Source organism: Carassius auratus, unplaced genomic scaffold (genome assembly GCF_003368295.1).
Source record: "Carassius auratus strain Wakin unplaced genomic scaffold, ASM336829v1 scaf_tig00029361, whole genome shotgun sequence".
Lineage (NCBI taxonomy): Eukaryota > Metazoa > Chordata > Actinopteri > Cypriniformes > Cyprinidae > Carassius > Carassius auratus.
In genome coordinates, this window is record NW_020525762.1 from 1 (window position 1) to 66,419 (window position 66,419).

Genomic DNA, 66,419 nt, shown 5'->3' on the forward strand with positions numbered 1-66,419 from the left:
ATGTATTAATATTTTGAATTGGCTTTTATTTTTATTTTATTTTGGTTTCAATCTATTTAAGTTTCATTAATTTTGAACTTTTTTCTCTATAGTTTATTTTATTTTTATTTAAGTTTTAGTTTTTAAATTCATATTCTTTAAATTATTTGCCAAGGCAACGTTTACGGTTTCTTTTTTTTTCTTTTTTAAGTTAACATTTTTTCCATCTAATATTTATATTTAAGCTTTATTTCAATTAATGCAAAATATTTTTTAACAGTTTTAGCAGTAGTAACAATGAATAGACCTTCTGAGTGGCTAGCCACAGTTTGCTTGGATTTTATACAAAATTTGGACATTAATCTTAGTGGTCAATGGAAAATACATGTATCTAGTTTACTTGCTTTGTGCTTGAAAACAAAACTCTGAATGCATTTTAAAAAATTAAATGCCACTAATCCAGCAATTTTTTAAATAACGGATGCATTATTAATCTCATTTCTAACAGTCCACTTAATTCTTTTCAAACTGGTTTTGTTTCCAGGTGGACTGATTAAAAAAAGCTGTACACATCAATTCCCAGAGGTTGGATTGCAGTCGGGCAACTTCACGGACCATTGTGAAAATTTCCAGTTTTGCTTGCAATATTCATCAGATGGTCAGTAAACAGACTGCAGGCGGCTCAAGGGAGACTAGGACACTGCCTCGTCTAATGCACACAAACACAAAGCTCAACATATTCAAACCAGCCATCTGGGTTCATCTGCCCTCTTCTTCCGATATGCAAGATGACGAGACACAGGACATCTGTTAATACCCGACTCTTACTTAAAAACTCACTCATGTAGTAACCAGCGAGGATGGTAAGGCAAATGTCAAAGAAAAGTCGCTTTCTGCCTATTAAATGACAAGCCCAAAGCTCCAATTATCTAAGCCTTCATAAATTTTAACTACAGGAAATAAAAGGCTGCCAAATCTCAGCAGCCGTCTTGAGCTGTCTTTGTCTAGTAAAGTTTTATTTTCCCTTCATATTTTCAAAAGTGTCAGTGGGAGAGGAGTGGGCATCCTATCCCAGTTCAGCTTGTGTCATAATTGAGAGCTGGTGGGTCAGAGCGTGGCCCAGGTTTAAACGTGACTCCTTTGGAGATTATGATAGCCGATCCAGTGGGCTGTGATGGGCCGCAGCAGGCCCTGGCTAATGAGAAGGCTGTTCAGGGCCTGTGGAGAGAAACGTGGGTTCTAACACCACCGTCTCCTGTGCGGGACAATGAGCCTAAAGCAAAACCAATTCACTGGCAATGTTCAGGGACGTTTCACAGAGTGACCCGCATATGCATCATTAAGTCCCAAAAGCTTAGGACAACATCATATTGCTTCTAGCCTGAGGGAGAAGGGCGGATAGACAGGACGTGTACTGAGATGATGTGGCCAGAAGAGGGAGTGACAGATCAAACAAAGAATTATGAAACGCCAATTAACCCAGAAGTTACTTCAGTAAAGGCAAACACTGCCCCTCTGCAGGACACATCATGTGTTTTACAATAAACCACTGGTGACAACACAAGTGATCTCAGCCAAGGGGAAAAACATAGCCGGCATTGTGAAGGCTTTGACAATAAGTGCAAGAACCGTACTGACACCGGTGGTTTGACCCTTGGGGGAAAAAAAGCAAAAGAAAAAACCCCCGGGTTCTTACTTGTTTCCTCTGATGCCTTCCTCTGCGAACTGCGGCAAGACCTTCGGCCACCAGGGACTCTGCGATATTTTCGCCTGTGGTGTCTTTGGAGAGATCAAGTGTGTTACTAGAACAACTTTACAATTAACACACATTTCAGATCAGAACTGCCGGAGTGAGATTATTTTGGGGAAAATAACGTCACTCACCTTTTCCCAGGAAGACAATGCCGTATTCCCTGCCTTGAGGGGTTTTATTCTCCACGGTGAAGCAGACCTCTTTGCCGATTACCTTCTTGCGCAAAAACTCTCTTGCCTGGAAGCCCATGGCTGCAAAGAACACACAAACACACACACACACACAAACACACACACAGCTATTTAAAGCCATTCAGAACTGGAGGATGTTCATTAGCTACTAAAAAAAAACTCCATACCCTCAAGAAAACTTGAAAAGGTGTGTAACAAGTGTATAAATCACAAAAGATTAAAGGTTTAGAAACAATGAATTTATAGTGATTTTAGAAACATGGCTTATTGTCTAAAAACTTATTTTACATCTTATTCTTATTTTTCATGGCATTTGGCAGACATCAGATTCACGTTGATCATTCACAATGTAGATCAAACAGCAAAATTTCAACAATACTGATAAAAGTAATGCTGAATTAGGAGTTAAATTTATTGGGATAATAGCATCTTATTTGTTAACATTAATTAATGCATAAAAAAAACATGAACCAAATTTTTTTTTACAGCTTTTATTAATATTTGTTCATGTTAGTTCACAGTATATTAAATGTTAACAGATACAAGCTTACATTTTAATAATGTATCAGTAAGTTTTGAAACAATATTGACTATAAATAATGAAATGCTTTATAAATATTGTTCATGTTAATGAATATAGTTAATTCATGTTAACAAAAGAAACCTTATATGCACCACAAAACTGATATTAACTCTGTTTGACTAAAGTTATTAGATCCAAAAATAGGTTATCGTTAGGTTATAGGTTAATAGGTAATTAATATGTTTGACAGAAATACAAATACAAAACACACACACTGGCCTGAGATGGATTTTTGTTTTTTTGTTTTTTTTTTAGTTTGACATGCACATACTTATTCCAAATTTTTGGTTTGGTAAGACATTTAAAAAATATTTTAGGTCTCTTACGCTCACAAGGCAACATTTATTTGAAGAAAAACGCAGTAAAAAGTAATATTGCAACCCTACATGCACAAAATGGTAGAAGGCGGCCAGCAGTAGATGGCTAGTTTCATTTTTTTGTTTACTAACCAGACTAGATCAGGTCTGATGAGTTGCTGGGAATGAATATTAATAACGCTTTCTTCTCTCACTTATCTGCTAAAATCAAATGTGGATGGCAATAGGCGTTTGCATATTCGTTTCACCCATACTGAAGGAACTGGCAGTGGCTTCTGCTTAAAGACTGAAAAACTATCATTTGACAGGAAAATACAACAAAGAACACCATTTACATGTTGCATGTAAATTCTGGCATGCAAGACTCCCTCTCTCTTTTTGTGTGTGTGAGAGAGAAACTGAGTGTTCCCACCCCAGCCACAGTGAGTCAGATGATACGCACTAGAGTGCATCTAATACACTGCACATTCATTGATATCAAGGGGAACAGTGTGCTGTGCAATAACTAACGACAGACATTTAGTCACCTAGCATTAAAATTATTGCACTTGCCAACTGATTATGCAAAATTGACTTCTATACTCTTTGTGTCCTGCTTGTGTCCCACAGCCCTCTCACAGCTGATGAAACATTCATCTTTTTGAAAAAACAATTAAACTTGACTTAGAAACTACATTTCTATTGCTTTCCATGTTTAAGGACTTTGTATTATTTCTGTTTTATGCACTTTTAAAGTTTGAACACATTAAAAGCATAATTTACAAATTGTGAACACACCATGTATATACTGTGCAAATATTTATTTTTATAAGAGACACAGTGGCCTCCACTTCCATTTTATATCAATTTCCCAAGAAACTGTTATTTTAATTTATTTTATTATTATTTAGTTTTGTTTTTGGTGCTCTTTAACTCAGTGGATGAAATTGCTGCTTTATTTGCAATAAAATAGTATTATAATTATTATGTTTATTATGACGAACGTCTTAAAGAAAAAAGAAAGTAATTTAAGGGCCAGAGAGAGCAGCTCCATGCAGGGTTGTGGTTTACCTCATCTGGTGTGTCCTTGGTGGTCTGGTTGACCCTGAATTGCGCGACGGGCGAGAGCTCCGGCTCGGATGTTACTCAGGTTGATCTGTCGTTCTGGAGGGGGCCCTCCTCGCGGCTGACCCCTAACGATGACAGCACAACCAGACAAGACCTGCAAGGGAAAACAAATCAATGTGAGTGCTTAATGTTTCATAAATAGTTTATTATTCCAGTCAGGTCAATAATGATGAGCGTTGTAATTGTACTGGCATAGGCATGCATGATGCAAACAATCAATCTGCAAGTCAAACACTGAATGTCTGAGCGATCTGATCGAGGCCATAATTCCTTTAAGACCTGCTTGTTTGTGTTTGGTCAATAGTTAAACAACTATTACACCCACTAACCAAAGATAACATCAGTCAAACAATCACTACTGTGTTAATCTCAGTTTGAGGCCTCAGCTTTAGCAGCCCTAAACAAATGCAACTTAAAACACTCAGGGGAGACCTTGCCCCTCTGAGATCAATGAATATGTGTATTCACATTACCATTTTAACCAGTGCTTGCTCTCTGAGATGTTTTACAGAACTAATGTTTACAGGTCTCATCATGTTTTTTGCCTGAAACAGCTTTTACAGATATCTAGGAGTGGCTTATCCAATCAAAATGTCAGATCAGACTCCTGAGACACATCAGCACCATTACGAAATGATTACATTAACTGACTGAATGATGACTTTGATTCTGGGGCCATTTTAGCCTAATTTAAGAATACATTTCTGCTTCAGTCCTGTTTGAAAATATTTTTATTCAAACGCAAAGCCACATGTCACAAACATTAATTGCTGTCAGTGTTATGATGATCATGTTAAAACTTCACCTAAACGTATTAAATATCTAATAAAACAAGAAAGTGGAAGCCAAACAGGGAAGAGTTAATGTTTTCCTTTAGAAAGGGCTTGAAAGCAGAAGGCCTGTCTAATTACTGACTGTATGGAAGAATATACGGACCTCCGTCACCACAGTCTGGGGCGGAAATATCCATGAATTTCCCAAATCCAACATGCTTTAATTTAACAAGAGATTGAGCAAGACTGGGAAGTACTCTGCTCATTTTAAACAGTGAAATGGCACGTTTAAGCAAAATCAAAGCTTTATGAGAGAGGCCACGCCATTTCGTTTACAATAACTTACAATGGGAACCATTTCAACCAGATATTATAGTGTCAGATATCATTTTAATTAGGGGGATGTACAGCCCCGTGTAACTGATAATACTGAATGAATCAATTATCTGGAATTCTTAATCATGGGTTCGATCTATGAAATCAATATAATAATCGTCAAATACAAAATGTATTTTCTACAAACTAGCGAAAAGAGGTTTTTCCTATTAGGTTTAGCTTCTTTTATTGTTTTGGCTAAAAAATAAGCTAGCATGTTTTTAATGTAATAACACTGATTGCATTTTGGCGTCAACTATGGCTACCCGGACACACTAATTGACGTCAGAGACAATTTATGGTGACGTATAACAATAACCGATTAAATTGTTACAATAATTATAAAACTTAATATTACTCATAAATGAGTTTAATAACGCCTGTCCCCGAGTGTTTTTTTTTCTCCATGCAAGTTAGCGTTTACGTCCAGAGTCTCTCGCGTTACTGTCCCGAGTTTCTCCATTTACAGTTGTCTAAAGACCTACGTGTCAGTTTGTCATATCTGCTCCCCCTTCACTCACCAGAGCAGACAAAGTAAACAGTCCAAAACTGCGACGCCTTGGCTAGTAAGGGGGCCTGAGGAAGCGGACCACTCATTACTGAGTCTTACAGAAACACACAGAAACACTGTAAAGCGCGAGCGCCTGCATAAAACTGCGCTCGAGCGGTTCCTCAAGTGCACACACGAGACCTCACACGTCAGACTAGCAGAACAAACCTGAACTTTGAACTTCAGTTAAAAAAAAAAAAATGTAGTAGCACACCATTCATGTGGGTCGGTCATTCCAGATTATGACTTTGACAGGCTGCGCTTGAGTGAGTGAGCAGGTGTTTATGAACGACAGTTATTCATTCACTGCAGGCACCCATATTTTCTTCAACTTTATTCAGTGCACTCAAACCCTGACAAAGGAACCGAGAACAATGAATGTGTAAAAATTACTTCTGACCACAAGAAATTAAGTCTCTCACAAATACTTGCATATTGAGAAATCAAGCTTAGCGGAATAAAAAAAAAAAAGACCAGATTTTTTTATTTGTAAAAACACTTCCCGAAGCTCTAAACGAATCGATTGGGCAAGTGAATGATTCAATAAGCGCTATCATAATAACGCACAAAACATTCACGAGCCGCCACCTACTGGCGTGAAGACTGTAACCGGACTATCAGAGAATGAATCTTTTGGTGAACCGACTCAAAAGATTCGAGTTACTAGACTGAATTGATGTCTTGGCGTTAGCCCTCCATTAAACCAGGATTCAGCCCACAAATCTGCGGTTTACCCTAGCTTTTTAGATTAAATCAGTGTTATAACTGTTAACGACGCTCAGTGTTCAACCAACTATCAGAGTTTGTTTAGAAATATGAGCCTCTTTACAAATATTTTTAAAAATATTTAGACTCCGCGACTGGTATATAACAATGTTTGGCATCCTTTACAACAGCAAAAGAAAGACGTCAAAAGTTGAAGGAAACTTTGAATATAATGCTGCATAGCTGGCCATCTGGACCCCAGCTGAAGAGCGCTCAACTTCTCTCAATCTCTGCTGCTCTTGGAAACCACTGAAAGACTCGTCAAAAAGTCTAAATAACTGAAGGAGAAGCAAACAGCTGCATGATGCGTGCCTGACATAGAACATCTGAACTTTTGAAGTCTTCGCCGTCACTTCTTCCCCCGTGAGCACCCCCAGACCAACACTTGTGTCCCGTGTGCTCTCCTACCGTCTTCACTATTCCCCTCTGCAGCTGTGGAGCTGAAGCTGGGGTGGACTGAACTTGTGCCGCTGCTGCAGATGCCATGTCCGCTGGACTGAGTGAGTACTCCGTTGGGGAGGGAAGAGAAAGAGGTAAAGGAACCGGGAGAATCCTACGAGACGCCTCTACTGCGAGCCGAGGAAGGGAAGAGAGACCGAGCACGACTGATCACGCTTTTGCTTAACCGGAAGCACAGCGTGAGGATGTACACGTCGAAATGTAGCACTTCCTCGGTCACCGCGTCACACTCGTGCGCTGAATGGGGCGATCTGCTTGTGACGCTAGAAGGCGAGTGATGACATCCGGTGAGAGGGGAGGTGCGACACGTCAGCACAGATTTGAAAAAAGTTTGTGCACGTATACAACACACCCCTTAAATGTCTAAGGTTTTTAATTCATCTGGGTTCTTTTTCTAACTGGGCCACTGTTTCATTCATGCTTACATTCTTTAGAGGCTATAATTGGGCGCGTATGACTTTGAATGAGCATATGTTCACTGAAGATATAGCCTACAGATATAGGTTTATTACTGGACATGTAAATATGGAGGCCCAAAACCTGCAGAAAGAAAGAAAGAAAAAAGAAATTGTAATTTTAATTAAATTTATCCCTGAATTTATTGTATTATTTTTCCCTTCATTTATTATTTTCTATATTTCTTTTAATTTTATTATTTAAAAAGAAAAAAAAAACAAATATGTATGTATATATATATATATATATATATATATATATATATATATATATATATATATATATATATATATATATATATATATGTTTTATTTATATATATATATATATGAATCATCTATCTATCTTTCTGTCCATCTGTCTATACTATTCTGCATTCAACATGAAAATGAGACAGACATAACTCCAATGTATGGCCTTTGTGCCTGTATGAAAGTAATTTTTCACAATTCATTTCGTTATTCATTTTAAAAATCACATGACTCTATTAACAATGTAAGTGCCTTGAAAATAAAACTTTTTATTATCAAACCGTATGGCATTTCAAAAGACAACAATAGGCCTTATATAAGATTTGCTCATTTAATTCGGGTCTCTCGCATAATTAATACTTCGGTGGGTTTCACCATTATGCATGCTTCATGACTGACATTCATGATTCGACATTAATGAAAAGACTCATGCTGTAGTATGAATGAAATAAGAGTTCGATCTATCTATGAACACTTTTAATGATGTTGCTGAGGTGCTCAATGACCACTGGATGACGCCATTTGACAAATTACCTTTTTATTGATGTCTAACTCAATATTCCGCATCTTTATGCTTATAGGTGTATTTCAAAAATTTGAATATCATGGAAAAGTTCTTTATTTTTTGTAATTTAATTAAAAATTTATATTCTACATTCAATGCACACAAACTGAAATATTTGTATAATAGTTTTTTGTTTTAATTCTGTTGGTTATGACTTACAACTTAGGAAAAATTAAAACTCAGTATCTCAAAAAATGTGAATATTTTCTCAAAGATCAATCAAAAAAAAAAAAAAAAAAAAAGATTGAAAGAAAAAAGATCTACAACGCAGAAATGTTCAAGATCTCCAAAGCAGGTTTAATTATGCACTCAATAATTGTTTGGGGCTCCTTTTGCACAAATTACTGCTTCAATGCGCTGTGGGAAGTGATCAGTCTTGATAGCGGCCTTTAGCTCCTCTGTATTGTTTGTCAGATGTTACTTATCTTCCTCTGCACAATAACCCATAGATTCTCTGTGAGGTTCAGGTCAGGTGGGTTGGCTGGCCAATCAAGCACGGTAATATCATGGTCAGCAAACCACTTTGGAGTGGTTTTGGTGCTAAAGTCCTGCTGCAAAATGAAATCAGCATCTCCATAAAGCTTGTCAGCAGATAGAAACATAAAGTCCAAAATATCCTGGTAGATGGCTGCATTGACTTTGGACTTGATAAAACACAATGGACAGAAGTGCACTTTCTCTCTTGTAAGAGACCCATGAACTTTGTTGCAAACATGTGAGAACTAAAAAGTCAACAAAACGTTTTTCGTGTTCTCTTAATTCAAAGCTGAGTACCAGTATTTGAATGGCTATTTGAATAGTGCGTAACACGTGTGCGTGTTTGGAGAGCTCCAGGTGCACATTTATATGGCCCAATATCAGAGTTTAAGTGCTATCATTCATAGCACTACATGGAAAGATTCATAATTTAGGTTGCCTTCTTGATTTCTGAGATCCATGAATATATCAAGATCGTTTTGATTTAAAGGTTCAAGCTGTAAACATTCCCTAAGTTCCAGAAAAATTTTGATAGGATTCCATCATTTGTTATCAAATTTAGAAGCATTAACTCGTCCTAATTAATTTCGTTTAAAAATGATCAAAAATAACTTAAAGAATTTTGAAGTAATACATTTATGTTATTTATCTTTTAATCTCGTTGGCAAGGAGATGTTGTTGTTCAAACCGGTCGTCGCGTTTATATGCGGACCGTCCAGTTCTGCAGTTATTATTATGCTGTAAGGGGTGGTTAATATGTAATTGACCCCATATGGCATTTTCAAATCCAACCTTATTTCCACAATCTTCGATTTATGTAGATGCACCTAATGATGCCCAATTAGTCATTGGGCAGGACTAAAGATGAGGCTTGTGTGGAAATCTCTCTCGCTAATATTTGCACTCCAAATATTTCCTTTGAAACGTTTACAACACATTTTATATCCTAGCCAGACAAGGGGCATCTGGGAGCGTTTTCAATTCACTATTTTTATTAATATAACCACAATTGGTTCACATTTGCCCGTTTGACTCTGTTTGCTCATGCTTGAAAGAAATTGTAATAAAAGGGGCACCATGATGGATTTATGATTTATCAAAAGCACTTAACCATATGGCATCCGTCTTTGATTAACATGTATAGTCTAGCCTACAGTCGTCGCGCGGAAGGATAAAAGATGCGCCAGTCACGTGACCACCGGAGAGCCTCAATCTCCAGTAGTTTGAGAATCAAAGAAGTAAAATAGGACTTGTAGGCTCATAAACGAGTTTAACATTTCAGAATGATCCTTTGGGAGCTGATTACATTCATATGTGGGCGCCCCCTCGATTCACTCGCTCATTCTGAACATCATGTGACCTGTTCAGCGCTGGGTGGTGCTGAAATCACACACTCCACACTTGCTGCTCTGTTCGTTCAGCAAAGGCGATGAAACCCATCAAGCATTTATGATGCAAAGGCGGTCTAGCTAACTAAACATAAGTCCTCAAGTGGCAAAAAGTCTACTACTTTGTACCTACACTAAATGTTTGTCCGCATAGCCTTTATGCGCATGCATGGAACCTGTAAGTCTAGGAAACCATCTCTCATATTGATGCAAACTGACTATTCTAAATATATACTGCATTAAATTAAGTGCAAAGGTAGGCCTACTTTGAGTTCCGTCCTGTGCGTCATTGGACATATCAGTTAGGCCCAAAACATTTTTCAAGCTGAGGGGGCCAAGATGGCGTCCTTCTAATCAGACATGCTTTATCTCTGTCCTTAGTAGGCGCGGAGTTTGCAGCTGGAAATTATGTCCCAGCTTCTATTTAACTTTCTTTAATACGAAGATACCTCTTACGTCTCAATGGTATTGAAGGAATAAAAGTTTTGGATGGGCAAAAGGAGAAGTAGGAAACACTCCTCTCATCACAACGCTGTTGCAAACGAGATGGAACTTCCTTGCGAGTCTGTTATGGAGACCTGTTGCCTGGCCGATTTCCCTAGTCTGCCTGAAACACCCCAAAAAAATGATTCTCCGGCCAAAAAAAGGAATCGAGTTGGTGCAAAACCTGATTCTGAGAACACCTCGGAAGTGCTTGAAGCTATTCATGCACTAGGCTTGAAACTTGATCAAATGCACTTAAAGGTTTCGGCGATTGAGAAAACCACGGAGCTCACTTCGACCAAGGTGGATAGTTTAGCAACCTCAGTACAAAATCTCATCGTCGAAGTTAACTCTCACGACGAACGGTTATCCCTGATGGAGAAAGAAATCCAAACTTTAAAGGACGAAAACGCGACTTTGAAGTCTAATATAGCAGAGGCTCAACGTTACACTCGACGTTGGTCTCTCAAATTGCATGGCTTGAAGGAGGCTGATGGTGAAAATGTCAGACGGATAACTATCGATGCTCTTGCGAAGGTTGCTCCAGATGTTAAAGACCAGCTTGATCGGGTGGTGGACGTAGTTCATCATATTGGTCGCAAATCAACGCCACCAAATAAGCGACCCATTATCGTTCTCTTCTCGATGCGCCGTTACCGGGACGCGATTTGGAGGGCAGCCAAAAACTCCAGATTTTTACTGGACAATGCGCTACGCATCTCTGAGTTGCTATCGCCTGAAGACAAAGCGGCAAGAGAAAAACTGTGGCCGAGGGTGAAGAAGGCTAGAGAGGAAGGCAAAAGGGCTATATTTCGTGGTCCACATGCATACATCGAGGGGAAAAGGATTGACACTAATGACTGATGGATTTCTGATGGAAAAACCATTAAAGGCATCTTCAAATTTTCTTACTTGCCGGGCGAATTATAAATTTTTTTCCCCTATAATTGTTTACTGCCTGTTGCATCTCCGGGGCTTCTAATTTAGAATAGTAAATTTCAGCTTCAAGACATTAGGTCTTGAAGCTTGGTAATTTGTGAATTTTTTCTTTCTTTTTTCTTTTTCTTGTTCTAGTTCTTTCGGAATGGACTTTAAGTTTAATTCTCTGAGCATAGTGTCACTGAATGTAAGGGGCGTTCGAGAAATTACGAAGCGAAAGGCTTTATTTCTTTTTTTAAAACGGACAGATGCTGACTTTATTTTTTGTCAAGAAACACATTCTACAGATTTGGATGAAAAATTTTGGAAATCTCAATGGGGAAAATCTATTTTTTTCAGTCACGGCACTTCGCATTCAGCGGGAGTTTTGGTTTTGTTGAACAGATTTAAAGGAGACGTTCTGAACTCTGTGGCGTGTGAAAACGGAAGATGGGTTATTTTGACTGTGAAATTAGACAATACTATATTTATACTTTGTAATATTTATGGTCACAATTCCAATACGTTGAATAAGTCATTATTTGCAAAGGTTTCTGATATTATTCAATGCAAATTTGATGCATTCCAAGCTTCATATGTTATATTTTCAGGCGACTTTAATGAATGCGTGGATAATCTGTGTGATAGATATCCACCTCGTTCTTCTCAACGTGATGCACAATCAAATTTACCTTCTCTATGTGCCAATTTATCTCTTACTGATGCTTGGCGATTCTACAACCCTGGAATATCCGAATATACTTGGTCTAACAAAGACAAATCTTTGCAATCTAGAATTGATATGTTTTTTATTTCTACATCTGCCTTGCAATATGTCAAGGAAATCGTTCAAAAGTATGCCCCTTTAACTGATCATAAGCTTATTTCTTTAACCCTTATAGGCACAAAAGAGAATTCTTGTCTTAGAGGGTACTGGAAATTTAATAATAATCTTCTTAAGGATGAATACTTTAATAATAGTGTTAAAAAATTTGCAAATGACATTTTGGGAGGTGTAAAGGAAGGATTTAAATGTAAATGGGAATTTTTTAAATATAATGTTAGAAGGATTGCAGTTAAACGTAGTAAAGAACTAAAAAAAATTAATAAACAAAATGAGTTAGAGTTAATTAATAAGTTAGGGATACTGGAACATAAGCACAATCTTACTAAGGAGGAAGAAGCTGAATTGGTCGCAATTCAATCCCAGCTAGACTTGATCTATTTAGACCTGGCTAAAGGTGCTTTTATTCGTTCTAGGGCGAAATGGCTTGAAGAGGGAGAAAAAAATACAAGTTATTTTTTCGCACTTGAAAAAAGAAATGTTAAAAGAAATGCTTTAACTGCTTTAAATATTAACGGGAATCATTGTATGGATCAGAAAACAATTTCTGACTTTGTTTACTCTTTTTATAAAGAACTATATGATTCCAAATTTGATTTATATAATTGTGAAGAATTCATTAAAATAGTCAATCAACATTCTCCTATTATTGATAAAGATTTTCATGATTTTTGTGAATCCAATATAACTTCTTCTGAGATTAAAGATGCCCTGTTAAGAATGAAAAAAGGGAAAGCACCAGGTATAGATGGGTTGACCGTAGAATTTTACTTACATTTTTGGGAACTGATCGAAATACCTCTTTATAATATGTATAATGAATGTATTAACAGTGGTGAAATGACTAATACTATGAAACAAGGTATAATTTCATTAATTGCTAAACCGGATAAAGATCCAAATTTGATAGAAAATTGGAGACCAATCTCTCTTCTAACAATTGATTATAAATTAATTACTTTAGTATTTGCTAACAGATTACGAGAAGGTTTGAATAAAATTATTAGTGAATGTCAATCAGGTTTTTTGAAAGGACGACACATAACTAACAATATTAGACTTGTGCTTGACCTTTTGGATTATGCTGAGAATGTTGATGAAGGAGCCGTTATTTTCTTTTTAGACTTTTATAAAGCATTCGATACAATTGAACATGAATTTTTATTTAAAACTATAACACTTTTTGGATTCGGAAATACATTTTTGAATGTAGTTAAAATGTTTTACAATGATATTAATAGTTCTGTAATACTTAATACTTCCACCTCTAAAAGATTTAACATTAACCGAGGAGTACGTCAAGGTTGTCCAATTTCCCCCTTTTTATTTTTGTTGGTTGTCGAGTTATTATCCATTGGTATTGCTAATAATGAACAAATTAAAGGTCTCAAAATTTTTGGTAAAGAAATTAAAATTTCACAATTGGCGGATGACACAACCTTATTTTTAAAGAGCTCATCTCTTATTCCTACTGCTATCTCTTTCATCAACATTTTCTCTAAGGCTTCTGGCCTAATTCTAAATTTATCCAAATGTGAAATCCTTCCTTTACACAATTTAAATGATAAAGTTATAAGTGATATTCCAGTGAAATCCTCTGTCAAATACCTAGGAATTCTTGTAACAAAGGATGTTACAGAAAGACAAAGCTTAAATTTCTCCTCTAGATTAAAAAAGACCAAAGCATTATTAAACTGTTGGTTACAACGTGATCTTTCTGTTTATGGTCGTGTCCTATTATGTAAAGCAGAAGGCTTATCTCGATTTGTCTATCCCGCCTTATCTTTATATGTTAAAGATTCTTATTCTAAAGATATCAATAATCTGTTTTATTCTTTTATTTGGAAAAACAAATCCCAAAGACTGAAGAAAAGAGTTCTTACTAACAAGAAAGCTGAAGGGGGTCTGGAAATACTCTATTTTGAAGATGTTAATAGAACTTTTAAAATCAATTGGATTAAAAAATGTTTGATTGATCGTTACTCCCTTTGGAACCACATCCCACACAGTCTCTTTGACCAAATAGGTGGCTTAGAATTTCTGTTAACTTGTGACTTTAACATTTCTAAACTCCCTCTTAAATTGTCAAAATTCCACCAGCAAGTGCTTTTAGCATGGAAAATTTGCTACTCACACAATTTCTCTCCTCACACTGCCTTCATATGGAATAATATCAATATAATGAGTGCCAATAGATCTTTATTTTTAAGGAATTGGTTTAACAGGGATATTAATCATCTGATTAATATGTTTGATAATTTTGGAAATCTTTTAACTTATGAACAATTTATGCGAATCCACAATTTCCCTGTGCATTTTAAGGAATTTAATTTGGTCATTAAAGCTATTCCTTCTACTCTTGTACATCTGGTTAAAAGTCATATTCACTACAACTCTATAGTAAGGACAAAACCAAAATTAATTTTAAACGGTCTTGAATTGATTGGTAAAAAATGCAATAACAAGCATATTTACACTATTTTCCAAAAACAAAATAAAATAACACCTAGAGGAAAATGTTTTTGGAACTCTATTATTGATAATATTAATTGGAAGTCTGCTTGGTTAATCCCGTTTAAATATTGTATTAATAACAAAACTAAAGAAATACATTTTAAAATTTTGCATACCATCTACCCTGTTAAATCAATAATTTCAAGATACTCTGATATTGATGATTTATGTTCTTTTTGTAAAAATGAGAAAGAGGTATTAACACATTTGTTTTTTGATTGTAAAATTTCTCAAAAGTTTTGGAAAGAATTGGCAGATTTTATTTTTTCTCTTGTAAAGGATAAATATTATTTTTCTTTAAAGGATATTATTATGTACTATGAAAATAATGTAAACAAAGGTCTTGAATACATTGTTAATTTATTCATATTGCTGGCGAAATTCTACATACATAAACAAAAATGTTTAAACTCATCCCCTATATTTAAAGTATTTTTAATTGAATTTGATTGTTTTATATCTTCATTGAAATTGATAAAAAACAAAAAGTCATTAACATGCCTAAAATATTATGAAGTTTTCTTTAGATCCCCTGTAACTAATTAATGTAATTGTATATTACACTGACTGTCCTATGCTCTGTACTATGTATGTTATTTGTTCTGTGTTCAAAAAAAAAAAAAAAAAAAAAAAAAAAAAAAAAAAAGCATAAAAAAAAAAAAAAAAAAACATTTTTCAAGCTAATAACGGACTTTAATATGAAATGGAGAGCGCAAGAAATTCATAGGACTAGATGTTATGGTTATTCCTCATTTTAACGCGATTTCTGATGCTGTGGTCAGTTTAGTGAAATTTTGCGGGCCACAAAGGTCAGTAGTTGACAGGAAACTCCACTATGCAACAAAAAAAGCTGCATACCAAACTTTACTAACAAAATGTTTTATGTTGACTTTACTTAATTTTGTTTACACAAAATAATTTGATCTAAATCCAGATATATTTTTAAAGTTGAGTGTACTTATATTTTATGAGTTAAGTGTTCAAATTAATTATAATCATAATTTTATCTAAACTATTTTGAGTAGAATTTACTCAAATTAATTATTTGCAACCAGATCAATTTAATCATTTAATTTCTACTTCAATTTGAATCCAATAGTTTTTTAATCTCTTATTGTATCTTTCATTAATATTCAGACAAATAAAGCAAACCCAATATTTTCAACTCTAACTTTATTTTTCTGATCCAAGAGATAGATGTTTGCTTTCCCAAACAAGAGTGCCAGTAATGTAACTTAGTAGTCACCATTTCAGAGACCTCAATACATGGTACACAACAACAGTAACAATCAGTTAATAGTGTTTGAGTATGAATGGGTCATTTTGAGTAGAAAATGAACTCCAGGTGTCACAAAAAAGTATGTTACTAAACCTCACATCAAAAGCAACCATAAAACTGTGTAAATACAACTCGAAAACAGTGAAAAATGTAACATTTTTCATTATTCATGCCCCAGTGCATGATGAGAAATACACTGAAAAAAAAATATTCATTGAATTTACTCAATTTAGATTGTTATGGTAAGTGGTTGTAATCGATTTATTTTAGCTCTATTTAAATAAACTAATTTAGTTGATTAAATTTCAGTAAAATTTGTTTATTTAAATGTAGCTAAAATAAACTGATTGCAACTAAAACAATTTTAGTAAATTCAATTAATCTTTTTATTTTCAGTGTATGGGATCATAACTTTGATATTTACTTAAGGAATCCTTGTAAACATAACAAACTGTTCCAAGGGAAATATACTTGGCATCAGAATTAGGGTCCAAAAAAATTCTTATATATTAATTTGGTTATTACAAACACATAGCTTTTCACTTTAACTGATGGAATGAAGATTATTGTGAGGATTTTATCAGCTGTTTTGACTTTCATTCTCACAGCACCCATTCACTGCAGAAGATCTGCTAGTGAGTAAGTGATGTAATGCTAAAAAAACAAGAAACAAATTCATCTACATGTTGGTGAGGGTGGAGTACGTTTTCTGCGAATTAGTCCAGCCTACAAAAAAGTATTGAACATTTCCAGTATGATTGATCAGGAAAAATGTATGACTCATGAATCAATGTCATCGGGTGTCTTCAATAAACCAGATTCTTAAGAAGATTTATCTAGATGTGGACATGATGAGCAGTGCATATCCAAATGTAAAACACAGTTGCACAGGTAATCTGTTTTGATGCTAGAATGAATACAGGTTGAATGTTAAATGTCCTATTCATCCTACTTGAAGGCCTTGAAACAAATTTTTTCTACTAACCTTCCCAATTTGACTTCCTGTCACCCTAGAGGAACAAGTGTATGAGCAGAGGGGTTTAACAACAGCTCAGACAAATCAGCAACAAATGAAAACAAACCGGAGAGGCACCTCTAATCGCAGCAGAACAGCTTTCACTTCATATCAGAGTGAGAGGTTAGAGAAAGGTGATCATTTCAATCTCTCACCGTCTGCTCAGAATAGCTGTTACGGTGAGACACATTATAACATCTCCTATTCTGATTCCTGGACATTTAGAGTTCATCCATGGACTTTATCCAGAGCTTCTGACCAGAGAAAAGCTGTCTGAGGAGACAAACCTTCCACAAAACACTGTAAAGGCAATTCAGATTTAAAACATGAGCTAACAAATGCTTTTGTTCCCTTCCATCTGAAGGTTTGGTTCTCCAATCGTAGACAGAGGGTGAGGAGGGAACAAAATGAAGAACCAAATGAGTGTGTATCACTGAGTAAGTGTTGATATCTCATTTTCATTGTAGAATTACATAGTCTGCATTATAAACGGTGTCTCCTTCTCAGGTGTAACTAGGCTAGGGTTTCTGGGAAGTAGGAGTACTTTGATTTAGTTGTCAGCAACATCTGCCAGTTCATTTGACGGTTACTTGGCTCATCACACAAAATCTGCTTTTCCATTGGCCCATCATCACAGAGACAGAAACACTTTAGCATTGGCTCATTTGAACTCAAATGCTGCTTAAACCTGTCCACTGAATCTCACAGAGAGTTAGATGCCATACCATCATGAGGAATCAGCTCACCCACTGGTTCCCTTTGTCACAGATGAAAGGATCCTAATGGCTCATCATTCACAGTGCGCTTCTCTTCAATCTCTGATTGGACAGACTTTTTCAACGTTTTGAATTCCAAAAGATAACGTTCATGAGCATTGATGTTGTGGACGGTAGAGGGCAGTAAAGGAATGAAATAGGCACGTGTGGATTTTTCTTCTTTTTTTGGGGGGGGGGGGGGGGGGGTTGTTAATTGTTTAAGCCTATTAAAAACAAATTATGTATTTAATAGTTTGACTGTATGAAATAAGTGAAAGAAATGAGGAAATGTTTTAAAAATTAAATGGACTAGAAGCTTAAAGACTGTCTAACTACATTCAAATAAAAGATGATTTTTCAAATCAGTGAAAACAGATAATAAACAGCGAAGAAAAAAAATAAACCTACATTGAAAAAACATCTTAATTTTTAATTAGACTTTTTTCCACTTTGTGTCTAATAAAACAATTTAATAACCTTAATTCTTAATATTCTTTTTTATTTTATAATATTGAATAATAATTGAAATTTTTTAACCCTTTTTTTATAACCAAATATTTAAGGATGTTTAGATATTTGAACTAGAAAAGACACACATTTTGAGGAAGATATTTCTTTTTTGCAGTGTACGCAACATTTAATGCGATGACTTTATGAATTCAAGAATTTGGGCTCAGATTTAAGAATTTTTAAGGCCATAATTTGCTGGAGGGCAAATTATGACTTTTAAAAACATTTTTAAGACCTGCATTTTTATAATTTACTGTATGTAGCATAATGTTCTACGACGACGCAGCCCTGCTTCCTCACTCCTCAACTTGGTAGAAGCACACATAGTAAAATGTATTGTGAAAAAAAACGATGAGAAAAAATGATGGGAATAGTAAATAAAATTTTATTGGACATAAAGAATGAATGAAACGTTAACAGTTGTGGTGTGCGTAACTAGTCAACCACGTTGTCGTTCATGTTGCATGACGTCATCGAAGTATGTCCCAGAGCGTGCATACTCTTTTGCTACACACTCATAAGTATGTACTTTTCCCTCACAAAAAAAGTACATACTTTTAGGTCGTAGTATAAGTAGGCGAATTGGGACTCAGCTTAAGTGTAACAATATGGAACAGGAACAGGAACTCGAAATAGGAACGCGAGGAAACTGGGTGACGGAAAGTAAGGACTCCATGAAAACAAACAGAAACAGACTGGTTAATAAAGGCAGGGTAATGACTATCAAGTGAAGACACCTGAGTGCAATTAACAGGAGTACAATTACTGTGATGAAGGGACAAGGCTTTGTGGGAATTGTAGTGCCTGCAGTGAAGTGCCTATGGGGAAGTGAGACCACTAGTGGAGACCCAAGGAAGCAGAGACCAGACACCGTGACGAGTGTACATATTAATACTTAAAAGGTACAAAAGTGGCAAAGGTACCACTACCACCCCAGTGACGGCTTTTGTACTTTTTTTGTGTAGCTGAAAAATGCTCACTAAACTTTTTCAGTGTAGAGATATGTTAGGGCCCCTTTATTCCACATTTAGCAGCAAAACCAATTCAGCTTACAAAGTGAGGAAATAGGGGTTTTACAGAAAAGGACAAAACAAAAATAAAAATCCTAGTGGACTGTTGCAGTACTTGTGCCAAGACCCCTGCTATTCAGATTTCTTTGGCAGTCTCGGCATTTGGCACTAGTATCCACACTGACTTACATAATGTCTTATATATGAAATACTTAGTACTTTAGCGCACACTATTTCTCTCTCTCTGTCTCAGACCACCTCTGTCAGTTCATCTGGTAAGAAATCTCTCCTGTGAGCATTGGCCTAAACTCACATACTTCTACACAGCGAATGAACAAGATCAACACTTGGACATAAACCAGAAGCACAAGCTGGGAGTCTGGACAACGCTGACAAGCATGCCGAGGTCAAACTCACGGGCTTATTTCTAATATAAATGCAATTAATCGAAAGATAGTAGTGTTTATTTTCAACATTAGAAAGATCAAACACATAAACTCTTAGGAAAATATAAGATCCCCTATGTACATGCACCATGTGCACCACTCATGAACAAGATGCTCAGAAATAAATACAAGATTGAGGAGAGTCATTATACGGGCAGTTAACAAACCACTGAAGCAGAGAAATGATTTCAAATGATTACTCTCAGAGAGAGTTTGGAGTGGTTTAAACACAAAACCTCTGTGTGTTACTGTACATCAGAATCCTACAGAAGATCAGACATCTTGTGTCTGTTCCAATGGTTTTCAACTCTTGTCCTCTGGGATTCCACAACAGCATAATTTGTTCCAGCCTTAAACTAACACATCTGATTCAACAGATTAATTGAATCAGGTGTATTAGTATAACCTCGCATGGCGACAAAAATCCATCATGGAGCTGGAGCTGAAACAGCTTATTCATGAAAGCTCGCCTGAGTTTCATCCATGATTGCTTCAACATACTGTCTGTCTGTTCCCGTTTGACTCAAATAACCGCTTTATAAATTCAGTTCGCTTTTCAGCAGTTCAAACTTTGACCTTTGACCCATGCTGATTTCAGCTCCCTGAAGGAAACAGGAAACTATTGGTTTGGGTCTGCGTGACCTTTTTTCCTCACACGTCCTTTTGTATCGGCCATAGAGAAGGTTACATTCTTCATCTATGGTTCGCCTGAACCTGCTGAAAGAAAATCGACACAGACTTGGTGGGTTGAAACATCAGATCTGAGCAAATGGAAACCATTAGGCCATGGAAAGTAACATTAGAATATTAAATTATCAGCCATTTTTTCATTTAATTGCAATGTCATTTAAGTATTATTTATATAGTATTGCTTTTGTTCATCTTTTGTAAGTCACCTTGGAGAAAAGCATCTGCTAAATGCATAAATGTACATTTATTTATATGACTTATTCATTATTTATTAATATTATTAAATGTATTCTTTATTAACATCTGCTAAATGCATAAAATAAAAGGTATTAATATTTTGAATAATTGTTTTTAATATTTGTATAAAAAAATAAATTAAAAACATTTCAGTCATTCTGTTTTGTGCTTTAATTTTTTTTTTTTTCTATTTAGCTTTATTTTTCTATCTAATATGTATCTATTTTATATAATAGTTTATATAATATTTATATGAGCTTTTATACATTTTAACGGTTTCATTTTTAGACAGCACTGGTGAGTAGGAATTAGAAAATTACAAATTGCAGAAAAAAAAAAAAACTTTTAAAAAAAGGTTTAATTATTTACAAATAAAACATAAAACGCCACAAGTGTATTTACTTACATTTTAAAAGTTGAAAGTACAAAACAGACTATAAAAATAACAGCAGCCTTGATATTCAATATTAAGACCATTGATGGCAGCAGCGCACAAAATCACAAAACCGGTGTTAACAATACAAAACAAGTGTAAAAACTGATCAAATGTCAATAAACAGGCACTTTATATACACAGTGAACATAATATTTACAATAAAATACATTTTCGTATTAAAAACGCAATAAATTTTTGTTAAACCAGTTACCCTGCCTGTCAACTACAATACTCTACTTAGTACTGCAGTTTGATTAAATATCTCTTGGCTAAACTTGGGCTTAAAAGACCCTCCACATAGGCGACGTACACATAAACCTTCGGGGAACTGTCTTTCAGTCGAAACACACTTCTACGACCCAATATTTTCCTTTAAAGACATATCGTCCTTTTGTTTTGTTTACAAATGTTATGTTTCAAATCTACATGCCAGATTAAACACAATAAACACTTCTGGAGAATGAAATGCCATGACTTCAGTCGATCTATAAAAGACATAAATAAATACTTCACAAACTGCGTATAAAATTTCGACAGATATATTACACCATGTGAAAGCAAAGACCTTCAGATGTTTGTAATTTCAGATCTATAAGACCTACGAATGTACAGAGTGACATTAGCACACTCTTTGGAGTGCAGTACATGAAACAGCCCCAAAGGGGCCACAGAACGCTCCAAACTGGAGTAAGGCAAGGTGCGAAACATTCGAATGTCACTGAACCCTTCTGGAAGTGTGTGATAACATCCCATTCAGGAATGAACACCGGCCGATTCGTGAAGTGGTTGATGTTGAAAATGGTGTTTTGCAAACATTGGTTTAGAACATCGTCCTTATAAGTTGCACCTAAAATGCCTTCGAAATGACATACAATGAAGAAAATCCATCTGTGAAGAAGTGATAATGTCTGAAAAATGCACCCCAGTGAAAACAAAAGCTCCATCCTGTCTGAAAACGTTGGGTTATTGCCATCTTCAAGTATCTCCAGGGAATGACATTCAGAACATCTGCTCTAGTCTGAGACAAATATGTTTATGTGGATTGACACCACAGTTTCTTCTAATTGCTTTTCTTTCGTCATTTATCCATCTGTCCTTAATTTATAACGGCTAAATCACCAGCCACAACAAACTCCTAGTGAGTTCAGAAGTTGTCATTTCCACCATTTGTTGGTTTAAAACTAATGTCTGATGTCTGATTTTCACAGATTGTTTGTCTTGCAACCTTTCCATTCCAGTGGTTTTAATTTAAGCTAAACTCTGGGCTCCAAGTTCTTTGTATACGAATCAAACAGCAACCATGGTCTTCATGTTGTAGATGATAAAGAAGAGGCAATGCATCATTAGTTCTATTCACCAAATCTGTGGAAAATAGAATAATCTAGTAACTTATTTCCAAGTCTGAATAGTATTTGAAGACTTTGCGGATCCATTCAGAGTAGAAAGCCACATTGACGAAGACGGCAGGACGCCTGGCGACGGCACATCCACGGCCGTTGATGCTCACACCCACTATGACCTTGCTCTCTCCTTCCTGGCACACCAATGGGCCACCGTAGTCTTTCTGTAAGAGGTGAATTACACTCGTGAAACAAACACCATCGTCTGAAACGATACTCCTTGAAAACCAGGATCTGATTCGTACCTCACAAACACCTTGGTCTCTCTTGCCTCCAGCGCAGATTTTGGTCTCTGTGATGGGCAGAATACCATTGTGGCTTTGGGAACACCTCTTGTTGCTGACAATTGGAAGTCCCACCATCTTCAGACTGCCCTCGTGACCTGTGCCTAACAGAGAGGGCAAAGGGTCAATTTTAATAGAAATGTAAAAGTCTGGAAAGGTTTGAATGCAAAAGCAATTATCTTTATTTATTTGGCCCTGTATCTAAATCACTCAACAGGGGTTTTGGAGAATGATTTAAATACGAGCTAAGAATGTTTACTTTGTACTAGTGTGTATTTTAATGACGATTAAAATAAAGTCAAGATTAAATGTTTATTTGTTCCTCAACATACAGACATGAACAAAAGATGGAATAAATTATTGGGATTATTAGCAAAACCATCTGAATGCATTCTAGAGCTGTTGTTTTGAAGACCGGGGTTTTCATATTTAATATACTGCCATTTTATTAAAGTGAATTCCCATGAAGAAAATAAGTAGTGTAATGTAGTTGGTAATGTAGTGTAGATTGACCATAATATATATATATATATATATATATATATATATATATATATATATATATATATATATATATATATTATTTTCATAATTTATAGAAAAAACATAAATTTTATATTAAATAATTTATAATATAGAATTCTAAATTATTATTATTATTATTTATATCAGCACTAGTTCGAAGGAAAAAACATATCTGCATTTACTGTACACACAGACACACACACACACACACACACATATATCCAACCCCAAAAATAAAACAGTGTAACAATGATTACATTTGTATGGAAAATCATAATGAGATTTTGATCGAATTGATGCGATTAAGAATTAAGCAATAAGTAAAATATATGACTTTACTCATAACAAATAGGCATGTAAACATTTTACTACAATTAAGTCTTTATTTCTGATTATTGGAAATATTCACATTAATGGTGCACATGTAAATGGAGCCAATGTTGCAGAATAGAACAGAATAGAAAACAATAATACCTTTAGTGTCTCCCCAGCCGTACATGAGGCAGTAGGTGCCTTCTGCAACAGCACATCCTGCGACAGGAAGCAGCACAGTTCGCACATGCTCAGAGAGAGGGGCAGGCCTGGGCATAAGACTATGAGTTACCATAAAGATGGTTGGATGGATGAGAAGATGAATGGGCAGATGGATAAATGCACTTACGTTGCGAGTTTGAGCAGGGCCAAGTTGGATCCCTCGGGCCCGCAGACCACATGTGCGATCCGGAGACCCTGTGTGCCGGTGGACGCGTTGAGATGAAGAAGCCCCACCTGCACGGTGTACTCCGAGAGGTCAGGAACGCTGAGGAACGTGCAAGAAACACTATATATAAGCATATATGTCAAATACAGAAGTTATATGACAACTAAAGTATGCAACTCAAGTATCTCAGTAGAACTGTGATAAGTCATTAGAGCTTTCTGAAAATATATAATCTGATGTGGATTGCAGACAGAGCAGAGAAGACTTTCTACAAGCGTGAGATATGTAAGTTGGCGTGCATCCCTGGTAAAGTCATCTCCAGCTCTGATAAAGGCACAGAGGTCAGTTCAAGCGTCCATCCCGGTCTGTGTCTTCATGCGAGGCATAAGATAGCTGAACCCACCAGGGAGCGGATCTGGGGAATGTAGAGATGATCTAAAAGCCAGACACACTCGTTCTCGTTCTCCTTCTGTCCCCCTTTTCTCCCTCAAACTAAACAGAGCCAGCAGGTTTTCACTCAAGTGCCACTGAAGCAGATCCACAGGCGTATATCATGCAGCCGAACACAGAGTCTAAACAGATGCACCACTGACAGAGCAGAGAGCCATCAGTCACAACTCGAGCGGATCTGTCACTACTCTCTCTTAAACCGGAAACTCTGGATCCTCACGTCTCATAGAAAACATCAACTGACAGATGGGAACACAAGGCCAGGACGGGCCAGAATCATGCACACCCAAGAATGAGGTAAAATAAAACATGGTTGTATTGACAAGAGAGAGTGACTAGTTAATGGTTGGATGGATGGATGGATGGATGGATTACCAGGTAGAAAAGCACTGTTGATCAGTCAGAACCCATTCTTCTCTGATGAGAGAGCCACCGCACCAATGTTTGTTCCTGCAAGAGGAGAACCAATCAGAATGTGTCATTACTGTCCCCCATGCTATAAATATTACATATTTGTATGAATTTTCTAGATAATAAAATGTATTTTAGCCAAATATCCTAAATCATAAAATCATAAAACCAGACATTTTGTAAATTACATGTTATACTCATTCTCAAACTTCAATAGAGAATGTGCTTTTACTATACTTTTACTATTTTTCCACTATACTGTACATTGTAGAAGGTTGTAACCTGCAGTTGTAGCTTTTTACCTCATTTAACCTATGAACTTAGTTTTGCAGGTATAAATATCTAGTATAGTCTTGAAACTCCATATGGTTTACATGGAATATGCTAACAAATCACTTCAAGTCAAATGGCCCCTGCTGATTTTGAAGTCTGTGTTATTGCTTGCACAACATTGAAATAGTGTGGTTCAGTTAGTTCTAAGCCGGTCCTGCATCATGCTATTAAGATTTTCTCTGAAACCCTCCACCTCCCCTAGCTCCCCCTGTCTAGACCTGCCCAGATCAGATCCATACTTGCACTGCAGCAGCATGCATAGAAGAACTAGTCCACAAAAATGATTTAACACTCTCATGTCCAATAACATGCTAAAACTATTTAGAGAGTTGTCATGAATGAAATAATTTATTTACATTATGAATAAAACCGGTTAATTTACGTTACCGTTTTTTGTGTATATGTAATATTTGTTTAAAACACTGAATTCTTTTTATCTTCAAATTTGGTTTAAATTATTTAGGTCGACTTAGATTATACACAATACTTAACACTGGTCAAACAGGAAGTGTGTACCCTTTCTGAATGCTGACCACCCAGCTTCCATCCTCTGCCCGCTGCACCTGCATCCCCCCAACAATCCGTGTGGTTTTGTGTATAAAACAAGATGGTTTTGGTCCTCCGCCTGCCGAGAGCAAAATAAGCATCTGTTAGAGAAGGCTTGAGAAGATAATTATTTTTTCATGAAAAAGATAATACAGTAAAAACATGCATATCTCGAAGACATATTGTATATGCATACAATAACATAGTCAAGTGGTTTCATGACAAAGAACACTGAACATAAAAAACACAAAACTGCACAGGCCCAATAATAAGCAAAAATTAATAAGAGGCTGAACAAATCTCAATCTTAATGTAATTATGTACATTTTGTGAAAGCAAAGCACATGAATCAATCAATCTTTACAAATCAATAAGACACTTGTTCTATAGTTATAACTATATTAGTAATATATAATATATGTTTTAGTTCATTTTTTTTCTTTCTATTATTTATTCTATTTTTTTTTTTTTTAATTATTATTATTTGCATTTAGCACATTTTTCTTTGGTGCCTGTGACCACAAGAGGCCAACGGCCCATCAACTGAGAACCACTGTATGGTTATTATCTGCTAAAAAACAATATTTCTCTTTTTTTTGACTTACTCTTTTGATGGTCATCCGATGACACTGATTTACCTGAAAAATAAAGACATTAAGTGTTAGTTTGCACTCAAAACCACCAACGAAATATTATAATGAAACATTTCACATGCATATTAACCATTGTTAAAAAAAAAAAAAAAAAACTTTCAGACAAATTTTCATTAATTAAAATGGCGATATTGTTGAAATTGAAAAAGAATCTAATATAATTTGGATAAACTTAAATATAATCTTGGAAGTATACCCAGAACATGTTTCCTATTATGATGATGAATGCTAAGCCTGCACAAACAGCAACTCATTCATCATCAACATGCAATAGCAGACCATCACAAACGTGCATGAATGAAACACAATTATACAAATCCAGCTGCAGTGACACAGCTGCATGTGCACAAAGATGAAGCGGACTGCATCTGTCTGGTATTGTAGTTTGACACCTCGTTCGAGGAGACAATATCCACAGACACAACCTCAATACATAACATCCAAGGTTTTGAAAGCTACAAATGATGACAAAATACCCCTGGCATGGAGGTCAAGACCCTGTCTGTCATCATAACCCGAGTTGTGTGCCATTCCAGAATTAAACTGAGAAAGTCTATAACATCCCAACTGGATTCCTGAATTTGATATGAGGTTGTAGAATGCAGGATTTCAAGGAAAATTATTTAGGGAAGTGGAAAATGTACTGCATATTGAATTAATTAATATAACTAACTATATATATATTGCTATATAAACTACATAGCCAAAAGTATTGGGACACCCCCTTCTAATGAACAGGTTATACTACTTTAATAATTTCCATGTTTAAGCATATAATAATATTCTAGGGAATTGTTGGTTCTAATTTTATAGCAACAGTTTGGACAGGACCCTTTTTTATTCTGACATGACAATGCCTCTTGTATAAGGAAAAGTTAAAAAATAAATGATTGATTGATTCAGCCAGTGAAAGAACTTGACTGGTCCAGATGAACACCTCTGGTGTGGATTCAATTGCAGACCTTGAGCCAAAAACATACATCACCAAACACCAATGACTTGTGCATTCAGTATACGGACAAAAATATTGGGACACCAGCCACCTTTCTTTAGAACAGAAAAAAAACACTTTCAAAACTGTGGCAACATTACATAATTTATGTACAGTATTTAGAAATTGTATTTACATCTCTGTTGCAGCAGTTTTAGAAGTCTCTCAAATTACTGCACCCATATGTACAAGTCACAAGTGGTGTTTGGTGATGAGTTTTTGGCTCAAGGGCTGCATTTAAAGTCACAGGTCTTCAACTGGGATTAGGACTTGGCTTTCTGCAAACCAGTCCAGTTCTTCCACACTGACTGAATTTTTTATTTTTTTAACCTCATCTTATACACAAAGGCATTGTCATGTTAGAATAGAAAACAGTCCTGTCCAAGCACACAATTCAATAGAATATTACTATATGCTTAAACGTTTATATTAATGTAAAGTAGTTTTTAAAGGGACAATAAGTAACTTTTTAGGTATTTTATTATCTAAAATCAATATTTTTATTCATAAATATGCCCTCAATGGTGTACAAATACCTATGCCAATGTTTAAACTAATCCTTTTAAATGAAGAATTTATTATCTTTATATACATGGGACGGGTAGGTTGACGGAGGCTTCCATGTAGTTCCGCCATCTTGCAAAACTATAATAGCAGAGAGGGACAAAAAGTACTAAGCCAACGCGTTTCCACAGCGCGTTTTCGGTCAGAGCCAGAAACGCAGGTGCAGAGCAGTGAGAGGCGCTTGAAACTGCACCGGCAAGTTTAAAAGTCTGGATTGCATTCTTATTATGGACCATACATATGCCGCGCTACAGGAGAAGAAAACATAATCGCCAAAACAGTCAAAAATAGAACGTAAAAGGAAACGTGACCGTAGATTACAGAAAACAAGAGTTAATGTCGGGGAAGCTTTTTCTAGGTGGAAAGAGCTAATGCTTGATAAAGATTTCAAAAGAGACGCTGAAGTGGCCAGTTTTCTTCTTCGACAGGTAAGTCAGTGTTACAATCTATATTACAATATTTCTTTTATATCTAACAATGCATATAATTAAGAAAATATAACGAATAAATTAGACATAACTACTAATTACAATATTTCATGTTTTCCACAGTGAGTAATTCATACTGTAACATTCGTTTGTTTATGGTCATGTTGCAGTTTGTTTGAAATAACACACCTGTTCACCTGAAGGAAAACTCGACGAAGTGCTATTAGAAGACATCCTGTCAAAGCTTTTTGGTACATATCGCCTACCGTAGATGCAACGCGCATTTGAAAAAGCGAGGCGCTGGAGAGCAAAATTAGTTTGAATGCAAAATACAATTTCACCACTAGATGGGAGTAATTCCTACTCAGTGTCCCTTTAAGAAAGATAGATAGACAGATAGATCAACCAGCTTCACCAGGTAAAATGTTGGAAAACACCAAACCAGAAGCTTCATATTAGCTTCATATTTGACCAGGAAAAAGAGGAGAGAAACAGGAAGTAGAAACTCACATCGCTCTAGTCCGCAGTAGTCCCAAGGAGTGGAGGAGTTGGACGTGTAGCACCATGGCCCATGCTTATCTCGGTCTGGATTCCTGCACAAGTTCAACTCTAAGCCCGCGCTGGCCTTCGCTGACTGCAAGTCTCTCCTACACACACACAAAAACAAAGAACAGGAAATCAGCTACTCAGTTCAGAGAAACAGGCCAGCACAAGAGGAATGGAAATGTTGACTCATATGTCTTTGTGCGACAAGATGTTCAAAGAAGGAATCATATTAATATCATCCCTCCATCACCAATAAAAGTTTGAAAGTATGAACTCAGAACAGTCGCTGCGGCTCTGCGAATTCCATCACCTGTCCTCAAGGCTCCACACAAGCCCGGCCGAGACTGCACACCAAGCGACTTCTACAGAGTTGACTTACAAAGACAATAAATTCTAGAGTGAGACAGACAGGGGCTGAAACCCCAGAGTGATAAATGTATAGGAAGCAAAGAGTGATAGAGTGAAGAGACATTTTCTCATCCCCGGTGACTGCCGAAACAAGCCAACGTTGAGTTTTCTCAGAGACAACCTTTCGACCCGATGTGAGGCAGACTCACTGGCTGGACGCCATTTGAAGAAGCTGATTGGCTTTGATCTGCCCATGTTTTAAGAGTGGGGGACTGAACTTCCTGGGGTCAGAGGTCACTCCTGCAACGTGTCCATTTGTCTGTGCCATTCTGGCTTTTACAATTCCTGTAAATTAAGTGATGTTAACAGCTGGGACTACAGGATGCCGAGTGAGCTGCTTTATGGGGCATTTGTCTCCCGTGGAACAGTGTGTGGTATTTTCTGTCCTCAGTGTATCAGTGATGAATATGAGCGGCCCAGCTCTCCCTTCTCTGTTTGTTATCACTGCCTCAGTTCTCTTTCAATGTTGTAATACTGCCTGATAACTACCTTTCAAAGCAAACTCCACATCACTAATAAATGACTTCTTATCTATATTTAAAATATAGTAAAATATAGTGAACTGTGAACTGCCTCCCTGCCTACATAGACAGCTGCCTTCTCAGACGGTATCCTAACCGGAATGGAACATCGTGAGTGACCAAAGCCCAAAGTATACTCCGGGCACCCGTGGCCGTGATGGTCCGAACACTGTTCGCATGACGTTATTGTCATTACCGGCAGGGTCTGTGGAGTCTGCGGAAAATGAAGTACACCTGGGCCTTGATTTGAAGTGCTCTACATAGTCAGTTGCCATTAAACAGTGTTCCATATGTAGCACAGCACAAAATATTCACAACTGATTTCAGTACAGGCAATGCACGATGAAAGACACAATACTCAATACACAATCTCTGTTAATATTGTGGATAAAATACACAGATTTCAGGTGAAACATTCTTTTTTAAATTGATTACTTAATATTGAGCATTGGATTACTGATTTTTTGTAGTATATTATATCAACATTTTACTAATTTGCCAGCCATATTGGATCTTTTCACTAAACACATTGCATAATTAACTACATTTTGGAACAGATTAGCATTGAAAGGGTTTACAGCTTCTTTACATTTTTGAAATCTGTCAGTAAGAAGCAAACATTGATTGACACTGTATTTAGAATAATGAAGGGCACATGCTAACTTGATGTTTTTTATTTCGCAGATATTTCACAGAATTTCCAGTGTGTCGTTTCTGTAATGTCATCAAATAGAATTAAAAAATATTGACTGTGACTATGTCTCCAATTAGGGTAATTAGTGTTTTTTTGTTTTCCCAAAATCATTTTTTTCCCTTTAGTTTAATGGTTTAATAAAAATTTGATAATCAAAAAATCAAAAAGGAGTGGTGGTAATCAAATAAATGTGAAAAAACAACTGAAAATGTTTTATTTTAATGTAATAGAATTAAAAATTCACAATTGCTTTTATTTCTGGGCTGCATAACAGAAGTTTAAATTAAAAATATAAATTGAAAATAAAAATAATGTTTTGATAAATTATAACTATTATTATTACAAGGAGTACATTCTATTGTACAACTGTAATATATGTCTCTGTCGTAATTTCTTTTATTTTGTCAATTTGTATTGAAAACCTGCACAGCTCATTCACAAAGATACACACAGACCTCGCAGGCTTCATAATTAAACAGAAGTCTTTTGCAGTTTAATATTTATAATAGACACTAGTCCAAATCACAACTGATTATGTGTTCCCTCCTTACGATTTCAGACAATGGCAGACAGTGGTTTTCTTAGTACACTGGAATAGTAAGTATTTTGACTTTGAAAAAATTGACACATAGCAGCTTTAAATGGTTTCAGTGATTTCATGGAAACATGTACCTGAATGTGTGGTCGGACCACAGCCCACAAGGAATACCAGATCTTGTTTTCGACAAATTACCACGGTAACTCTCCCCGTTGTCTTCATAACATTCTAGGACACAGAAACATAGACATAAAGATAACATAAACAATGCATGTATGCATGCACATGCATGAACCTTCAGTAAAATCCATGCTTATTCAAGGCTCCATGTTTATATTATTTATGGATTTACTGATTGTATCCATGCTGTCATGAAGTAAGCATGTTTGAAATAGCATTTTATTAGTGGGGGAGGGACATTTTCACGTCAGGGGCCACTTTACAATTGGTGGTTGGCAAACATGGAAGGGAAAAAAGCTTTTGTCTGTGCCAACATCTGACTGTAGTTTGAGTGAATCCAGAGAGGCACTGCCCTGTCTCTCTGACCTGAAACCTCAAAGGGACTCTTCTGGTGAGAAATGTGTCTTTAGAAACATTCATGAAAGAGATTATTCTAACCAGACAGTTTACACGATTTGTAAAGAAGAACCTTTTTCTTTTAGGACTGCTTGTGTGACACAGATGAAGGGGAATGTGAGGGTGCCCAGAACAAAACCACACTCGAGCAGGGTGCCAGATCTTTACAGGCGGTCTACGATGGCGCCTGTGCGCAAAACATCTTTGTCTTTCATCATTAAAATTCTTGTAAATTATGATGAGCTAAGCATTTTGGTACAACATAATTAATTGTGTGGTTAAATATGGTTCATGATTCCTAGGCGTGCGGTGTGTGTATGTGTGTTAAAAGTGTGTGTGGGCTCACCTGTGCTGTCAGAGCTCTCTGAATCACATCTGGGGATGTTGGTACAGAAAGCCTTGCGTACTTTTGGGTCTGTGGTGAAACACCAGGGAATTTCGGAGCCATCGGGGTTTCTGCAAAAGTTCTCCCTGAGATCCCTAAGTGGGACACAAACACAAACAATTGAGTAAAATCATGTTTATTTGTGCATGTATATTTTTCTTGCTTATTCTTTTTTAGAATGTTAGGACTGATTTAGAATCAGTAAGATGTGAAAAACCCCAAATCCTAGGATCAGCCCCGAACTAAAGTGTAGCATGACTCACTTGCATTTATAGTTGTGAGGTGTGTATGAATGGTTGTGTGGGAAAAGAGCATCCCAGCGTTGGCAGGTCACACCTGCAGGGGTCACATTGACCGTACCCCTGTAACCCTCTCCCTGACCCCGAAAACAAGAGGTGGTCACCTCCACCTCCACAAAATGATCTGAGTCTGAACGAGGGAGAGAGAATGTCAGGAATTCCAAGCATCAGCATTAGAAAAATGTTTCCATTGGAAACATGCCATGGATGAAATACAGGAGTAACACTTGAACCACGAGATTTATGACGAGTCAGTGCACCTGTACACAATCTCTGGGCCAAACTAAATATCACACACATGCATGTATCTGTGATAGGAGAGGGGTTTCCTCCACAAGCGTTTAGAAACATTTAGCTTGAATTAAACTCAAAACAAACATAAAATAAAATGGAGAGATTTTTGGATCACAGCATTATACAACATCACAATATAACAACAAATGAAAACCAGAAATACAGCTAAAACCCAACTGCAAATGTTTCATAGAATGAAAGGTGGAAAAGTGAACATACCACACACACTTATGTTACAATACTCCCACGGTGTGTTTTTGTCCACTGTGTAACACCACGGACGCACGTCATTATTGGGATTGCGGCAGTAGTTGTCATCCAGGCCTTTGCCTACATGCCTATAAATACAGATACAGAGGAGCATGTTGAAAATCAGGCAATTGGTGTGTGTGTGTGTGTGTTTGTGTGTGCATGTGAATGTGTACCTATGAGGCTGGTAGGTGTGTTTATGAGGTTTCTGTGAGTCCCATCTCTGGCACTCTTTCCCACTCTCTGTTTGATCCATGGGCCCTCTATATGTTTCTCCATTACACTTAATACACTCCACTACAAACATACATGCACACAGGTTATTACAAACACCAAATGCACACAATGTCATGCAGGCACTACAACAAACACAAAAATACTGACATACACTATTCTCAAATACAGACACAAAAACACATATTATATACAGTATTGATGAAGTCATCTCTAACCTTCCGAACACTGGGGCAGCCCACATTCCTGGTGCCGAGTCTCAGTGAGTTCAGTGAAGCACCAGGGTCCACTTGGATCATTGTCTGGGTTACGGCAAAAGTTCTGACGCAGGTCAAACTTTTTGTGTCTGGCAGGCTTGAAACTGAAAAATCAATATATAGAGATAATAAGAGAGGGGAAAAAGAGCTAAAAATTAAGTTATTGCGATCAACTAGCTCTTTTTTCAGCCCTTTTCCTGCAAAGCTACTGTCCTGCAAAGTTTAGCTTTATTTAAAAACACATGAACTAGCTAATCAAGGTCTTCAATATTACTAGAAACTTCCAGGCAGGTGTGTTGGAAAAGGTTGGAAAAGAACATTGCAGAGTTTCAGGAGCAGGATTGGACACACCTGGTCTTCTGTAGCACTGATTGAATATCATCTCAGTTAGCCTAAGGCCGGGCATACACTGTGCGATTTTCATCCGATTTTCAGTCGAATTCTGACTCATGCTACTCTTTTTCGGGTCGGGCCGAATTTCAGCATTTTCGTGCATCGTTTGTCGTGCAGTGTTCGTGCAGTGTACAAGGGAAAACGAGGGCCGATAAGCCTCTCCCGACCGGCAATCGGTTGGTCGGATAGATTTCTGACATGCACATGTTCGCACTATTGAAGCAAGGCTACGAACCGATTTTAAGCTTTCCCTCACTGCGCATGCGTGAAACCATAAACGAAACCATGGTGACACCTGACACAGCGTGTAGTGTGGACTGAAGTGATGGAGGGATAACTTGGAGTTATGGCAAAGAAAAATAAAAGAGGTGATAAAACGCCTGCTTACCTCCAGTTCACAGCCACCTGCGCGTCTAGATACGCAGACGCCTTTTTTTTTTTTACGTTTCAGCACACATAATTGCGCATATCACCAAAGCGCAATGCACTATCCTCACGTATAGAGTGAGCAGTCAAATCGCAACTCGGCAATCGGACCTACAGTGAGCGCACAAAAATCGTGAGCTTTGGCTTTACATTGCATGCGATCTACCAGTACAGTGTGAGTTGGTACCTTGCCGAAATCGCACAGAAATCGCACAGTGTATGCCCGCTTTAACAAGACCAACTTAGACAAGCCATGCTGTTAAAAAAACTGATGCAGATGAAGCTGGTTGACCAGCATGGTCATTCCTGTGAAGCTGGTTGGCTCAGAAATGTTGGGGAAGGTTGGCGCTAAACTCTGCAGGAAAGTGGCCCTCCAGGAGCAGGAATGACACTCCTGGTCAACCAGGTCCTACAGTCATATTTACAATAATCTGTATGGATGGTCATCCAGAGGTACCTTCAAATCAGCCCTGCAGAGCTTAGCTCAGGGGTACTCAACTGTGGGCTTTAAGATCCACTTTCCTGTAGAGTTTAGCTCCAGCTTGCCTCAACACACCTGCCTGGAAGTTTTAAGTATGCCTAGTAAGACCTTTAATAGCTGATTCGGGTGTGTTTAATTGGGATTGAAGCTTAACTTTGCAGGACAGTGATGTTCCAGAACTGAGTATGGACACCCCTGCTCTACCTGGTTGACTTGAATCAATCATCTAAATCAGCCTGGACCAGCTAACATCTATGTAACCAAGCACATTGTGCCTCAAGAGTTGCTGATGATCTAAATCTGAGTCAACCTAAACCTTTGAATTGATTTGTAAAACTCTAAATAAGTTAGAATGGCATCAAATCATCATGATACGATCTAAACAAAATCTATGAAGAGCAGATGAATGGCTTAAACAACTGGGTTACAAAAGGCGTGCTGTGCTGGAATGGACTGTGTTCCTGCATCTGGATCTTGTGGCTGGTTCCACATGAGGCCTGAGATCTCTACAGCTAATGATGTTGTGCTAACAGATGTTAGCCAGCAATTTCTCTCTGGCTGCCAACAGACACACTCGCACTCTGAATGCAATCTGAACAGAAAATTGTAAACTTTCCTTAATCCCATTTGCAACACCAGGAGGTCATATGGGTGGGAAACTGGGCATTTATTGGAAACCTTTCGTTTGTGTTTTACATCTCAAAAAGAGACAATGCATGTATGCATTTCTGGGAAGCAGGTTGCTATTGGCTGGCCACCGGTTCTAGAACCAGCACCAACACCTTTTTCACTTTTCAGTGAAGATTTACTTGGTTCTCATCAACTTCTCTCTGATAATTTTCTGCTATCCCCCCATTTGACTTAACCGAATGGCTAGGGCAGGTGGACACACTGTGCTGGTGGATAGATTGAGAAGCTGAGAGGAAAAAGATCTTATCACATGGAAAAAGGTTCGAAGGGAATCGAAGTCGGAAAGCACTGTTATCCATAGGGAGGAGAAGGTCTGGATTAGCATCTGTCCACTAGTCTCGAATGCTGCTCATATTTTATTGTGTCTGTGGCTTTGTGAGCTCAGCTGGAGGGCAGACAGAACATGACTTCAGTCCATAAATCCTCCTCCTCTCGTTCTTTCTCTAGCTTTCTTTTCATTCTCTCACCTCTAAAATCTTTATACAGCTTGTAAGTGGTGTAACTCATAGAGCTAATAACATTTTGGCTTAGAAGGATCTGGCAACAACTGACTATATTAACCAGATTGGCTCGAGTTCACGCAGTCAAGGCATCACTCCTTACAGTCCCACTTAACTTCTGTTGTCAGAAATATGACTCTCAAACGACCAGGACTGAAAGCAATCTCATCTGCAGTCTAGGCTAATCAGTGATTCTTGGTAGATAGCATGCTGGCGGCGATTAACAGCTAATGGCTAAGTCTGCACTAGGAAAACGGAAGACATTTGCGAAAATTGCTAGCTGTCAAAGACCATATCAAAGTTGCAAATAAGAAGTTTACTGTGAGAATGAGCTATAGAGGAGCGAAAGGTTTAAGAGAGAGAGGCGAGAATTCACTAAGAATTGCGTTGTTTACTACCTGCAGATATTTACACAGAGTGTAAAAAGAGGTTAATGCTATTTACACAAAGTGTTAACAGAACTTAAATGCTATTTACTCTGAGTATAAATATTGTTAGATAATGTTTGCACAGAGTGTAAATGGCAACAATTAGCATCTTGTTTACAAGTGGAAACAGTGATAGATGCTAATCACACAAAGTGTAAATAGAAGTGATATGCTATTTATATTGACTTAATTTGTTTGTGCACCGGCTGCATTGTTATAGAACCCAATTCACAAAGGAATCAAGATGCATCACAATGCAGCATTTCGGCGCCTTGCAATATCCTATACCTCCCCAAAAAAGCATTTCTATTGGCCGAGACAAGTTTTTAAGGGTACTTTATTCAGTGCTTGTCTTTAAATTAAATTATGCATTTTCAATTATTAAAGTACATTTTTACTTGTGTTCGTGTGGGATGGACATATTCCAGGCTTGACACGTAATTCCAGTCTTTGTGAACGATCTTCTCCCCTTGTAGTTGACACCTGACCCAATGATGCACTCTTTCACATAGTCTGTGGAAAACATACGCCACAGAGATGTTCATATAATGTGAAACTATGAATGTTGTTTACAGATTACGCATTTCGTCGACATTCTGAGATGATTTAAGTCTCCAAACAAGAGTTTTACTGTCGATTACAGCATAAATCTAACTGTTCAACCACATTTCTTGCTGGAAACATAAACATACAGCATCTTGTTAACGTCAACACTTATCGTCATGCTTTCTTATACTTCGTTGGCTGTTTGCTGCCAAATGTCTCAAGCTTGTGTTGTTTACAAGAACAGAGGTTTTATACATTAGAAGCAGCAATTTCACACTTTATAACCAGTGATCTAAACAAAAATGACTGGCATTTGCTCAGTATTGCAGCAAAACCTTTCCAGGAAACTTTAGAAGAAATACAAGTAAAAAGTCAAGTGTGAGTGAACTTCTTCGAAAATGTATTGCAAATATTTACCTTTCTTCTCGTAAAGGTCGTAATTGGGTTTTCGCTCTCTTTTTGCACCTTCAGAGAAACGGTCGAAGGGCAGCAAGTGACATTTCCTGTTTATGTGGTCAAAGTAAAATGCCCTGAAAGGAGGCAAATACAGAAAATCAAGATAACTAAAGACAACTGTTGGGACAGAGTTCCACATGGATCAGATGAGGGTTGAACCAATTTTTTCTCCCAAAAATGTAAATGACTTTTATGTCGTTCAAAAACCTAGATGACTTAATCATTAACTTCAACTGTATGGGAAAAAAAATACTAAAAATTTATCTTCCAAAGGAAAAAACAACAACATCAGGGTGAGTAAATGATGACAAAATTGTTGTTTTAGGTGAACTATCCCTTGTGTGATTACATGTGCGTGTGTCACCTGCAGGACTTCTTGCTCTTGCTGCATTTGCGTGCGCAGTCATCCAGCGGGAGATTTCTAATTCGAGGTGATTCCGGACATTCTGTACAAAGCAGCCGGCTGTTTTCACTTGTCTGATACCTTTGCAATGTCTGTTTCCTGCACTCTGAACAAAAGAGACAAGAAGATTAAACACAAACACATATGCAGATACTTAAAACACACACGTACATGTACACTCGTAATCTCATACATGTGGGAGCTGTCACACACATTATCAGAAAGGTTGTTCTCAGGAAATGGTGCCATTTGTGCCCAATTTGTGTCTCTGTGACTCAAAACTGATATATTTGGACAGGTTTTTTCCCTCTTTAGCATTCGATATTAAAGCACTTTTTTTTTAATAGTATTATTCTTAAATGCTTGTTTTGTTTTACATCATTTTAATAGCCTACACATAGAAAAAAACGGCACATAACGTCATACGATGTCAATATTTGGTTAAATTTCTTTTGTGACAGCCAGTGACAAAAATTCAAAGTCAATTCAACATATAGGGCCCTATTTTAACGATCTGAAACGCAAGTGTCAAAGCGCGAAGCGCAAGTAAGTTTGTGGGCGGGTCTCGGCGCTGTTGCTATTTTCCCGGCGGGATAAATGGCTCTTGCGCCCGGCGCAAATCTAAAGTGGGTTGGTCTGAAGCAGCTTCATTATTCATAGGTGTGGTTTGGGCGTAACGTGAAATAAACCAATCAGAGCGTCATCCAACATTCCCTTTAAAAGCAGGTGCGCAAGTTCCATTATGGATTGCTATTATTATGGCGTATTTACCAGGCGCACGCCAGGAGCGGTTCACAGCCGAGGAGACTGATGTTCTTGTAAGAGCAGTGAAAGACAGAGAAGTTGTGTTGTATGGGGATGGGAGAATAATTAGCCTGAATAATTTGTAAGCTAGATTTATGCCTATTTTGTTCACATCTTCGTGGCACACCACAATGATTTCCGTCATCTCATGTGTTAATATTTTTTTAGTGTAACAATTTATGATTTGCAAAAATAACTGTTGCATCTGTGTAGATTACATGAGCAAAGTGTATGCGCGTTGTGCACGCTATACATTATGGTCAAGCATGCGCCCTTAAAATAGCATAATGAACAACGCGCAACGCGCCACTGACTTTAGACTAGGTTTTTTCTGGTCAGTGGCGCAATTGTTTAATGGAACAGCAAAATAGCACCAGGGATTGTTTGCGCCGGAACACGCCTCCTTTTTTGCGCTGAACCGCCCAGGGAGCGCAAGTTCATTCACTAGTTTAGCGACGTGCCTCTGTGGAGGGAAAAGCGCGCTTTGCGCGGGTGCAAAATAGGAATGACACATGCGTCGGTGTACAAAGTCAATTGCGCTGGGTGCAAGATAGGGCCCATAGTGTTAATTTGATGTCCAATACCGACGTGAGCTGACATTGATATTTGTTGTTTTTAGGTTACGTAACCAAAACCCAATGTTAAGTCAACGTTAAATTGGCGTCAAGCTAAATGCAATGTCTGTTCGACATCATGTCTAATGTCAACCTTACGTTATATTGACGTCATGTGGCTGCTGGATTTGATGTCAAAGGTTCTTAAACAAAAGCAAGCGGAGTAAAAATAACTAGACTCATCAGCTTTTATATCCTTTCACATTAGCAAAATCAGGTTTCTGTTTCTATTTTATGACTGTCTCTTCTGCAGAAATGAATGAGAGGCCAGTGAGTGGGGCCAAGACTCATGATTCACTGCACTCTGGTGGTCCGAGGACATTCCCAAAGTCGGCTTACATACATGTGCAAAGCTCACATTGTAACTCCCACACTGAAATATCTACTTTGTTATTCTTTATTTTCTGATCTGTACTATCAAATGTTGACCATACAGTAGGGCTGCACAATTAATCAAATTTGTAATCGCAATTACAATTACAGATGACACAATTATGTAATCGTTTAAAGGCACAATTACACAAAAAAAAAAGTTCACTTACATCATTCTGTGTGCATAAGATATGTTGTTGTTCTCTCTACAGATTATCTTAAGGGTTTTTTACCCAATTGTTTGAATTTCTTTGTTTTAATATAACATAATACCATGCATATATTTACTTTGGTTTGGTTTCTCAGAAAAAATAAAAAAAATAAAATAAGTATAATTATATATATATATATATATATATATATATATATATATATATATATATATATATATATATATATATGATATTTGAGGCTTAAAAAAAGTTTTTCAGGAAGAGTGTTTTCCGCTGGTTTATTTTGATATAACAATATGGCATGCAGTGGCTTCAAACAATGGCATAAAGCTATTAAAAAAATTATTCAATCTAAATTGTGCTAATCGTAATATATAATCGCAATTACAATTTCAAGGGAATAATCGACAATTATGATTTTTGTCATAATCGTGCAGCCCTACCATACAGTTCATCCAAAACATAAAATTATGTCATTATCATCTCCTATTGTTTTGTCAATGTGGTCTATACAACTCATGAACAGCATTTCAAGTCTTCTGAATCCTTTGTGTGAGGAACACAATGAAATGTAAGACATTATTCACTGATAATCTTCCCAACAGTGAGCTTTTAACTGGAGAATGACAGTTTGTGCACCTCATGTGTATTTAAGGCTTCCGGATGCCCGTCTGAAGTCTACATGGATGTTGTATTTGTAGGTTTCACAAGGTTGCTCACAAGTACCCATCTACAAAGCTTCAAAGCACACTTCTGCTTCATTAGTAGTGATATGGACTCCCCAGCATAATTACTCACTCTCATGTCGATCCAAACCAGTAAGTCCTTCGTTCATCGTTCATCATCGTTCATTAATATATTTTTGATGAAATCCTAGAGCTTTCTGACCCTGCATAGACAGCAGCGAAACTGACACGTTTAAGGTCCAGAAAGTTACATTTAACATTGTTAAAATAGTGCATGTTACATCGAGAATACTTTCTGAATTATTGAACATAGTCACTGTTTTGTTTTCTTTGCACACAAAAAAGTATTCTTGGGTCAGAAAGCTCTCAGATTTCATCAGAAATATCTTAATTTGTCTTCCGAAGATGTACAAAGGTTTTACAGGTTTGGAACGATATGAGGGTGAGTAATAAATTACAGAATTTTCATTTTTGGGTGAACTACCCCTTTAAAACTCTATATACTTCAAGCAAAAGCTAAGAACAAACTGGTTTAACTAAACAAAGTTTCTTTGGAGTTTGTTTTGGGGATTTGAAACAGCTTTCCATATCTAACTTTCCGGAAAAATAAGATGCGCTGGGAAACACTTTCAAACTATGATTCGTTCATGGCTCCGCCTACTTTGAAGTGAAAATCTTTTTTGTTAATTTCTTCTTTTCAGTCCAACAAGGTCAGATTTCCGAAAGTAAAAATCATGAACACACTGAAGTGCTGCTTTATAGCAAAAATCTGAAAAGTGTGAGGAAAGGACACAGCACATATTTATATATTCATCCAAATGCTTCTCTCAACACTATGGGCATGTTTGCTTACAGAACATTGCTGCAAATGTATTTCAAACTTCTTTTAACCATAAGCAAATAACAAAAAAGGACCTTTAAGGTAACATCAGCTAAATTTAAGTGAATTCCAGGCTTGACACAAAAACAGGTCATGTGTTCATTGTCTTTGCTTTTGCTTTTGGTCAGCATTCAAATTCGTGTGACCAGCTTGGGACCAACTTGATCGAAATCTGTATGGGGAACTTATTTGCCCTTAGAAGAAACTCCATATCACATGGGTTCCTATTGGAATGTCACTAATTAAGTAACAGTAAATGTGACTGTACATTTAGGGTTCAAAACACAATAGTTCAAACTATTTGTTGTAGGAATCACTGTTCAGGAACCACTGAATCACAAATGTTGCCAATGAATAATAACTTACATTTCAGTCTATTCCTCACACAAATCTATTGACTTTTAAGTTGGGAAAGCTCACTTCATTTTGGGTGAACTATTCCTCTTAAAATCTGATAATAGAAATATTCATATCTTTCCCATATGCCGTTATCTCACTGAGCGTGGGCATGAACTTGGATCTGCTCTGTGCAGTAGTCCTGGGCTTGGTGCCCTGATTATCAAGTGATTTGGTAAACTGTTGAAAATCAGAGGTGTAAAGTATCACTCATTTTCCTTCAGACACGCGCAGTGCTGCCGAACTCCTGTGGCTGAAGCGGTTTTGATGAGAACACATTATTAATGTTTGGACCGCATCTGAACACATCTGGATTTCATCGAGCTGCTCCTCAAACACTGATCTTTTCCTTCAGCGCCCCAATTAGACTCCTTTAAATTCCTCTTTCTGGCCTGTCGGGGGCATCTTTATCTTCTAGCCTGCTTATTAGATTTGGCTAAACCTCTTCCTTAAATAACAACGGGATGATATTTATGATAGCAATGAGGACGGGCATCAGAGAAACATCAGCATTAATGGCTTCAGTCTGACTCACTAATGTCCTTTCCTGTCCTAAAGCTTCAGTGAAAGTTTTGAAGAACTTCTCTTTCTGTGTTTACGCTGCACATCTGGTCCGGTGAATATTTGCAATGGTGAAATATGGGAGAAACGGCTCTGTCCAGATGTTGCACAGCACATCGATAACACCCGCTTTAGAGAGTCCATTCACCCCATATGTGCTTTTGCCCATTGCGGGAAATGTGCACTCTGGGAAGGGTCTGTTGCATTGCTGTAGCGCATCTAACGATGCATGTCACTGTTATTCAACATCAAGTTCTTCAGGGGACAGGGCTGAAAGCAGTGTATATGTTGGCGCTTTTACAAACCATTTACAATTTCAGGCCCTTTCAAGATGATACTGCAGAAAAGTGTCTTGCTAAAAGACATAATAGATTAACACCTGTGGGATTTGAACCTACAACCTACCAGCCCAGATCTTTGACCACTAGGCCACACCAGCCTATACCCTCTGCACTATGTGATGCATATAACATCTTCAGGCTTCAGTTTATCAGACTGAAACATGAGTAAAGGTCAGTAGATTTGTGTAAAATCCAAACCAAATATACATTAGTGTGAATGGGGACAGTTTAAAAATGATGGCCTATAAACATATATTAAAAGCCCCTTGGATTGTTTATTTGTATTTTTACTTTTCCACCCAAAAGTTGGGAGGACTTTCTTTTATTAAATTGATTTAAACTCAAAGAACCCCTCAGTCCTTTTTAAAAATCCTTAACCTTCCAACAATTTACCATGATAGCCATAGTTTCAACTATTCACTGTTAAAATGTCATCTTTATAATAATATCTTGCATTTCTAAGAGTTTGCAGATTCAACTTAAGTTTCTTCATCAGTAAAGTCAAAGCGGCTGAAAGAGCAATGAACTTACAGCTGGTTGTAACCTACTGGTCGTAACCACTTTACAACAATTAAACTTCAGTCAAAAGTAATAAAGTTTAATTAAACACAATTTTAGAGGATTTTAGGAGTCAGAGTTCACAGTGTACTTTGTCATTAATATGAGATCTCCTTCAGACAGAGGAAGAATCCTCGAATATTTTTGTCATTTTGTTTCATTTCTTGTGAGGTCACTGATGGCTTGCAGTTACATTAGTAAAACTGCACTAAATAAGGTATTAGTTCACCATGTTAAGCTTTTGCACGGGAAAGAAAGATAGTAGAACCAGTCATACACAAAATAATATCCAATATCCCCAGAATCAGTTACCCTCAAATTGCATTTATAAACAAGCACTTGACATATTTTTCAAACACAGCAAGTAGTTGTGAATACATAACCTGATGAACTTCTGTTTAATCAATGTAATATTTCTCAAAGCAATCTAACAGTGACATTTGCATTGTGTTTAAAACACAATTTAAAACACGATCAGTTACTAATCAATTAGGCACTTTGGGTTCACGTGTGCGTTACGCGCTGGTCACTCACCCACATCCACAGACAGCAAGACGCACAGAAGAGCTTGATAAATCCACATTATGCAAGATTTCATGATTCTCGGTTTGATATTCCAGGATTTGGGATGGAGAGTTTATAAGGTCCGAGCTGGTGCTGCTGCTAGTGTGAGTGATGAACAGAAACTGATCGCTTCGCTGTGGCTTTCTCACTCACGCTCTCGCGCGCTCTCTCTACAGTCACACGCACGCACGCACGCACGCGCAACATTAGCATTTATTGGCGAGTTTGATCCTAAATTTGGATGTGGATGTGGGATTTAACAAAACATAGACTGATGAACGAGTCATTTCCTAGAGCTTTGACTGATAACCACATTAGAGACATGCAGGCTGGCCGTGAACTGTGAGTATTAAGTGAATGATGACGAATAATAATAATAATGAATGAATGATCCTTTAAGGTGTTAAGGTTTTGTGGAACTTATTTCAAGTTAAATCTGCTTTGTTCGTCATTTGTCTGAGATTATAGACACAATTGGAAAAATGTGGTATATTTAATTAATACTGAACACAGTTAGGCTATAAATTATGAGGGGGGACATTAATACACTACAATGTAGGTTACAACGTAAATAAAACGTGTACCTGATGAGCAAGACTATAGGTACAGTGTCTTTAAGTTTTGGTTATGGTCATTTTGAGTCAAAACTTATGGTACATAAAAGGGGAGACTCTGAAATGAACATACTGAAATTTGAATCTTCTAGTTTTCTGTGAAGGCGTTTATAAGCAACTGACTTTTCTAGGATTTTTTTACAAGGAATATTTACTTGTAATTATTGCAGACTTGAAACTCAGCACTGCTAATATTGCAACACTTTTAAGGGGGTTAAGTAATTCATCACCACTATCAATGCTTGCCCCTGTGGTTAAACAAAACAGTCCCTAAAAAGTGCATCTGATACAGCTACCCTTTGGCTTTAACATTACTACTTTCTGTTCTTGTTCACTATTCATCAACCAGAAAATTCCAGAAACAAAGTGGACTTCTTAAGGGTGTTATTTCACAGTCCTTCTCCATGAAGCTAAGTGACTAAAGCAGTCGTCTGTCAGGACACCTCCAGGCACAGAGTAGTTTGATTGCAGTCTGAAAGTGAAATCATGGAGAGGGGATTTGGAGTAAGCGAACGGCTGACCACTTCACACCCACCCTGTTATTCCACAGCTAAGCTAACATATGCAATATAAGCTATAGCATCAATAAAGAAAGAATCTCCCTCACTGGATGCTGGTCGGAGTGGCACAGCTGGAAGCAATCCCATTCCGATTGCCGATCACTGGGCTTCATGTTTAACTAAGTGTTCTTGAGTATTTAGACGCGAACCATGTGGAGGGCACAGTCGTTATTTCACAGGAAATCCACACTTTGGCCGTTAATGGGCAGTTCTAAATGCCCTCTAGAGAGCGAGAGAGAGACATAGAAAGAGGTGAAACACAGACCTCAGATTCTTTCTCATTAAGTCGCGTGGAGCTTATAAAGTCGGCATAACTGTTGAAATGTTTGCTTTGTGGTATATGTGGCGAGCAGGTGGGCCCAAGCGGCATGCGAGCCAGCCAGCAGTGGTGGAGCCCAGGTGTCGGCATGTCAGTCAGAAGGAGAGAGCTGTGCCTTGCGGGGCTGTTGGGGAGAATGTGGCCAGATTAAATGCCTTGACTTAAATACATCAGGCTGGGCTTCGACCACCACCCAATCCCCATGGGCGGCTTGGCCTGGTGAAGCCCATTACAAAGCTGCACAATTGGAATTTATTTCGCCCTTTTCCACTGTAAAGAGGAATGAGACAGCAAACACACAGTAATGAAGCATCGTTCACACAGGGATCACTTTAACACCAAGTTTTCTGTTGGTCAATGCACCAAATTAGCATGACCAACAACTTAAACCCAATTAAAAATTTGCATGGGGAAATCTTTCGCCATTATACGAAGTTCCCAATCTTGTAGATTCCTATTGAAATGAGTGTGCCTTAAATGTGACTGCATCCTAATTTAGGGGTAGGGATTGCCACCTAGCAAGCTCATAGCAATATCCTGGGCAGGCACCACTTGCATATTCCTCATAAAATGACCCTTCTAGTTTTCTGCTCTCTCTTTTGCACCTTTATCTTGCCGACTGTGGCTATAACCTTCTGGCTCTGTCCCAGCACAGCCACTGAGTCGATGAGTTTATGTGTGTGATCTTGCTCCAAAAACGCTTGTTCCTCTTAGAGAACACTTCATTAAAGTACCATCAGAACCTCAGACACTCCTCCAATCTCTGTTTCTTGCGGTCTCATTCATTAATTGCCATTCTTATTCTTTCTGATTGTATCTGTTTGTCACACTCCCAAACAGTCTCTATCTGCATCACTGCCTTTGCTCAAACGCTCCTCATCAGTGTGAGTGCGGTCGTCTCAGAGGAGAGCGTGTGCTTCGGCTTCAGGCGTTATATTGCAGCTGGACAAAGAAAAAGCTCAGATATCAAGGGAGGAAAAGCAAACCATGAGCACAGAGGTCTCAGAGTCACATTAGGACAACACAGGCCTCTTAAAACACTGGAGACAGATTAGAACAAGACTAGGGTAAAATATGGATTAGAGCTTTGTGTCTGGTACTAGTGAATTACAACCATGGGGTCAAGGTTTTGCTGGCTAGAATGGGCCAGTTTGCCCCTAATGGTAGAAGTCTGCATAAAGCATATTTTTCTGTTAATAGCCATTAAGTAGCCATGTGTTCTGATGAAATAATTATTTTACAATCCTAATATCTGAAACATTTAAATGTGCTATAGTATGTTTTGTTGGTGTTTTTAATTTGACCCTGTGCTGTCTTTTATTTTTTGTAAAACAATTGTAAAAATAACTCACTTGCTTATCTCTCACCCATTTTTCCCATTAGATTTTCCCAACATGAACAGTTACCAAAAGTGAGTCATCCAAAACTTCATAAGTGCACATAATATCTTTATTGACTAGTCCCATAATGTTCTGGATATTACAGAATATTACAGAAATGTTTCCATCTTTGCAAAAGCAATATATGTATGTATATATCTGAGAACATCTATCATTATAAAACATTGTGTGTTGTATAAGTTATTGTATGTATATATATATATATATATATATATATATATATATATATATACATACATATATATATATATATATATATATATATATATATATATATATATATATATATACATATACATATATATATATATATATATATATATATATATATATATATATATATATATATATATAAACATACAATAACTTATACAACACACAATGTTTTATAATGATAGATGTTCTCAAATTTACCTGACCCATATATTTAACAAAATTTTGATGCTACATGAAGATAAATAGCACAATAATAATAAGCTCAGAATTGTAGAAGAATCATAAAAGATTAAGTGAAACAAGTATTTTTTACATTTGTTACATTAAAGACAGTGGAAGTAATTATGAAATTACATATAAATATGCACTTAGGCACTTCGACTTAATACTTAAGTAAATAAATAAAGCATGCTTAAGGTTAACTATTTGCATTTAATAGACATTTTACTTGTTTCTCTCAAGCATATAGTTCTGTCAGTGTCAAAATGACGTAAAACATGTTTTTCAAAAATGGTAAATGATAACCTATGTGTACATATCTTCAAGCATTAAGTTTCATTGTCAAACACTTGCTTACTTATATTTGGTGTTGTGGGCTTTGTCTCTCACAGCCTCTTATTTTACATATGCATAAACACACACCATTACGACATAAGTCTTGCAATACGGGCTCTGAAACTAGCAAGAAGAAAGGGTGGGTCCTCACACTAGCGGCTTGAGGAGAACGCTTATTCTCCAAGGCTGGGGTCTTTCATCCTGCCGTATGCACTTTCACACATGCACAAGTACCATTCCCTAGTGAGACTAAAGTTTTAACCCTTATTGAGAGGCCTAATCGCTAGTATGATCTCCTTTCTGAGACCTGTGACCTTAGCTTGTCAAAGTAATGGCCTCCTTGCCCCAACTCTCTCTTGCTCTTTCGTTTCTCATTACTCCTCATGTTAAAATCAGAATTTAAATTAGGCCATGACTGCCCCTTTAGAAGGAATTTGATAATAAAGGTAAGAGTTTCTCACTTAGAGTTTAAGAACAAATGCATTGTGAGAATACAGACCTAGCAGAGAAAACCCAGCGATTGAACAGCGAGTCATGGCATCCGTGTGCTGGAACCACAGTTCTCTCTTGTGCGGTAATAAAGTGGCCCTCCAGCACTATGAATCTACACGTCTGGGGCTTTCCTTGCTTGTTGTGTATAGCGATCATTGGTCCCACACTCTAATAGGGAGCAGATGGCGTGTTATTTCACAAGTCGCGCCTTGGAAAAACATTCCAGCACATAAATCCAATTACAAACGAGCAGGTTTCTTAACCCTAGCGCGCGTGCGACCGGCCACAGATCACATCAGTGCGGCTCGCGCTTTCCCCAGATAACAATGTTACGGATGAAAACATATGAAAGTGGACTGACCGCACTTTTGTAGCTTGACGTCAGCGAGGACACAAATGAACGAGTTTCACTGAAGCAAAAATAAACTAAACAACGGACTAAACAATGTTAAGAGGATAATTTGTTTCGTCTTCATGGCTCAATGAAGAATTTCCAGGATACCCTTATGAGGCATCTTCTCCTTCTTACATAAGTTTGTCTTCTAGTCTCAAATGGATCAAAACAAGTCTTTACGAATGATTATCACATCATATCTCTTAATATCTCTTGGGGTGGGACATACCGAAGGCTAGAATTGATTTTCCAAATAGCCAGTCTAGTTTAGTTACATCACACTTGATTTGTTATGATTTGTTCTTTACTGTTAGTTGGAGGCAGGTGATATTAGGGGAGGTATGTTCTCAGTTTCGGAAACATTTGATTCGACAAACCTGTTTGTAAATTCAAAATTAAACTACTTTTAAATTCTAAAACTACACATAAAACAAATAACAGAATAATCTCACTATAGGGTGGACTGATTCAATCCCTTTTTCTTATTGGTTGTCTTCCAGTTGCTGATTTACAGTTTTGAAATCGAGCCCAAAGAAAAGACCCTACCCTGGCCTGGAAAGGGTGGAGAGCTGAAGCCCTGGTGCTGTGGCAGCTGTAAGGTTGTCTGGCACCTCATTGCTTACTAAGTGGCTCCACGTGTGAGGGAACAAGCCCATATAAATTGCTTTACCCTTCCAGACACATGGCCACCCCAACACCCTGCTGAGACTGCTCAAGACCGGACTCTGAGTGACTGTGGTGTCTTAAGTGGAGTTATTAGCAAGGAAGAGAGAGCACTGAGGGAGAGGCGGAGCGGCAGAATAAAGCAGGAGACAGGTGTTAATAGATGTCCTACAGCTTTCAAAAGCCCCTCATGCAGGTCTGGGGGCTGGACTTCAGTTTCACAGGCAGCAAATTACCTGGACCGCAGTTTGACCTCCTTGCCTTTCAAATATACACACACACCTCCACCAGAAAAGATGTTTGGCATGTGTGGACACTAAAGGTATAAGGCTGAAGGCCTACAAACAGATTTTCTTAGTTAGTTTTACTGAATAAAAAGTTAAAATACTCTGAAAATCTTGGCCAAAAGTATAAAAATAAATATGATATAAATAATACAAGTTGGCCGCTGGATTTAGAATTTTCAAAAAAATAATTCATGCTCACACTGCACCAACTGACACCAACAAATGCTGTTGACCATATTCAGTCAGGTGAAAACAAACTCTGGCCAACTACAGTAACAGAGGCCGACGGGCAACACACTAATCCAACAAAACCAAACAAACATGATTGTTGGCGTTTGTCAGTGCGGTGTGAATTGGCGTTAAAACAGTACCACCCAACTGGCTTTGAGGAGAGTTTTTATCTTCTCTCTGGCAGTCAGTTGGCTAGTTCTCATGGGTTCAGTGACCAATCAGCCAGCATGAATCTCCTCATCTCGCAGATCCTCTTGTTTGTCTTTTCCTCAGCAAATAATGCTAATGCTAGTGTTAATCTCTGCACGTAGTATCTGGGCTCTCTTGTCGAGCTGTTGGGTAAGGGGTCAAGCTAAAAAAGTTACCCCAACAAGTAAAATCTGAGCTCCAAAGAACCTCTTTTTCTACTCTGCATACCTGCACTTTTGTTGGGATGGGAACTTGGATGGAAAATGAAGACCAAGAGATGTTCCTCTCCATAAATGCTTTGGGAAATAAACATTAGCAAAGGGAAAATGGTCGTTTAAAGTTTGGAGGAGAGTTCTTGTAGGACAAGTTCAGTGTTAAAGGGACACTAAGTAGGAATTACTCCCATCTAGTGGTGAAATTGTATTTTGCATTCAAACTAATTTTGCTCTCCAGCGCCTCGCTTTTTCAAATGCGCGTTGCATCTACGGTAGGCGATATGTACCAAAAAGCTTTGACAGGATGTCTTCTGATAGCACTTCGTCGAGTTTTCCTTCAGGTGAACAGGTGTGCTATTTCAAACAAACTGCAACATGACAACTAACAAACGAATGTTACAGTATGAATTACTGACTGTGGAAAACATGAAATATTGTAATTAATAGTTATGTCTAATTTATTCGTTATATTTTCTGAATTATATGCATTGTTAGATATAAAAAAATATTATAATATAGATTGTAACACTGACTTACCTGTCGAGAAGAAAACTGGCCACTTCAGCGTCTCTTTTGAAATCTTTATCCAGCATTAGCTCTTTCCACCTAGAAAAAGCTTCCCCGACATTAACTCTTGTTTTCTGTAATCTACGGTCACGTTTCCTTTTACGTTTTATTTTTTACTGTTTTGGCGACTATGTTTTCTTCTCCTGTGGCGCGGCATATGTATGGTCCATAATAAGAATGCAATCCAGACTTTTACACTTGCCGGTGCAGTTTCAAGCGCCTCTCACTGCTCTGCACCTGCGTTTCTGGCTCTGACCGAAAACGCGCTGTGGAAACGCGTTGGCTTAGTACTTTTTGTCCCTCTCTGCTATTATAGTTTTGCAAGATGGCGGAACTACATGGAAGCCTTCGTCGACCTACCCGTCCCATGTATATAAAGATGATAAATTCTTAATTTACAAGGATTAGTTTAAACATTGGCATAGGTATTTGTACACCACTGAGGGCATATTTATGAATAAAAATATTGATTTTAGATAATAAAATACCTAAAAAGTTACTTATTGTCCCTTTAAAGAACCTTCTACAGTGATAAACCTTGTTTTAAGAGAAGTTGGCATCCTAATGAGGAAACTTTTGTGACTTTATCAGTACAGGTCTGTCTGGAATCCTCAGTTCACAAAAGGCCGAAGTGACTTTTTTTGGGGTAGAATTGGGTCAGCTAAATCCATTGTGGGCAAAGAGTGATGTCAACAAGGACACACAGAAAACACACCTGCGCTCCATCAGTCACACACACTGAATCCAGTCGCTGGAACAGCAGAAGATGCCACTGAGATGCAGAACTTGAAAGAGGATAAAAGAGCATCTGTGTGCATAAATAAACCATCCCCGGGGTAGAGTGACTCCTCAGCTGAAACATAAAGCATGGAGAGATTAAACACTCAAGCAGCTGCCTGGCATCTCACATCGTGCAGACACTTTTAATAAGCCTATCATGTCACACGATCATTATCACAATCACTGCTTCCTGCTACAAAACACATTGTGTTATTGTGAGTCAAGAGTTTGTGTTTAGAAATGCTGATTCTGCACAGACTCTATCCCACACCTGCAGGTCTCAACAGAAGAGCTACCACACACATACTACCTTCTGAGAGACCACACTTTGGTGAATATTTGAGTAATACCTATAAAGCCAATACCTAAACTTAACCACTACCTTACTAACTATTAATAGGCAGCAAATTAGGAGTTTATTGAGGTAAAAGTCATCATTAATGTTTGTTAATAGTGAGAATTGGACCTTAAAATAAAGTGTGAATGAGTTAAGCTAGTCGTGCAAATTTGCCACAATGACCAACAGAAAGAAATAGTTGAGATTAGCATGCTACTTCGAATTTAGACCATGTTTGTTTTTAGACATGTTTCATTGAGGTTCCATATGCAAGTACAATGTCTTAATATCATAAAATATATGAATATAAACATCTTTCATTACCATGGTATTATTAGCATATATTAGCATTGACAAGGTGGTGGTGGATAGAGTTAGGAAATTCTGATTATGAATAGATTTGATTGAGTTCTTAAAATTAATATGAATTACTAAAACTCTGATACATTAAAGGTGCACTAAGCGATTCTTTGTCAAACGATGTTGATATTTGAAAGCACCAAAACAAACACGCCCAAATCTCAACAAAACTTCACCCTTATTTTGAAATCTTCCCCTCACATGTACATCCCAATCTTGGCTATGATGATCACAGAAACAAGTGAAGATGACACACAAGCATATTCAAACAAAACCCAACATGGATAAGTTGTGTGAATCTGAGCAAAATCAATGTTACTCACCTGTCAAGAAGAAACAATGCAACCTTGGTGTCCAGTTCAAGGCCTTCCCACTCCTTGACTTCTCTCCACAGCTGGAAAACCACTGATATTTACAACTACCTCTTGATCGTAAACCTTCTCTTTATCTATAGTGGTCACTACAGTTGTAACGGTGGTGACCCGATAATAATTTAAGAAACTCAAACCAATGATTTTCTCTTTAGGTTAAACTTAAATTCGGGCGCCAGACAGGAGTAACCCTGTCAAATGTTTAAGAAAACAAATATCCCAGATAGCATAAATACCACCAGTTACATATATAAACTCACATTCCAAGAAATAAAGCACAAACGTCATAGGATTCCATTTAGACAACTGTATTTCTCACAAGAACAGAAAAACACCACTTTCAATTATCAGTGACAAGAACAGAAAAATAAAATAAACCTTTAAATTATGAGTCGAGGTTCAGTAAAGAAAATACAAATAAAATAAAGATAACATTATATATATATATATATTTTACTCACTGCAGTTTGAGAGGAACCGGGTTAAATGTGGGTGTGGAAAGTGCAGAGATGAATGGTGTGAGTGTTTTGGGATAAGACCAGCCACGTATCCAACAAGCCGCCTTCAGTAATTGGTGAACTTGTGTTGGTGGTAAACGAAAACAGCCAGGATCCAGACGGTCGTTAACAGCTCGATCGGGACTTTTTAAACGCTCTGCGCTGAAGACATCGTCATGGAGAGCGGTCCACTCTCTAGCATCCACTCCAGCAAAGGCACAGCGCTCTCCCTCCGAGGATTACGTCACCGCCACACAGGTAAGTGTAGACACCTTCCTTCTCCCTTAATTTTTTCCGTCCAACTACCAGCCAGCAGTTCATTTAGTGGGTACTTCCTAATAGCGTTTAACTATATTACCACAAATTCGTTTGTTGGGTATATTTTTAGATGGCGTTCGGCTTCCGTTGAGGCTTTCCGGTTCTCATCTCCACAGCGCACTAACAACAACACTCCACGTTTCTTCCGACACCTACTCCTCTCCTCCTTCAGTTTAATTCCTCCTTTTATTAGATTACCTCATTTCCTTTTTCCTCATTTGGTAAACGAAAATGGGCGGAGACAATATTAATAATTACAATTTTTGATATTGGAGTTTTCAGCTCCGCCACACTCCTCCCCCCTGGAAATAAACAACCCCAGGTTGTAAAAAAAAAAAAAAATAGCATTTTCAGAACCCAAAGAACTCTTCATCTTCGTCCGGGGATTCGTGGAATATTTCCAAGAGATTCACTTTTTCCAGATGGTTTAACTCATCAGCGGTAGGAAAACATGGCTTCAAGTTACATACATGAACGGTACGCACATCCTCACCAGTGTCTTCCAATGCCACACGATAATTCAGTGGTCCCAGCTGTTTTATTACTCTGTAGGGACCTTTCCATTTGTGGGCGAGTTTAGCACAAAAATGGTGAAGGGCACTTGATTGAGGGAAGTTTCTCACCCAGACACGATCTTTTTCTTTGTAGAGGACATCTCTTCGGTTCTTGTTGTAGCTTCGGAGCTGTCTTACTGAGGCTTTCTTGGTGCATTCTTTGGCTCTAGCTTGCAACTGGGACAGATGTTCTGTGACATTGTAAGATGGAGCAGTTGGAGCAAGATTTTGCCCATGTAGCAGCTTGTCCATTGGCCCCTGTAATTTTCTCCCTAGGTGAAGCTCTGCTGGAGACATACCGATGGTTTCCTGTACCGCTGAATTAATGGCGAACCGTAGTTCAGGTAGGTGTTGGTCCCATTTTTTATGATTGTCATCCACATATGCTGAAATCATCTGTTTTAATGTTCTATTCACTCGTTCAGTTAGGTTTGTCTGAGGGTGGTATGCTGTAGTCATCTTCTGGGTGACTTTCCATTTGGCACAGATGTCCTGAAAGACAGCTGATGTGAACTGTGTGCCTCGATCAGACAGGATGAAATCAGGTACCCCCCATCGAGTGAATATTTCTTCTCTGAGGTGTGAAGCAACAGTTTGAGAATTTGCCTTTCGCAAAGGGAACAGTTCTACCCATCGGGAATAATAATCCACGAACACTAGTAGATATTCGTGTTGGTGGGAGCTGCGAGGCAGTGGACCCATGATATCTACTCCCAACATCTCGTTTGGATGACTGGTGGTGGTCTGTTGAATTTTCCCAGCAGGTTTGCGGTTCTCATTTTTCAAGGTCTGGCATTTCATGCATCTTTTTACATACTGTTTTACAGATGTCCACATGGAGGGCCAGAAAGCGACCTGACGCACTCTCTGGTAAGTTTTGTAAATTCCTAGATGACCACTTAAGGGATGTGCATGGTAATGATGTAGTAGATTTTGGACAAGGGTGGCTGGGACATAGATTCTGTAATACGTTTGCTCATCAGTCAGATGAGTTCGATGGTACAGCTTGTCTTCAACTACTTCATATTGGTCTTGGATAGAGGAATCATTGTCTGCTAGTGACTGAAATAATTTGGTAATTACTGGGTCTTTGTGCTGCTCTTCCCAGATGTCTACTGCTGAAATTGGAAATGCAAAGTCTTCCTTCTGATTGGAGTATAAATGGCATCCAGGTACAGAATACATTCGGGATAACGCATCTGGTGCTTCATTGAGTTTTCCCTTCCGATACTCCACCACAAAGTTGAATTTTTGCAGTCGGAGTGCCCAACGGATTAGACGTCCCGTGGTTTTTGTGGAATTCATGACCCACTGTAGAGCTGAATGATCTGTGACTACTGTGAAGAGTTTTGGTTCAAGGTAATATTGCCATTTTTCTAGCGCCCATACTATTGCCAGACACTCTTTCTCTGTAGCTGAATAATTAATCTCTGCTTTGGTTAGCGTTCGGCTCCCATAGGCTATGACTTCTTCCAAATCATGCATTTTTCTTTGTGTCAACACAGCACCAAGACCTGAGTCACTGGCATCAGTGTAGACAACAAAAGGAAGTTGTAGGTCTGGATGACCCAGGATGGGGGGTGTGGTAAGACAGGTCTTCAATTTCTCAAATGATTGTTGACACTGGGGTGACCACTGGAACTGGCGTCCCTTTTTCTTCAAAGCATTTATAGGTTCAGCGATCAGAGAGAAATTTGGCACAAACCGATGGTACCACCCTGCCAAGCCGAGAAATCGTTGAACTTCTTTAACGTTCTTGGGAACAGGGTAGGAGCGAATAGCCTCTATTTTGCTGGGGTCAGCCGAGATGCCTTTTGTGTTTACCACATGTCCCAGAAAGGTTAACTCATGAAGGCAGAATTTACTCTTTTTTAGGTTTATGGTTAAACCAGCTGTGTGCAGTCGGTCGAAGACCGTCTGAAGATCCTTGAAGTGTTGGGTGACAGAGGGTGAATAAATTATTATATCGTCGATATACACAAAACAAATTCTTCCTCGCAGCTCACCTAGGACAGTCTCCATTAACCGCTGAAATGTCGCTGGAGCATTTTTCAGCCCAAACGGCATGACATTAAATTGATATAAACCAGATGGGGCGATGAATGCAGTCTTGGACTTGCTCTCAGGTTCCATGGTCACCTGCCAGTACCCACTGTTGAGATCAATGCTGGAGAAAATACCTGCACCGGAGAGGGATTCCAAGATCTCTGTGATATTAGGCAGAGGATAGGCATCTCGCTCAGTGATAGCATTGACCCTCCTATAGTCCACACAGAATCTCTGGCTACCATCCTTCTTTGGGACCAGGACAATAGGGGAGGCCCAAGCAGAGTGTGATGGTTCGATGATACCATTCTTCAACATGTCTTTAACTTGTTCTTTTACCATATCTTGTTTCTCTGGTGTTAATCTGTATGGACGCTGTTTGATGGGTACAGGATGGACAGTATAAAGACAATGTTGGAGGACTGTTGTTCTTCCGAGCTGGAGGGTACAAACTTGTGGATTGTTCTCCAAGAGGTGGAGCAGGTGGCTCTTTTCCTCGGGTGGTAAGTGTGCAGAGTCTACCAGGGTTTTCAATAAAGTTTTCTCATCCAGATTATCTGGGGATTGAGACACCACCTGTGACATTTGCTGTGGAGGAACAGAACTGAACAATGTGAGAGTTTGCTCTGAATTTATATGTTGTGCTTTCTTTTTCAGATGCTGGATACATCTAATGGGAGTACTAGCTTGTCCAGGCTGAAAAGGATAATTCTGGTTAGGAAGTGACTTGAAAGAATAGTTCCCATCAGCAACATTAATCTGGAGACCACTGGTAAATATAAAATCCAATCCTAAAACCACAGAGTATGCTAGAGCTTTGGTAGACAGGATGGCTACCGGTAAAAAAAAAACTTGGTTATGGAGAGTTATTTCGATGTTTGTCCATCCTACCGGTATAGCGGTCTCACCATTTGCCAAGTAGAGTGGACCAAGAGCCCAAGTCCGGAGAGAATCAGAGAACCCAAGCTCCGTCCATAAACTTTCGTGTAAAAGAGTATAGCTTGCCCCGGTGTCAACTATAGCCTTTCCTGTCCATCTGCCAATGGCAATCGGGACGACCAACTGTTGAGGTATAGACTCATGTTTAGAAGTAAAAGATGCAGTTACAACAGATGGTTGGGATGGAGGTGTAACAGACAGGGCGTTATTTGATGGTGCGCCTCCTGTTTTTTGTGCTAGGAAATTTCGCTTGTTTCCTGCAGGTTGAAAAGGACTTTGAGGCGATGTGTGAGGTAAAGTGGAGTATTGTGGACAGTTTCCAGGCGGATGCTGACCTTTACATCTCCAGCATTGGACAGTGGGTCTTTCACCTTGGCGGTTAGAGGTAGGTTTTTGTGGTATAAGTGAAGTCATTGTCCGCCCTTCATAATGTAGCTGATGAACATAGTCTTTTTCTAATTGATTCCCAAGTTTTACCAGTTCATCCACTGTACTTACTCTGCTGCGAAGTTGACTGGCAAGGTATGGTTTGATGTTTTTTATTATCAATTTGACTAACTCATACTCTGTCAGGGAAGGTTTCCAGCGCTTGCATAGAGCTCTGTAAGTGAAAGCGAAATCTCTAATGGACTCCTTTTCCCCTTGAATTCGGGTGCGGACACGCTCAGCTAGCTCGTCTTCATAATCCTCTGAAAGAAACGCTGCAAGAAATGCGGATTCAAACTCATTCCAGGTCCGAACAGATGATCTGGCCACCTCCCACCAGTCCCGTGCTGTTCCATAAAGGACAGTGCGAAAAGTTGCCAGGATGTCTGTATCCTCTAAGGGGTGTAATGCCAGAAAGTCATGACATCTAGTTAAATATAACAGAGGGTCACTATCATCTGAAGATCTGCCAAAGGTGGGGAAGGTTAGTTTCAAATGATCACTCTTGACCACAGTTATTGGGTGCAAAGGAGGTGGATGTGCGGACACGAATGTGTGGGGTGTTGACGTTTCAACTTCTGCAGCAGTGGAATGATGAGGTGATTTTCGTGTCATTGAGGGAAAGTCAGTCACTGTTTTCCCAGGAAATTTGAAGTAACTGCTTATTTCTGATTTCAGCTCTTTCAAGGAGTCGCTTAAGGTATTCAATTGGAAGCTACATTGACTGATTTCCTGGAAGAGTTGGCCACGATCCTTTTGAGTACTGTGCTGCATTTCCTGGATGTCTTTCTGCACCTCTAGTTGCAATTGTTCCACCATAAACCGGACTTCAGAGATAATGGTGTGCTCACTTTTCTGCAGTTCTCCTGTCACCATCACCTTCATGGCTTTTGTCAGCTGATCAGTGTCCTCTTCATCATGTCGTTTTTTATCAGTGATTGAGGCCTGAATTTGCTGGTGGTTGGTTTTAATCTTAGCAGTCAAGGTTTCAATTTTGGCATCATGCTGTGAAGTGGTAGTTGCAAGTTCCTGGGTGAGTACTTTCAAAACTGTGTCCTGCTGTTTGAGGCAGTTAAAAAGGATATCCCAGTTCCCTTGTACTTGCTCCGATAATTGATACATTCCTCTGCCAGGGGTCGGGAGAAATCCAGGCAAGTCGTGCTGTGTTTCTGAAGGAGGTGTAAGTTCCGGGGAAGTGCACAACTGCATGTCACTAGTCGGTGGACGAGGAGCCCCTTCTCCTGGTGGTGGTGGAGGGGAAAATCGTACATGGGTTCTTGGAGTAAGAGGGTGTAACTGTGTAGGAGTGGAGCAGAAAGTGGGAACAGGAGGCGGTTGTCTGGGTTGCTGCGGAGTTGGTTGCATCAGGGGCCAGTTGGGGGTTGCAATATCTGGAGGATCAATTGCCACAAAAGTGGATGGTGACTGAGGGGTATGGGCCATGATTGGAATGTATGTGTGAGTGTGGGAATGCAATGGTCAATTGTGAAATGTAAAAAATAAAAAATGAGAACACTATTCAGCCCGTTTCAGTTTCTTTGGGCAACATAAGGAACCAAAACAAACTACAGGGTGGGTACACTTGCAAAATTCGGAAAAGAAAATACTATACAACCGGTGTCAAAATATTTTGGTCAAATGGGCACAAAAATAACAACTACAGAGTACTTAACCAATTTTTTTTTTTTTTTTTTTTTTTTTTTTTTAAACACACACACACTTTGGCCCAAACGTTTTCAATAGTCTGCTGGTTATATCACAGTTCAATTCACAAAAAAAAAACTATCATAAAGTGTGAAATGTCCACTCTAACAACAAAACAGTTCTACGAGCAAAAATTTTGATAATCACAAGAGAAAAAGAAACCCAAAACAAAACAGTTCAAAAGATACAGTAATGTATTCAAGTTTTCAGACTACAAATTTCATGTTTCAAGTTTTATGTTTCATGTCCCTGTTCGGGCGCCACTCTGTAACGGTGGTGACCCGATAATAATTTAAGAAACTCAAACCAATGATTTTCTCTTTAGGTTAAACTTAAATTCGGGCGCCAGACAGGAGTAACCCTGTCAAATGTTTAAGAAAACAAATATCCCAGATAGCATAAATACCACCAGTTACATATATAAACTCACATTCCAAGAAATAAAGCACAAACGTCATAGGATTCCATTTAGACAACTGTATTTCTCACAAGAACAGAAAAACACCACTTTCAATTATCAGTGACAAGAACAGAAAAATAAAATAAACCTTTAAATTATGAGTCGAGGTTCAGTAAAGAAAATACAAATAAAATAAAGATAACATTATATATATATATATATTTTACTCACTGCAGTTTGAGAGGAACCGGGTTAAATGTGGGTGTGGAAAGTGCAGAGATGAATGGTGTGAGTGTTTTGGGATAAGACCAGCCACGTATCCAACAAGCCGCCTTCAGTAATTGGTGAACTTGTGTTGGTGGTAAACGAAAACAGCCAGGATCCAGACGGTCGTTAACAGCTCGATCGGGACTTTTTAAACGCTCTGCGCTGAAGACATCGTCATGGAGAGCGGTCCACTCTCTAGCATCCACTCCAGCAAAGGCACAGCGCTCTCCCTCCGAGGATTACGTCACCGCCACACAGGTAAGTGTAGACACCTTCCTTCTCCCTTAATTTTTTCCGTCCAACTACCAGCCAGCAGTTCATTTAGTGGGTACTTCCTAATAGCGTTTAACTATATTACCACAAATTCGTTTGTTGGGTATATTTTTAGATGGCGTTCGGCTTCCGTTGAGGCTTTCCGGTTCTCATCTCCACAGCGCACTAACAACAACACTCCACGTTTCTTCCGACACCTACTCCTCTCCTCCTTCAGTTTAATTCCTCCTTTTATTAGATTACCTCATTTCCTTTTTCCTCATTTGGTAAACGAAAATGGGCGGAGACAATATTAATAATTACAATTTTTGATATTGGAGTTTTCAGCTCCGCCACACAGTGGACAGCTATTGAAAAAGCATTTTCTTGTATTTGCACAGGTTTTTTATGGCAAAGTTGCACATCAGCCTCTTTATTGGACCCTGGTGCATCATCCTATAAATTGCAACCAAGTGGCAAGCTGTTGTGTTTCGATTTTTTCCCCCTCTAAACAAAGATGGCCAAGGGTCAGTCAGACATGCCAAGTTGCTCCGGAATATCCACCCATTCCTTCTATCCTAGGAGACTATTGTAGGTAAAAAAAAATATTGCAGCATCAAGCAATATCTAATGAGTCATATCACAGTAAAAGTTTCCAAATTTTGAATTTAGATTGAGAGAAAACTCTGATAAATCACATGTCCACTGTAGTGGACGTCATGCATCAATTGCTATATTTTAGCTACAATTCATAATTATAATGTGAATACTGTTTTTGAAACTTACACTTAAAAACTTAATCTGCAGTGACTTTTTTACTGTAAATAAATGTATTTGTTTTATTAGAATGTGATTTTCATTGACATTGAAAAAGTCTTGTAATGCATTACTTTACTTGTTAGATCAAAAAGTAATCTGATTTCATAATGCACGTTATTGTAATGCGTTTTTTTACTCATAACATCAAAAGGAATCTGATTATGTAATGCATGTTACTTGTAATGCGTTTCTTTACTCATAACATCAAAAAGTAATCTGATTACATAATGCATGTTACTTGTAATGCGTTTCTTTACTCATAACATCAAAAAGTAATAACTGAATGCATTATGCATGTTATTTGTAATGCATTACCCCCAACACTGATAACATCAAAAAGTAATCTGATTATGTAATGTGCGTTATTGTAATGCTTCTTTACTCATAACATCAAAAAGTAATCTGATTAGGTAATGCATGATACTTGTAACACATTACTTTACTTGTAACATCAAAAAGTAATAATCTGAATGCATTATGCATGTTATTTGTAATGCATTACCGCCAACACTGATCATTTCAGATAAGACTGAAAAAACGTATCGATAGGTTTTCTCAGAGGAGGGCTATGATAGAAATGTGCATGTCCATCTTGAACATAATCAGAATTATCAGCTAATAAGGGTAAATATCCATACTCTGGTGCACTGGAGGGAGCATCTGAGTGGTTTCCACAGTTGAACCTTGACAGGCTGTAGAAAATTCTGATGGAATCATGTCCTCATATTCTAATATTAAAGATACGCAAAGTGCAACTTGTATGAAGCTGTATGAAGCCTTTGCAAAAAAATCCTGACTGAGCTTATCATAATTCATGCATGAAAGGGTTAATATCCATTCTGTGCACTCAAATTGAGCACTCTTTACTCTTTACCCTTACTGATGATTGGCTGAAAGTGTGTTTTGGGACTCGGTCTGACGCTGTGGTCAAAAGTGTTTTTCAAAAATCCATTTTAATGTATTATTTCAAGCAATAGGCCTACTGCACTTATGAAAGTGTTAGCTTAGCTACATGCTAGTGTCAGAAACTGTAAGGACTACACTACTGTCTGAGAAAACAAACAATACCATGGTTAATTACTATGGTTAAACAGTGGTAACCACAAATAAACCAATGTTATGCTACATAAACCATAGTTTAACTATGGTATTTGTAGTTAAACTGTGGTTGTACAAATGGTAATCAATATGGCAAAAAAACTAACAAACAAACAAAAAACCAAGTTACTACTCTTTTACTGCTGTTCATTAAAAGCATGGTTAATTTTCGTAAAGGTAATGCAGAGTAAAATATAATACATTATAATTCTTAGCATATATTAGCATTAGCAATGTGATTGAAAGAGCACAAGCAAATGATTATGAACTGAAAATATGTATAAAAAATTTTGAAACTAATTGCTTGAATTGATACATGTATTATTTCCGTCAATAAATATGTTTAACAAATTGTTAGCTCAGCTACACGCCAATGTCAACTTGGGAGGACCAATCTTATGGTAACAATTTACTGTTTTGCTCAGTTTGTGGCTAATTCATTGGCTAATTTAATCATTGAGATTGCTTCCTAATTAGCCATTAGCAATTATCGAGCTAATGCAGTAAGTTTTGAGACAGCCTTTATGTAACCTTAGGCTACAGCATCTGTAGTTTCAGTGACGGCTGAAAACTTTGCTTCCCCTCTCCTTCTCTCCCTTTGGCTTTGTGGTGGGGTTCAGCCGGACATAACACATCTGTGAGAAGTTATTGTGTTTGGCTGTGCTGCGTGCGGCGGCCAAATCACTTTCACAACAGACAGCTGGACATGAAAGGACATGAAAAGCAGGAGCGCTACCAGACTCCCGCTTTGAGAACGCGTGTCTCGAATGAGTCGCAGGTGAGTCACAGTCGCACAGTTCGGGGGGTCTGTGGAGTTTACAGCTGCTGGTATGGACCACGCATGTGTGTTGGGAGAGTGGGCATGAATAAGAAGAATATCTAAAAAGCAATCCTTTTATTCCCAGTGACCCACCCAGAAGAAAGACTTGGCATCTCAACATTTCTGATTGTAGTGGTTTCCAGAAATGACTACAGAACACAGAAATTGTTTACAGCACCTGGACGTTGCTCTACATCCTCTTCTGTGCGTATGTACTAGCCAACTCATGGGTGATTCTCACGAAAGCTTGGATTCGAATGTTGTGAGCATTAAATGTTTACAAAGACTTCCGTGAACAACTTAACAACAAATTTAGTGTTTATGAGCATTAATTTAAAAACATCCACTGACAATTGAACATCTATGGCAGGGTTCCTCAAATCTTGTCCTGGAGGGCCAATGCGCTGCAGAGTCAAACTCACCTGCATATACATTTTTTAACTCACCATGGGCATATATTTAACAATCTAACAAATGTCCTTTCCTCGACGGTCTGTAAATGTCAATACAATATGCAGAGCTAATACAATTTTTTTTTTAAACTGACTATTAACAGTCATGCACAGTTACTAAAATAAAATAATAGAGATTCTTAAAGGCATAGAGCACTTAAAATGAAAATTCTGTCATTATTTACTCACCCTAGTGTCGTTCCAAACCCATAAGACCTTCTTTCATCTTCGGAACATAAATTAAGATATATTTTGTTTAAATCCGAGAGCTTTCTGACCATTCACAGACAACAAAGCAGCTACCACGATCAAGGCCCAGAAAGGTATTAAGGATATCTATAAAATAGTCCATGTGTCGTCAATGGTTCTAGCGCAATATTAGGAAGCTACGAGAATACATTTTGTGCGCAAAGAAAACAAAAATAACAACTTTTCACGAATTTCATCTCTTCCCTGTTAGTCTTCGATGCTCATCCTCTCGTGAAAAAAAAAAACAAACAAAAAAAACAAACAAACAGATTTTTGTTTTTGTTTTCTTTGCGCACAAAAAGTATTCTTGTAGCTTCATAAAATTATGGTTGAACCACTGATGTCACATGGACTATTTAATCGATTGTCCTTACTACTTTTCTGGGCCTTGAAAGTTATAGTTCTGTTTCTGTCTATGCGGGGTCAGAAAGCTCTTGAATTTCATCAAAAATATCTTAATTTGTGTTCTGAAGATGTGTTTGGAATGACATGTGGGTGCGTAATTAATGACAGAATTTTCATTTTTGGGTGAACTAACCCTTTAAATTAGTATTTTTATTTTATTCTCTCAGTACAACACCTTCTGCAATTAGCAACCTAATATTTATTTATTTTTTATTCGTTTATATTTCTTTGGTACTTGAAAGAAATATGCATTGATTATGCACATGAATTTACAAGCAAACTACTACTTTCACATTTTAAAGGTTTAGGGTTAGAGTTACAATTAGGACAGGAGTAAACTTTACCTCGCAGGTTTGATTCAATTCAACTAAATTAAGTTACATTTTGCAGATTAAAAATAATGATAGATACTATCAACACAAAGTTGACACTAACTCGTGTGATAAGCAGTGCTGAAACTTCTTTAAACATGCTGCGAAACAGACAGCTGTTTTCTTAGATATCCGGAATCTGTCTGGAGGCATTCTGGAAAAATAGCAACCACTGTCATTCCATAAAGCATCAGTGAGCCTTTATAATGGAAATAAAGTGGCCTCCCATCTAATAGCCAGAAGTAATCAACATACAAACAGAAGAGTTTATTCAAACATAATTGTTTAGCAATCAAGATTTAACCCCACCGAAATTCAACCGCAAACCTAAAAACACCACTTGCAAGAATAAGATACCCTCATCTGAATCTTGAGGTTTGGTTCTTTAGTACTTTTCAGTCCCCACAAATACCAACAGTCCAACATCAACCTTGAGAAAAGACACTTTAGGCTAATACCTCTGTTGAAGCAAAGTGCCACAATCAGACATGGTGTTATGGCATTCTAGTCAGTCTGATTTGTCTGTAACCACTAAGTTACAGTTTTGGCCTCTGTAATGCAGACTTATAAGAAAAAAAAATGCATATTGAATGTGCAACATCTAGAATATTTAGAGAGGAAACATGCTGTTTTAATGCAAACAACTAAACCATGTTGTTGTCAAAATCCCTGGAAGGAGATAGAACATGGCTGTGGATGGCACTAGTGAATTATGTCCAGTTGAAATATGTGCACAATGAGCAAGTTTAGTTTTTACTGAGCACTGTCCACTTTTGTTTATGGGTTCAGGGTCGATGTGGTGACAAGGGAGGAAAAACACAAGGACACGTTCCATTCGAGAGCCACCACGTCTAGAGCTCATTGTGAAATAAGACCTTGAAGAGTCTAAGAATGTCGAAGAATTTTAGAGAAAAAAGTGAATGACTAACTCAGTTATTCAAAGCAGCTTTTAACAACAACAGATCCACACAGGCCCTGTCATGTTAAACTAAATAAAGACGTTTACTCTGCGATCGCATTTACTCTTCTTGCGTCATGAGCAAATGGACTGTTATATGACTGAATAAGAACATTTCATTCAAAACTGGCCACATAAACGTGACTCTGCAAATCACATCACACAATGTTTCCATTGATGATTTTGCTACTGTTAGACAACAAATGAAGAATTTTGAATATAAAGATAAATCATTTTAATTTATTAAACGTATTATTCATTTAAATAAATTAAAATTAAATAAATTAAATATATAATAAAATACTGAAATTGATTTGAAAGAATTGAAAGAAAGAAATATTGAATTATTAAGTTGAATTAATGATTTAATTAAATTATTTAATACAATTCAGCACATTGCATTTACACAAATCTACAACTCACATATAAAGCCGATCTAATATTTCTATTCACGATTTTGCTAATGTCAGGCAGTACAATTTTATTTGTGATTTCATTTATAAATTTAATCAAATATATATATATTTTAATTACATTAAATATTGAGAGCATTTCTGAAGAAACTCAATGGAAATGCACATTGCATTTCCAACTGGCCCGATAAATGTGACTCTGAAAATCACATATTTCCACCCACGATTCTGCCAAAGCAGAGAGCAAATGAACATTCCATTTATGAATTTATGCATAAAACTCTATGCTTATAAATTCAATTAAGCATGGAATAAAACATCTGATCTCTTCCGTCTCGCACCTGCTCGCAGACACCAAGTACCCACTGCACTTTTCACACCAATTCCAATGCACAATCAAATATTTATGATACTGCTTGACAGTCCACAAAATATTTTACATTTCTCCTTTTAAGCAGGCAGCATTAGGAGACTGACAGCTTTAATAATGCCTCAGCCATTAATATTACAGCTTATTTCCTCCCTCCAGTCTGTAAAATATGTAATTTTATATCATACGTGTGCTTTTAAGGTTTCCCCCAGCTGTTTCACAAAAATAAACGGGCCGTTCATTAAACAAAAACACTGTGGGGACTGTAATTGAACTGATTTGAAATGTCCCAGAGCACTGAAGTACCATACGTGAGCTTTAACGGTCTCGTAGTATATCACACATCGCAGAAGGAGAACATTTAATATCGCCAATAAACATATGAATGGCCGTGTATATCTACATGCTGCTGGTTTCACATTCAAACTCAAGGTGAAATGCTACTGAGGCCTTCAATGTCAAATCAGAGGCGAGCGAGTGCATACGGCGATGGAGCAATAGAAACCGATGGCAGTCAGATAACATTGTGTGAAAATATCGATGGCTTTCAGCGATTCGAGGGCCGTGTTGTGGTTGGCTCGGTCCGAGTCCTCGCTGATGACAGAAGAATGTCACATGGGAGCAGAGAAACTGCAGACTCCAACTTCCCTCTGACATGCATGGGGAAAAATGTTTTGGCACCAGGACAAATACAAGTAGAAGTGATTTTGGAAAAGAAGAACAGCAGAAATCTGTCACGGTCAAAACAGTCAAAGCAAAGGACACAGCAACACTCACACTGTTGATAAAGTTTTTATTCTGAATATACTTGAACATGAATTTTAGAC

General features: G+C 37.8%; 1 protein-coding gene, 1 long non-coding RNA gene and 1 pseudogene across 2 annotated transcripts; 1 reads left to right on the top strand and 2 right to left on the bottom strand.

The window, feature by feature from the left end:
• Positions 1-1,680: 1,680 nt before the first annotated feature.
• Positions 1,681-7,107, bottom strand: LOC113079823 (uncharacterized). Its single transcript, XR_003281761.1, has 4 exons — positions 6,802-7,107; positions 3,874-4,024; positions 1,864-1,983; positions 1,681-1,758 (listed from the first exon to the last, which is right to left on the bottom strand). It is a non-coding gene; the product is annotated as an uncharacterized LOC113079823 (long non-coding RNA).
• Positions 7,108-16,809: 9,702 nt separating this feature from the next.
• Positions 16,810-17,890, top strand: LOC113079825 (pituitary homeobox homolog Ptx1-like; annotated as a pseudogene).
• Positions 17,891-21,033: 3,143 nt separating this feature from the next.
• LOC113079826 (hepatocyte growth factor-like) lies at positions 21,034-43,787 on the bottom strand. Its single transcript, XM_026252050.1, has 18 exons — positions 43,655-43,787; positions 37,697-37,841; positions 37,294-37,406; positions 36,729-36,843; positions 33,374-33,516; positions 33,098-33,218; positions 32,892-33,010; positions 32,343-32,508; positions 32,041-32,174; positions 31,253-31,346; positions 28,922-29,058; positions 26,381-26,413; positions 25,746-25,854; positions 24,861-24,935; positions 23,997-24,134; positions 23,810-23,916; positions 22,772-22,914; positions 21,034-22,690 (listed from the first exon to the last, which is right to left on the bottom strand). Exons 1-18 carry the CDS (start codon positions 43,716-43,718, stop codon positions 22,508-22,510), a joined length of 2,139 nt encoding a protein of 712 aa, XP_026107835.1. The 5' UTR covers positions 43,719-43,787; the 3' UTR covers positions 21,034-22,507.
• Positions 43,788-66,419: the final 22,632 nt, after the last annotated feature.

Coding starts and splice junctions, on each gene's coding strand:
- LOC113079826 (XM_026252050.1), bottom strand. CDS start 43,718: ATGAAATCTTGCATAATGTGGATTTATCAAGCTCTTCTGTGCGTCTTG. Junction 33,219..33,373: donor GCTGCCCCAGTGTTCGGAAG/GTTAGAGATGAC, acceptor GTATGTTTGTAG/TGGAGTGTATTAAGTGTAAT. Junction 24,936..25,745: donor GTGGTCAGCATTCAGAAAGG/GTACACACTTCC, acceptor CTCCTCTTGCAG/GAACAAACATTGGTGCGGTG.